The following is a 71,288-nucleotide window of genomic DNA, read 5'->3' on the forward strand; positions in this document are numbered from 1 at the left end:
TTAAAAATGCACACTTTGAGCCTGCTTCATCTCCCAGATTACCTGCAAAGTTGGTGTTACTTCCTGCTGCCTTTGGCCCCAACACAGAGACCAGATGGAGAGCTTTCTGGAAGAAGCAATTTTGTAGCAAAAGGGTTGGCATCAGCCCCATTGCTTGAAGGTGTTTCTCATGCTTCTGAGTCATGTTTATTTTCTTTTAGTGTTGCACATTTACTTATTTTTTAATTCCTTTGCTTCTAAAGATCACTTCAAGGTTACTCCTCTATGGATAAAGCACCTAATGGAAATACATGTAAGCTAGCACAAAAGAAACCCAGATTGTAACTGGCTCATACATGCAAGAGAACATTTGTTCCTATAGAGCAGACCAGCTGTTCAGTAATTCTGCTGGCTTGCCACCTAAAGTACCTCTTACCTCATGTTTTAGGTGAAGGTGCAAGCTGTCTGCCTGAAGTGTGATACAGCTTCCACATAGCAGTTTCTCCCTTTCCCTGCTGTTTGATTTTTATCCTGAAACCAGAAAGTTTGTAACTTTTTTGTCTTCTTAGTAGGAGATGGAATTGGAGAATTGTTTGTCTTCAAATATAACTTGTTTTGAGTCCTGCTGATTTTCAAACAGCATCCTCTAGCAGTGAATTTCAGGGATTAATTATGGATTTCTGTGGTGAAATGAGGTAGGTTTGTGAGAAATATCATGGTTGATGTGACTTTTCTGCTAACATAACTTGATTGGAGCAAGAGTCTTGCTGCTTTTCTTCCCATCTCTATGCAATTTGACTTTGGCAACCTGTGAAGCTATGAGTGTTTAATTCAAGATTTCTTTTCCTTGCCAGATGTGAAATACCTTTCTCCTCTAATCTGTGCTGTCTTCATTGTCATGATCCCTCTCTGGGTTGCTATTGCCAAACAAAGTCCTTCTCTTGCCGAAGTCCTGAAATCTGGATGGCAGCCAGTTATTGTTGCGATGAGCATCAGCAGGTAAACCAAGGAGCAGCTTCCAAGCCCACATGTGTATTCACAGAGAGGCTCTGTGCTCATTTAGAAGGCCATCAAAAATGAAACTGGAAGGGACAGCAGAAGAGTACTTGTCCAGTACTTCTGAGCCACTGATGGCCCTCCAGCAGGCTGTGACACAGCAGATAAGGAGCCTCCAAGTGACTGGAAAAAAGCAAATAATTTTAATCTCACTCTCACATCCAGGCACCACATGGGTGCAAGACATAAAACCGAAAATGGAGATGATGACCATTTCAAATTGTCAGGCTTCAACTTCATTTTTATCCAGCTGTAAAAAGAAAAGACTGGTGAATGTAGAGCCAAGTAGTTCAGCCCTCCTGTGCTACATGTTTCACATCCTGCTGAGATCTAGGAAAGAATTTTAAAAAACTGCTAAGGCCAGTACAGAAGTATAACAATACTTTGGGGGAGGATGATAACATTTCCCTAACTACTACCAGTTTTCCTTAAGAGTGGGCAAGAAGGTCTCCTTGAATACATTATGCCATTAACAAAAACTGTGAGGCTCTCTGTTGTGAAGACTGTGCTGTAAAAGGAGTACCTGGTGAATAGTCCAGCCCTGACAATGGGGAAGATGTAATAACTCATCTCAGTGTGCTATTTTCACAGCGTAGGAATTGATCCACTCTCATTGCCTGTCCTTTTTTAACAGCATCGGTGGGCTCATCCTGGACAAAACTGTAACTGACCCAAACTTTGAAGGCATGGCAGTTTTCACACCTGTGATTAATGGTAGGTTGGGCACGGGGAGTTCTTTACTTTTATTTGTATCTCCCCCTCCTCTCCAAGTGTTATAGTATCCACTGTTACCCCTACACAGAGGTCAGTGTTCAAGTCTTCTCCCATCATGAGTGGAAGTGAAGCTACTAGTCCCTATTACATCCCTGGTTACTTATGTTTTGAAGCATCTCTAGAGCAAAATGACAAGCAGGGCTGAAAAATACTGACAGAGCTGTGGGAAATGTTAACAGCATCTTACAGTTATCTCTGAGAGCTGCATTGACACTTTTCATAACATCAAACCTATTAGGATGTCACAGTAAATCCATTTTCCCTTGTCTCTCTCCCTCCACTTGGTAATGTGAGCTGTGCAATCATCCCCTATACAGACTGTTGATAAAGATTAATATGTTTAGATTATATATGTGTATCTATATATATATATATAAAAGATTATATATATACATTGTATATAGAGGTATTATGTATATATATATATCTCAACACCTTTTGTATGTGTATTTATATTTACTGGAATCCTCAAAGTACTTTTATACACACACATATCAGTACAAATTTCTGGAGATCCTGGTATCACTGAGGATCCACTGGTTCATTTTCCTGCTCATGTAATGTTGTGGGACAGGCCCTTCAACGGAAACCCACGTTCCTAGGGTAGGCTTGGCCTTGTGCCTCCTTCAAAGTACAGTGTCATCTTGCAGTGTCAGAATGTATCACCCAGCTGTCACCTTACTGGATCTGCATAAAGACAACCACCTTGCTGACAAACCCTTCCCAGCCTAGTTAGCCAAAGAATTTGATTGGGAAAGTATGTCACCAGCAATTTAGTTAAACAATGATTAACCCAGACATCACTCTGTGGGGGTGGGTGACCTGTTTGGCAGAGCTGGTGGTAGAGTTGTGCAGTGCTCTCTGACTTTCACAAGTAGCTCTTCATTTGGCACATGCAGGGGAATCCTGCAAAGCATGGCAGTGCATGGTTCAGGAAGTTCCCATCTTGAGCTACAATGACATAGTCTTAGTGTTTCCACTTTGATTCCCCATGTGGAAAATCTCATATTTAATGATGGAGCATTTTCTTCTTCAAGGAAGGGAAAACACGAGAAGCCTGCAGCATTTGGTCACTGTTATCTTTTTTGTGGTGTTTCTACCCTGAAAATACTCAAGGTGGTGGAGGTTTGCTCCATAGATCATTATCCCTCTATATTCTACTGGAAAATTCAGCTACTTTTTCATGTTTAATAGAATTAATCAGTCTGGAAGAAATTAATTTCCTTTTAATTAGCTAGCATATTAGGATTCCAATTTATTCTCCTGATTTCTTCTCATTTAAAAAGTGTGTCGGATACCTTCATACAGACATATAATCACTCTCTGTGGTGTTTGTTGTCTTTTAAACAATAATGGTTCTCTGGTTGAGTAAATCCAAGAAGTGGCTCTGAGCAGCATCTGTTGTTGCCTGCACTGCTTTCTCCAGGTGTTTTTCACAGACTGTGTCAAACCAAGTGCAATTACATAATCTTCAGAGACCACATGGCATTTACATCCAGTGCTGGGGAGCAAGGGAAAAGGTTTCCAATACGGCAGTCAGAAGGAGACGATCACTGAAACTTTCCTGATTAAGAGCTGTTCCTGCAAAGCAAATAGTGCAGCATCGCCTGAACTTGTGGGATCAGTTTTTCTCTTTTTCTCACTGCTGATCTCAGTGAGTTTGTGAGTGAGTGCAGATTGACTCATCTTGGGTTAGCTTTTAGACTGATGTTTCCTGCTGCACTGAAGGTAGTTTACAGGTTTGCTGTGTTTTTTTCCTCATAGGTGTTGGAGGGAACCTGGTTGCCATCCAGGCCAGCCGAATTTCTACATTCCTGCACTTCTGGAGCATGCCTGGAGTTTTGCCATACAAGATGAGGCAGAATTGGCCCAACCCATGCACCACATTCTTCTCATCAGGTAGACCCTGAACCCTAGGTGTTCATATCTCAAGATCTGGATGCAGATAGCTTCTTTACCAAGCCTGGTTGGCAAAGGACTAGGTGGGTTTCACAGGTAGAACTTCCCCTTACAGGGAAGATACTCAGCTCAGAGAAGAAGCATCTTTGCAGTGGGCAGTGTGAAAAAAAGGCTTTTTCACTGCTCACTGCCATGGAAAAGAAGTGGCCTTCAGGGAGCACTAAAGAAAGCAATTGAAAGAGAACCTTAGATTTGATCTAATAGAAAGTCATTTTAACCGTAGCCAGCCTAGAGCCATAACCTGTGGGCAGAGGGGTGAATAGATCATAATCTTAGCAATTTCTCCATCTTCAGCATTAGACATACTTAAGCCTCAGCAAACTCCATCTGGGTCTGTTGTCTTTATATATTGCAGGTTCCTACAAGGTTGGGAGTTAGTGCTAGATCAAACTATAAACTGGGAAAATGTGTTGCAGCAAGGCAGAGCAGAAGTTGTGGGAGGCAGAGAGCAGCTGAGAGGAGTGTCTGCAAGAATTGGAGTGGATCAGCATGGAGCACACAGTTTCAGTGCTAGACAAAGATGCTGGGCTGATCCTGCTGATTCTCCCAATTGCTGTATGATCTAGAAAAGGCATTAGCAATGTGGTTGGTGGGAGGGGACAGCCCCAAGTCTTAGATATGTAGCCCCATGCATTAGATATGTAGCTGTGTCCTGTTCTCCCTCCACCCTCTGCAGCTGCTATGACCCCTGTTTCTGTCTCTGTCCTCTGCAGAGGTGAATTCCAAATCAGCTCGGGTCCTGTTCCTCCTGGTTATCCCAGGTCACCTTGTGTTCCTCTACACCATCCATCTGCTGCAGGGAGGCCACACATCTCTGTCTTTCACCTTTGTGATGTTCTATCTGACTGCTGCTTTGTTGCAGGTAAACCCTAAACTCTCATCCAAAAGAGACTTCTCAGATAACATTCAAAAAAGCGTTCTCCAGGCTAAACAGGAGTCACAGTAAAACAACCAACAGCAGCCACCATTCCCTGTCATGTCAGATGTGCACCTACCAAGCATCATGTACCTTCTGTGGGTCCAGTAATATTTCACCCAAATCGTGAGGGTCTAGTTTCCCATATGAGCATGACTGCACTTGAGTGAGGGATCAGACACGAGATGAAGAACAAGTTCTCATCATCCACTGAGCTGCAGTAAGTGTGCAGAGACACATTTAGCAAGGAAGTTACTTTGTTTCAAAATGCTCATTCCTTGAGCCCCTAAACTCCAAGTATTTCTAGATTGCCACGGGGCAAGTGAGAGGCAGTTAACTCCACCCAGCAGGTTTCCTCACTCATTTTGGAAACCAGTGTCACTATTATGGTGAAGACCCAGGGAATCTGTCTGGGCCGAGCCATGTAGGTCAAAAGTGAAGGCCTGAGTAGTTAATCTTCAAAAGTAAAAATTCTGGGTAAGTAATGGAGAGTTCGTTCAGTTTGTTGTGCCTGCTTTCTTTTGTTGTTTTATTTTCATGCCCTGTAAACTATATCATCTCATCAGAAATGCACGTGGCTGTTGTCTGAACTCACAGAGGCTCTAACTTCACTTGCTCTTTTACATCAGTGATTCATTAATTTGCAGGGTGAGGTGTCTGACTCTCACTCTGCCTTACAAGGAGCCTGGTGTCTTTGGGTGAATTCCTTGTGTGTATAAACAATCAGTTTTTCTTGACCTTTGCACAACCCTAAGCCCAGCAGCACAGCCATAGTTTTAAAGGAAAATACTTACTGTTTTCTTTATGCATTGAGGTAACTCCTCGACCAAAGCCAAGCATGAAAATACACAGAATAAATGACAGCATAAAGAGCAGCATCCCAACAACACCACTGATGCCAAAAGATTCCCATAAAAGCCAGATGTTCTTTTTCCCCCTGTTTTACTTTATAAAGAAAGACAGAAAGAAAGAGGAGGGGGGGAAGTTTGGGTCAGATGAGGGAAGCCCAAAGAGAAAGATCAGACACCTAGAAAACATGACCTCAGAGGAATGTTTGATGGACTGGGGTTAGCTAGTCCAAAGAAGAGAGGCTTATATGGTTAACAGCCTTTAAACTACCAGATTTCTGTAGGGAGAGACAGAATAACATTTACTATGTGGTCAGTAGGGAGGAAATATGAAATCAGGGATTTCAAATGGAAAAAGGCAGATTTATGTTAGACCTTGGGAAAAATGAAAACAGAAAAAAAAGCCATGGGAGTGATTGCTTGGAGTGTGGCATCTCTAAGTGTTGTTTAGCATAGGTTAAACAAATTTTCTGTCAGGAAAAACACGGGCACATTTTATCCTGAATTGAGGTAGAGGAATGATCTATGTAAAACTCTTGAGTTTCCAGCCATCTTTAGTTTCTGTGATTCTGTTATTTAATTTGCTTCCCCCATCTCTCCTTCTCCCTTACGTCCAACCTGGCTTGCAGTTTTCACCTTTAGAAAGGCCACCTTTAGTTTCTGATGTGCTGTGGTCTCCCATGGAGGGACCACAGGTGTAGAGTGCAAACTCTCTCCCTTCTTGATTCAATTAATGAGACAGTCTTTAATCTCTAACTGAAGCATTTTTTTCCTCCGTTTATCAGAATTGGGAATGAAATAGGAATTTTAAAAAAAATCACTACAAAGATTTTTAAACTGTTGAGATGAAAAAAAATTTTTTTTTCTAACATGTCAGTGCTGCTTGGAATAACCTTGATGTAAAAACTGCCTCAAACTCCAGTTGTCCAGTGAGACTTCTGGGAAAAACAAAATAGACGTAATCTGAATTTCTAATGGAAAAAAGAAGGTTGAAGAGAAAAAAACTCTGGCTACAAAGTTATCCTTTGGGGTTGCCTACATATTCACAGCAGCCCTGTATCTGGTGGAGTAAATGGGAATGGTCCCATTCAAGACATGGAAAGTAGGAAATGTACCTTTGGGAGATGGTTTTGGTGTGGCCAGGCTCCTGTTTTGAGCAGGAGATGCTGGTGAGCAGGTCAAGCAGGGTTCTCTACACTTGTGGTTGGCAGCACAGAGCAGTGGCACCATGGGTGGTGCCAGGCAATGCAGTGCCAAAGGGTAGGAACCAGATACACCCGTTTCAGTGCAGTTCCATCCTGCAGAGAAACAGCAGTTCCCTGGGGAAGTGTGAACTCAGTGATCCCTGTTATCTCTCGTACCTTGGCCATGACCACATCACTTCGGCTGTGAGCTGAGGGAGACTGTGTTACCTTCTTGCTGTCTCACAGCAGGGCCTGTCTTGCCTCTTCCCAGGTGGGAATCCTGCTCTACGTGGCTGATCTTATTGTGCGTCTGATGTGGAGGAAGGCTCTGGATCCGGATAACTTCTCCATCCCCTACCTCACTGCCCTGGGGGATCTCCTCGGCACTGGATTCCTGGCTGTTTGTTTCCGCCTGGTTTGGCTTGTCCATGGCACAGACATGAACATGGGGAACTGAGAGACCACACGCTGCTCCTCATCACTCGTGCGATATGGTGCTTTCCTCTGGGACAACAGGGTACTTGGCGATGAGTGCTGGGTCACCTGGCTGCATTGGGCCTCCCCTGCTACCTTGCCACCTCCCCTCCCCATTGTGCCTTACAGCTGGGTTTGCCCACCCCGAGGAGTCAGCACCCACAGACTTGCACTATTGCAAGTGAGCGAGCCAGTTTTAAGCAGTGCCCACTGCTCACACCTGCACCACCAAACAAGGTGTTAAGGAGCATTTGGGCCATTAATAATGAATGAGCATTTTGGTCAGTGGTTTCAGTTGCCAGTACTGACACAGCCCTGAGGCCGCTCCAGAGCCTGCTGAGGTCACTGCACCTGATCCTGCAAGTGGATGTTGCAGCCCCTCCATCAAACCCTGACTTTCCCTCAGGGGAAATTCTTTACTCACCCCTCTTTTCTCCTGATGAATCCCTGGAGGAGGAGAGCAACAAGGTCTTTAAACTTGTCTCCCCTTCATCGCTCAGACGCTCAGGATCTGAGGCAGTGAGCTGCCGGCTCATGCCCAGCAGGAGGTTACCTAGGGATATCACCTACCTACCCTGGCAGAATTGCTGGTGTCTGACTGACAAGCTGGTTTGATTGCATTTTGAGCGTAGGAAGGCTTGTTTTTACGGTTTATGAAATGTCCATTAGTTAAAATGTTTATCGAAACACACACATAAATAAAGTGTGGGGGGGTGAAAGTAATGCTGTGGATTTGGAGATTGTTTTTTCTTGCTATGACTCTGGCTGTTTCTAGTTCTAAATTCTCAGGTAGAACTTCTTGCTTCTTTCTCATCCATTCAGGTTGGACAATGCAATTTTAATAGGGCTTCTGGAAAATCAGTGTTTCCTAACCCAGAGGAGCTATTTGCTGCCCACGTTTCATGTTAGAATTAAAGCCCATTCTCTCTCCCACATTTGCCATTCAGTCATCAACAAATGCTATGGGATGAGTCTTGAATCTGCTTGTGTGTTTAAGACCTGTGTTAGGCTGGGTGACAATTGGGCAGAGGAGGTGGCCAATGACTCTTTAGGTCCTCACTCCAGTGTGGCTCTGGTGCTACCAGGGACACATCAGGGAGGCTTGTGGGGCCAAAAGCAGCCAATTCTCACTGCAATTGAAAAAGCAATAGGGTCCTCCAGATAACAAGATGCTAAAGAGTCAGGAGTCAAGACATGAATCAAACCTTTGAAAAATGTTACTATGCCTCAACTTGAATAATCTGCCTTTTCCTTGTCGGAGAAGGGAAAGAGAGAGGTCAAGTCCCCCAGGTTGCTGAGAGACAGGTGCCTTGTTCAAGGACTGTGAGCTCTAAAACACTGAAATTTGAGCTGTGTTGGGTACCTGCTGGCCTTGAGTGTTTCTTTGGTCCCAGTTCTGCTGTGGTCTCCCAGAGCTGTTGCAAAGTTGAGGTCCCTGCACAGCACCAACATGTGGCTGAAGGTCCCTGACAGCACAAACTGTTCAGCTCAGTGCTACCAGGTGTCGGGAAAAGCACTCCTTGAAAAAGAAAAAGCTGGTGCCTCATCCTTTTCCAAGCTTCCTCTTCCCTTATTTTGTTTTGAAGGATAAATTGCCCCATGCTGGCTGAGCTGGAGAGGCTTCACGGTGGGGAGCTCTCGGCATTTGAGGCACACACTCCCCCAGCTCGGGCCTCACTGCTTTATCTCCCACTGCAGCCTCTGTGCTGTCGGCTCTGCTCGGCTGCACCATCAGCCCCGAGCAGCCACGTGTGATGATTGCAGCAGCAGCTGCTGAGGGGGCTTGCTGGGAAAGCAAAACAATCGTCTGATTGCCAGTCTCAGTTTGGGGGGGGGGGAGGTGCATTAGAGGATGCATACATATATATTTTAATAACTTGAGCTTAGTGTTTTTATTTTGTAAACTTTATTAGCTCAAATCTGGCACTGGTTTGAGCAGTTGTGGGAAATAACTCGTGCTGCCTCAACATCATGTTTCCTTCTCCTCGTTACATGTTCCCACTGTCTTGGAGAAGTCCTCTCCAGAGCTTAGTGCCTTTGCTGCTCCTGTGAATCAGGTAATGCTGGTCCTAAAGCCAAGCTGCTGAGGACACCCCAACCCTCTACAGGAACCTGAACATGTGAAACTGTTTCTGCTCTTCTCTTAATAGCACAGATTTGCCCTTGCTTCCTCCAATCCTGCAAAAGCCCTAGACTGGAGTCTGTGGCTGGGGTAGACTACAAAGGACCCCAGTCACGCTCTGCCAGCATCAATTCCCAGTGCACGACACACAACTTCTTCTCTGCTATGTCCTTACAGCAAAGCCCTGGCACTGGTATGTTCCTTCATCAGGAGAGTTCTGGGCAGAACTCAGCTTAATCTTCTTATCACTGTTGACAGAGGACACGAATGGGAACAAATAATGGATGCCATCCATGTCCTACTTGTGGGACTCAGCTGGGCCAGGGCAACCTATGCTGCACCTTGCCCATGTTGGGTGTGGGAAGCCCTTGCAGGAGGCACTGGGGCTTGGAGCTGATGTGGGGACATTACAGAGGGCACCGCCAGATGTGCTGTTCTCCAGGGTATCCCTTGGTGGGCAGCCAAGCTTCAGCCTCATGCTCGTGCACTTAGTGCAGGGAGCACACTTAAGACTTAAAATTGCTTCCAGCCTCAAGCGAAATGATATAACCAGAGGAAATGGTTTTAATAAAAGGGGATTTTTTTTCCTTTTTTTTTTTTAAGGGCAGCAAGAGGCCCTGTTCAGCCTATTTACTTTTTCCTCCTTTTTCTTCCCTCTGCAAATGAGAAAGCGCCTTTTCTAACAAAGGTTCTATGCAACCCTGGAGCACAGCTTGGATCAGCAATCCTGTAAATCCATCTGAACTTGCTCCTCTAAGAAAGTACCCCCAGCCCTTTCAGTGAGTGGGTAGCACTGCTCCCTGCCCCTGGCACCAGCTGCCCCAGCCATCCCAGGAGGGTTGGAGGCCCCTGAGTTGTCCAGGCATCCTCCTCCTTTTCTTCCCCTTAAAAGCAAAAATTTGATGCTTAAATGCCTGCAGGATCCTCAGCTTTTAAGGGCTTTCAGTACATCACAGCAGGCCCTACCTGGTTTTATGCTCCCAGTGTATCTATTGAGAAGGACATTTGGGGAAGGGGTTGCTTTCCTCCCTCTTCTTCCCCAAAATTCAGTTTCAGAGTAAACCTATGTGGGTAGCTGAGCCCAGACAGGGTGTGGACATTTCATAGCGATTTCTGTGTTTAATCTATCCCAGCAGGGAAGTCATTGCCAGCAGTGGGCCTGGCTTCTCTGCTGCTGTGTCTGTGTGATTACTGTGCCCAGCCTCTCACTAGGCTGGAGCTACCCTGCCAGCATCACCAGCACCTCTGTTTGATTCAACAGTGACTTTTGTTTGTACTTAGTCCTCATAGCTCCCAAACAAACAAAACCCTTAGAAAAGGAGGAGGTGGTAAAAGAGAGCTTTTTTTCTTGGTGCTCTTTAGTCCTTGGCTGCTGACTTGTAATTTGGGCTCAGATCTGGCCCTGGGCTGAGAAACCCACAAAATGCTGTGAGACGCTAGTGGAGGGCTTCCCTTGTAATCTTTAGAGGGAATAAAGGAAAATGTGGACTGTCAGCAGAAGAATGAAATCATCTGGTTTTGATCCCTGCGCAGCCATCAGTCAGCTGATCCAGGCTGTAGGAGGAGGTAGTGAAACAATACAATTTTTTTTAATCTCCCTTGATTTTATTTTCCACTATATTAACTGCAGTTATGCTCACTCCTGACATCAGCCACTAGTTGTCCCCCAATAAACTAAATCTCAGGTTCATGTCAGTGCAGTGGGATGGGGGCTGAAGAAGGGCGCTGGAGTATGGGAGGTGGTGGGTGTCTGCCATGCAACACCTCACTGCCAGTGTGTTGGGGCCTCGGGGAGGTCTCAGCTGAACTGGGGAGGAAGGTCAGTCAGAAGTTCCCCCATTCCTGGGCACAGAGTGGTTTCTCTTTGCAGGCAAAGAAGGGGGTGTCACCATCTGTAGAGACAGATGGGAACAGGGGTTTGTTTTCAGGGGTAGTGAAAGTATTTATTTTTCTCTCCCTGCCAGCTTTCACTCACTGCCTCCATCCTAATACAGTAATTTTCCAGAAACTCTATGTGAGATGCAGCATCCTTACCAGGGACAAGTGAAGTGCCAGCCAGCAAACACAAGCTAGTCTGAAAAGCCTCCTTCAAGCGAGACATCACTTCCAAGGCATACTTGAAAACACATATTTTTTTTCCCCTTCAATGGAAGTCTATTTAATCCTCCAGCTGGTAAACAACCCAATCTGTGGTGCACAGCAAGCTCTGGATTGAAACCTCCTGATCACTGAAGCCCTATTTTGTTCCTCTGGAGGGGGGAAACTCAACAGCTTCACATAGGCCACAAGGGATGGGGCCAGCGGCTCCATAGCATGGAATACCCAGAGCACAGGCAAAGTGCCCACCATGCTCCCCAAAGGTGGGGTCAAGCAGAGCGGACAGTGGCACTCGGAGGAGGGGACCAGCTTGCCATTAACTGCTAAGACATGCTGAACTGTGGCAAAGCTCAACACTGCAGGAAGGGAAGGTATTCTCTCTCTTTTATCCTCGGGGTCATATCATAAATATGATGCTGCAAACATATGTATATGTAGATAAGCCAAATGCCTATTAAGTATTACAATCATAAACAAATATAATCACTTCATATATGTCACTTAAATATAATAATAAATACTCTTTAATTATTCTTGTAATACATACTTTATACACATATTCATATTACATGCAATGCATGTATTATCACCTATAAATATTTCAAGTATTTGCAATAATTCCATTACACATTATAGTATAATCATTATTTACATTATATATTTGTGTGCACATGAACATGCCAAAGTGAGGCTATTCTTGGGGCTTTTTGTATCCCTAGTGCTCTGATAGCTCCCCAGTAGCTCCCAAGACAAATTCCAGGACCAACCTGACTCATTTGGAGTTGCTTGGCCTCAAGTTCTTCAGCATGTCTGAGGCCAGGATGGGAACCCCCATGGTACCTGCTGCCTTTCAGAGGGCTGGGGCACATTAGTACCAGGCTCCTCCCTTCAGCAATGCCAGTACTTGCACTTATCCCAAGCACACTCATGCTGCAGTCACTCCATCTTGGCTCTGTGACACAGGCACTTTGTGACTCACAAGTCTAAATACTACTTCATATGGCAATGGCCATGCTTTGTTGCTTAAATTATTTATTTTAATAGGCACTTGATGAGGGAGGTTAGGAAGGGAGGGCTTAAATAGAGTTTGCAAGGTTATTCCTTCCCTGAGGCTGAGCCATGTGCAGTCATGGTGTTTAACTTGGACTTTTCCATTTATCTTTGGGCTTCCATTGCAAAGCTGGGGTGACCCTGGCAGTGCTGCCATGGCTGCCTTCTCTCTGCCAGGACAGTCCTCCTGTCCCAGCTCATCACTGCCAATGTGAGAACTCCAGCCTGGGCAGAAAACAGCACTGCCCAGTCAGCGTGATGCAGTGTCCGGCTCCACAGCAGGTGAGCTGCTGCATTGTGGGATAGGTGTCTAATGGCAGCCACACCCATTCAGGGGTCCATGCTCCTTTTGCCACGGTCAGTGAACATAACTGTGCTTTGGCAGCCACCAGCATTCTCACATGGCTTTGCTATGGGACTGTCCAGTCCTTGCCCACAGCTCAGCTGCTCCCAGCCAGGCCTCAGGTGTGGGACATCAATGGAGAGTAACCCCTAGGCACCAGCCCCATCAGAAGGTTTATTTCCCTCCAGAAACACCAAGTTGGGCTGGGGATTTTTGACAGTGTAAAGCTTGTATTTAAGGGCACCAAAAGAAGTCCATGTACAGGTAGAAATGCCCCTGCTGCCCTTGGTGTTAACCCTTTGCCCCTTCTCCAGGTGGCAGCAGTTGAGCTCAGTCCTGGTGAGATTGTTGATTCTGTCTTCACCTTGCTGCTCTTGGGGCTGCCTGAGAAGAGTCTTCACCTGCATTCATCATCAAACCCTGGCCTAAGCACAGTACAGAATGTGTAGTCCCACAGGCCCACTGCACCAAAGCCCCGTTGCCACTAAGACAAACACATCCTACAGGGCTGCATGTTGGTCACGTCTGAGATCCCAGAGGTGCATTTATGCCCTTGATCACCAGACCACTGCCTTCCTTCTGGGAACACTCCCCTGCTCCATACTCCTGATGGGCAGACACCAGGCATTCCCTTGTATTTCATGCCCTTTTTGCACATCAGGTGCCCCAATATTTCCACTTCCAAGTAGAGAAGTAAACCAAATCCAATTCCACTTCAGAGCTGGCTTAGGTCTCCTTGCTATTTTCTCCTCTAAAAAGAAATAGGAACACAGTGGAACAGTTGAAAAACCTACAAGCAATCAGGATCCCTTAGAGAAATTGTTCCCAGCACACGTACAGCGAATTACGTCGCCTGTAGTTGGGATCTTCGGTCGCACGAGGTCCTCCGAGCTCCGTCCTGCTCCCGTCCTCCAGCGCTTTCCATGGGACCGGGGAGGGGTCGGGCAGCGCCTGCCGGGAAGGCCGGAGCATCCTGGCCCCGCAGCATCCCCGGCCCCGCAGCATCCCGACCCTGACCCTGCAGCATCCCAACCCCACTCGGAGGGTCCCAGTCCCGGCTGTTCGGCTTTGGCACGGGCAGTGCGTTCCAAGCCCGGAAAACTCCTGCCTGGGGTGAAGGTGTTCACTTCAGAAATACAAAGTGGCCCTTTTCTGTTTGCACGGGCAGGTTTTGCTTTGGAAACTGAGATTTAGGCAGGGAGGAAGCCAAGGGTAGGACCTAAGTGGGTTGGATTGTGGATGCTCGTTGTTGCCCTTCCCTCACTTTCACACCAAAGAGAGCCCAAAGGGGCTTCCTGGACAGCCAGATGTTGCCTAAACAACCAGAAACAGCACAGCAGGGAGTAAGCCCATCTGTGCTTGCCACTCATTGTGCCACCAGCTCTTTACAGATATCTTCCAGGAACCATATTTAGGAAAAAAAAGAAAAAAGAAACCCATTCAAAAATCCATCCCTGTGTGACTCTGTATCTGCCCTCAAACTATGATTCATGACCAAAAGCAAAGAAAAGATCTTGTGGAGACTTGAACAATTACTTTTCCAAGCAGAGGCAGTGCTAAGCAAGGAAAAATGAGATTCCTGAGAAAGCAGGAGGAATGCACTCCAAGCCTGAATGCTGCCGATGAAATTTGTTGCATCATACAATCTGGTTTTGTGCTTTGTGTTTCAACTTGACAGGCAGATACTAAGATAGCACGAGAAAGGCCATTTCTGTGAGATCTCCAGTCCAGATTGGGAGAATCAATCAGACTGCCAGGATCACCAGCAGTCTCATTTACTTTTCTTTTCCATTGCTTTGCTAAACCCAATCTCTAAACAGAGCAAGCAAGGAGGGAGTGTCAGCATGTAAGTGCCAATCAGAGGCAGAGAGGAAAAAGGTTAAGATGTAACAGCTGAAAGTTGTTAGATGGAAACATTGTTTTTGAAAGAGCCTGAAAGCCCTACGGTTTTCTAAAACCTCCCATTGTATTGCACTAATAAGTCAAGTGTTTGCAGTCCAGCTAGCAGAGACACTCTACAGCATCTATTACCAGTGTGTTTATTTACAAAGGCAGCCACTGAGCTAAAGCTGAACAGAAAAGAGGGAAGACTGCAATATGGCTGTAAAGAAATATAGCTCCTTGGACCAGTTTTAATTTAAAATCCCAGGGCTACTTTTGTCATTTTCTTTTGTGTTCCACTTTTTTTCGTCAAGAAATGATTGTCCAAAGGCAGCCAGGCAAAGAGTTGTTTCCCTCTAGGTGTCCCTCTCCCCATTTTTATGCTCAAATTTTTTTCTCATATATGCACACACACACTTCTCTGCCTCCCAGTCCAGCATCACCTTTCCATAACTGTGGTGACTTCCCACATCCCAGCCCGGGATAAATATCTGTATTTATACAATATATATATATATATATATATATATATATATATATATATATATATATAAAACTCAAACCCATCCCAGTAACTCCCTTCTGGGTGCCCCAGTGCAATGGTGTGGGAAGCACCAGCCACACAAAGGAGCGGCACATGGTGGCAGGGGAAGAGAAGCCAGTGGGGTCCTGCCTGACCAGTGGAGCCATGGGCAGGACACCATGGATGATGAGCAGCCACTTGCACCCATGCTGTACACACAGCTTTACAAAACAGTTATCACCTGCTATTTCAAAAAAAACCCAGGAGATGTGGGGCCTGGATTTGACCAGAAATCCAGAGACATGCACAAACACAGAGACACTGAGCACTCTGCTGTTGGAGTCAGGAGAAAAGTACTGTGGATCTGCTGCAAAGCTCTCCTCTCTCTCTTCGGTGTATTTTACATTCAAACTGAGAGCATGTGGAAGGAGAGGAACAAAAACGCCCTCTGGGTATTGCCAGAGAGAAATGTGTGGTCAGAGTAATATACGTCTGCCTTCCTTAGCAGTTGGGGATGTTGGGGGAAGTGGGACAAGGACGGAGGGGAAGAAGGCAAAAAGAAAATCTGGGAGCAATTTTAAACAAAAGGAAAAAATTACATTAAATTATTGCTTTATTTCTGGTTCTATGCAAGTCTCTGACACGCTCCACCCTGACCCCTGAGACACCATGTCTGCCCCTAAACAGCCCAGTAAGAAGGAGAAAGACCTGAAGGGATCCTGCCCAAAAAAGTAGCCTTCCCAAGACTTGGATCTACAGAGGAGTCTCTGAGTTAAAAGAAAGTCCCTAGTCAAGGCAAGCCCTCCTACCCAGCAGTGTGTAGTCCCAACACCATTCCCTGCCGATACTGAAGGGTGGGAGGGAAAGGGAAGGAAAAGATCCAGCCTCAGTGTTTTGAGAGGTGTCCTCCTTCCAGACCACTCAAGAACAAGGTATCAAGATGTGGAGCAGACCCTAACAAGAGGGCACATGGAAGAAGTCAGCCAAGAGATGAGCACAAGGTGGGAGGAGAGGAATTGTGGCAAGATGAGAGTTATCCAGCTCTCCCTCACCTCTCCCCACCAGCCCCTGCCTCATCGGATGCGGAGATATGAGGGGATGGAGTAATTGAAGAGCAAGTAGTCCATTTTGTATAAATTAAAGAGTCTCCTTTGGTAGAAGGGGCTAATGTTCTGGAAGAACCGGGCTGTCATGTCATCTGTTGTCCTGCTGGTCTTGGGTGAAGCTGGGAACTTGATGCTTGTGTCAGCCCCAACCAGCTGGAGGATGTAGTTGGCATCTTCAGCCAAGGTCTCATACTTGCCCACCACATCGTATTGGATGATGCAGGGGTGGCAGAGCGAGTGCACCCGCTCCCAGTGTTCGTTGAAGGGCCCCTCCTGCTGCGTCCGTGGATCCAGCAGGTAGTAGACAAACTCCTCAAAGCGCACGTCATCCCCGCGCTCCAGGGCCTCGTCACTGGGCTCCTGCCGGTGCCGCCGGATGATCTTGGTCCCGTAATGCTTGTGGAAGGCTGTGTTGTAACTGAGGGTGAACTTGTTGCGGTACGCTGAGACCAGGCGCTCAAAGGGTTCCCGCACAAAGATGAACTTGAGGTAGCTGCGCAGACGGTAGTTGATCTCGGGAACGCTGTACTCGGAGAGGGTGCGCAGGTTGGATGGGACATGGGCCTCATTGGCAGGGATTTCCAGTGGGTCCTGGTATTTGCCTTGCCCTGTCAGGACCATCATCACCCGTTTCCAGTTAGTGCAGGCCACTTTGGGCACATAGCAGTAGAGCAGCCCATGCGTGTCATCCACCACCAAATGTCGCAAGTCATCCCGCTGCAGGAGCCGCCGCTTGCGGGTGTAACGGTTGCAGACGTTACTCAATAACTCCCGTCTCTGATGGTGAACCACCTGCAGTGTTGACTGCTCAGACTGGGGAGAAAAAAACCAACAGAGATGGTCACCAGCTTGCCCAAGATAACTGTGGCCTAAACACAACACTTGCCCCACAACTGTCCCCATTTCCTCCACTTTCTTGGGTTTGGCAGTCCCTCATGTAGGATTTTTGGGGACAACATTGACTTTGAACACAACTTGATTTGGTGCATTTAATCCTGGGACAAGCTAGGGGCAAAAGAGAGGACAAAATGTGAAGAAAAGCTGGGTGAAGAGACAAGTCAAAGGGGGTAAGGGAAGAACAGGTGGTGCAGAGAGGGTCAATAATGGGGTATTTTTTAAAAGCACTCCCCCCCCCACTGGGCTAATGTATTCTCCCTTACACGTGTCCAGGGACATGCATGGCCCCGGGGCAGACAGTGCATCCCATTTGCTGGCACAGGACCCTTCCTGCTGCTATGGGGCATTGTACACACGTTCAGCTATACATGATGGAAATGTGGGTGTGCTGCCAAGGGAAGGCAGAGGAAAATGGTCTTTAATACTGACAGTCCAACCCTGGGGAGCAGGCGGGGAGCTGGAGGTGGCAGGGCATGATGGAGAGGAGCAAGGGGCTGCTGTAGGTGGTGGTGGGGCCCCTCCTGAGGGCTTTGGGTTCCTTCTCCTGAGGTACTTTTTACATACAGACCAGTCCAATGCCTCAGCTCTGGTCACAGTTTCCTTTGGCTACAGGGATGAGGAATTGATACGAAGCCATTTATCCCTTTTGACTCTTACATCAAGGCCTGGCAGCTGTTGCGCTGGCTTCCTGGAGCCCAAAGCCCACTAACCCCTGCCCCAGCTGAAACCCCCTTTCAGATTTGGGGATGTGACCTTTCCTGTCATAGTTTTCATCAGAAATCCCAAAATTTCATTCAAACATCTGAAAAAGGAAACAATTTTGAGGAATTCAGAAGGGGAAGGTCCCCTCCTTCTCCTGCCCACTCACTCCCCATTTTGCTCACAAGGGTTGGGAAGTTTCATGTTTATCCTTGCTGGGAACATCTAACAGTCCTGTCTGGGAGAGGACCACTGATGGCACGCCTGCCAGCCTGGGGCAGCTCTAACCCCAAGGGGCTCTTGCTCTTGATGCCATGCAATTCCTGCCATGTCTCAAGACAAAGGTGGGGCCCTCTTTGGGGTTGTGAAGACAGTCCTTCCAATGTCACAAGGTACCACAGCAAATAGCTCTGCCACCCACAGAGACATGGCAACCTCTCTGATGAGGGCAAGGGCAGGCCATGTCCTTGGTCTCTACATCCTTGCTGCTGACAGCTGTCACTGCCTAGCCATTGGGATACTGAGACAAACTGCCCAGCCTATGAATGATCCAGTAGACTTGTCCCCTTCACAGAGGACTAACATCTGGGCAAAAAGCTTCTCCTGAAAGGGATGAACTACACTCAGACCATTTTGGATCTCATTTCCACAAAAGAAATAACCTTGTCTGGGTCACCTTAGTGACCACTTTCTCCAGGAACTCGCATGGGCAGTAATCTGAGACAGAAACAGGACAAGCATCCCATCCCTGCTCCTTCCAATAGGAAGATGACAAGGGAAAATGCTCAGATGGAGGAAATACAGGTGAACAGATGCTAACTGCCACCCAGACATGACGCTGACATTGTTGGTTACTTAGCTGTGAAGAAGACATAGCACCTAGGGAGGTGATAACCACAGCTGAAGAGGCATTCTTATGGTACAACACCTTGTGACACAGCAAAGCTTTTCAATAGAAATTTCTTTTGTTTGGAGCCTCCCTGTCACCTTTAAAAATCGGAAACCCTTTTTGCAAGGGCTTAACAAAAAGAAGCATTTTAATAATGTGATTCTTTTTTAGATGTTTTCTCCTGCACTTGCATAATTCAAAACTATTGGACCAGAGAGACAGACAGACACTGTCTGCAGGCATGGCAACAAATAAAAGTGACTACTTTTCAATAGCCGCCCATTGGAATAAGTGCATGTCTTGCAGTAATTTCAGAGCAAAATTGCTCCCTTCATTTCCTTCTCTTTAAAAGCCAGGAAAATGAAGTATCACTTTTAAGGAAATAACACCATGACATCCCAGCAGCATTAAGGTTTGCCAGCACCGTGGCCAAGGAAGTCTGTATTTGCCATTTTTCAGAGAGTAAATGTACTTTGGCTGCTTATAGGTATAAAAGCATCAACCTCAACAGTAACACAAAGCATCACATGTGGAGAGGAGATCTGGCTGCACTGGGCACTGCTGATGGGCAGTGGGGAGGCAGCAGGGATGGCAGCCCACTGCAAGGACCACAATCTCACCATCCGCTTACCTGGTAATTGTCATACAGGGCCTGGAGCGGGCTGCGACCAGCCTTCCCCTGCCAGGTGGATTTCATGACACCATCTTCTGAGGCTGGAAAAGGAGAGAGAAAAATCTGTGGGCTTGGAAGGGTCTGCTTCCCTCATCTTCTCTGGAGATGCTCAAGTTGGGATAAGGCAACATCCCCTCAAAATAGACAAATCCATCTGGCTCCAGAAGTGATGCTCAAGCAATGCTTGTCCCTCCCTCTCTTACATTTTAACAAAATCTTCAAGTAGGATTCAAAAGATCCAGACCTAATCTTTAACAAATAAAATAACTTAAATAAAGGTAACATCTTATTACATTTTTAAGAGCAACTGGGAACAGTTTGATCCATATACATTTGGGAAATGCCACTGTGTGCAGGCTGCATTGTTGAGGGAATGACCCGGGAGACAGTACTTCAACCAGCATCCCTGTGGCCCTGTGAGGGATGAGATGGCATCTGTGCTTGGCACAGGTAAGGAGGCAGATCCAATATCAACAGCTCTGTGCTGAGCCCCCACAGGCTCAGAGTTTGCACTTTCAGGCTCAGAGACATAGACAGTAAGAGAAAAATTGGTCAAGTGCTTTATCTGACTGGCAAATCAATTTAAGTTCTTAATTGGTTTTTTTCTTTTTCCCTTTAAACCACCACCATCTCCTCCAGTGTTTGAAGCTGAAGACAGACACCTAAGCAATCGTTGCCACTTCCCTGCCCTGTAGATCATCTGTTTTAGTTTCAGAGGTCTGTTTGCAGCAGCACCAAACCCAAGGCTGGATCTGGCCAGTCATGAATGTGGCACTGGATACCCAGTTCATGACAGCTGCTCAAGTTCTCATGCTCATAAATTATACAGGATGCAACCACCTTCCAGGCTACGAAGCATCTGCTTCAGCTGCCATCCCTTGGCCCCAGGGACCTGTTTCCAGCACAGCGTGGGCAGAACCATGTGACTGGATATCCCAAACCTGATGCAGGGAGCCAGCTGTGGCAGAGGCAGAGGTTCTCACTTGCAGTAATACCTGCAAGCAGCTGCCCACCACTCACTCTCTGCTTCTTGTCTCTGACCCTCCCTGTTGGCAGCTTCCATGGAAGAAATTACACCACGGGTTTTAAAACAGAAGATGATGTTATTACTGAAGGGGATGATAGGAACCATTGTTCAGGAGATTGTGGCCTGGGAAGGTCTTCCAGTCCTCCAAGTTCCTAGGAAAAGCATGTGGCACAAGACATTTCTGGCAACATGAATGTTTCTAACAGAAGCTTTTTGCATGACAGTTTGGGGCTCTGGATCTTTTCATTCACTGACCATCACCAAACAAAACCAAATTTGTTACACAAGCCCCAGATGGCATCTGTATAACCAAAATAACCAGAAGGAAAAATCCAGATCCCATCTCAATTTTCATGTGCTTGTATTTTGCTTAAATGAAAACTGCTCCAAAGCACAGTCACCAGGGTCTAAGCTAAACATTATTCATTCCTGGAGCTGTAATTAGGAGGAAGTGACTGCCTGACCTCACAAGATTTCATCAGCAGTGCCTGAACACTTACATGTCCGTGGCAAATGACACTTCCTGCAGCACTGGATTAATCAAGATGTGACTCAATGAGAAGGTACAGTTTCCTTCTCAATCTCCTGTATCAGTTACCCCATAGGAGGGTGAAATGGCATCTATGCTAATAAGAAATAAGCAGTAAATCCAACGTACAGTATTGGGCTGAGATGCTTGTCCCAGAGGGGTCCCATTTCACATTTCCAGGCTCAGCCCTCTGTGAATGACAGGCAATGAAATCAGCCTTGAAAACTCAACTTGCTGCAGCTCAAATCTGCAAGCAGAGACCACTAGTCTTGAGTCTCTTTCCTAGCTGGGGCTGTAAACTTCTGTTCAATGTAGAAGTGTGACTCCACTGTGGGCTGCCTGCAGTGCCCTGCACCGCAGCAGACACTGGTCCTATATTTAGTAAAAACAATGTGGAGGCGTTTGTTTTCGAGATTAACACGTGCATCAGCCAGAACCTTTCTCACCAGGACAGAAACAAACCCCAGATGGTTCAGGCCGACATAAAACTGCTAGAAATGCAAATAGCTTGTGCTGGTGCTGTGCAGGGGGTGTGGAAACTTCCCAGGGAAAGGCTTCAGTGCCTAGTGCAGCGTCAGGTCATGGCCCTGGAGGAGCACTGGCTCGGCAGGAGGCTCTTTGGGCTGAACAAAAGACAAATCTGCAGTAAAGTGGGTAGGGAGCAGAGGTCGGGCAGGTCACATCCATGCTCTGACCTTTCCGTCCTCTTTTTTTCACAGGAACTAGCCCGACCAGCGGCTGCTGCCCTTTGCAGGACTCCTGCCAACAGTCCCAGCAGAAACGCTGCAAAATGGATTTCCTTCAGCCTTTCCCCAGTGCAAGATCTGCCAGAGAACAAGGCATCTTAGTTACTGCAAACCCTCTGGGATCCCCATTATGCTCTTGCTCTCCAGGGTTCCAGAAAAAAAAAAAAAAGAAGAAGAGGAAAAAACCTCAGAAAAATCCCCAGCCACGCTGCTCCCATGCAGCTGGAGGAGGCTGAGAATGCTGAGCTGGCAGGGGCAAGACGCCGGCACTGCACACTCACTGCATCCTGACGGCTTGTGCACACCAAAGCGATGACACCATCCCTACCGGGGCACTGCCAAACCTTTCAGAGCAAGTGTCTGGCCCAGCAGCAGGTTGGGCCACTGCAGGAAGTCTCCCACCACAGAAACTGTCTGCTCGCACTACAGGCAGCGTCCCAAGGAGAAAAGCAAGCAAACGGGATCCTGACTGGGCCAAGACAATGACTTGTGAAGCCAGTGTTAAAGCTCTGTGGCAGAGGGGGAGATGCAGCTGCAGCCCTGCACAGCTCCATGAGGCACCAGTGCATGATGGAGGTGGCAGCTCCTGTGTGTGTCCTGTGGGACCACTGTCCATTTTCAGTGTGTGGGTCCCATGGGACCAGTGTTCATTCTTGGTGTGTGTCCCATGGGACCAGAGTGTCCATTCTCGGTGTATGTGTCCCACAGGACCAGTGTCCATTCTCAGTGTGTGTGTCCCATGGGACCAGAGCGTCTGTTCTCAGTGGGGCTGGGTGAGAGTGGCTGCAGGTATCTGTGGCTGGCAATGTGTGTGTGAACAGAGACAAGCCCTGGCTGTCTGTGTCCAAAGTATTCCTTACCGTCACAGTGGTAAGCAGGCCAGGGCTGCTGCAACCCTCTTGACCCAGCAGCAGGATGTAGATGGTGATTTAACAGAGTTCAGCCCCACTAAGATAGGGCTTTGCCACCTAACACAGCTCTGCCCCATGACCCCAAGCTGTGCCATCCCCTGTTCCCTAACCCTCAGCCCCAGCACCTTGTAGCATGACTGTCCTCTCCCAGTCCTCCCCCATCACCAGACCCCAGGGCCTCACCATGCAGCTCTATGAACACAGCTTGGCCCTAAGATGAACACAAACCCCCACTTCCCGGGCTGTCCCATCCCAACCACCTTATGCAATCTCACAGCTTGTTCCCATCCTGGGGTCTCTCCGCATTTTGGGACTCCAGTTTGGGAAGGCCAAGGAATTCTGAAATAAATGACAGTGTTGAGGAGGGAGTGCCATCTGAGTAAATCAACTGTTTGTACTGCATTTTGGCACCATGGCCCTGAGTACAGCAGGATATTCCATCATGGAGGAGCTGCCAAGATCTTCACCTCCTGGCTTTTCTCCTGACTTTACAGCTTGTTACTGAGGTTCCCAGATTCTACCACATGCAGTGGTAATGCTTGGAAATTTATCATTGCCACAATTGCATCTGAAAGCAGGGATATCACTTAGCCAAGGTGCATTAGCTTTCTAAAGGGGACAAAACATCAACCCTTGGCAGCTGCTGGATCACTATTTGGGTAAGATGTATCAAAATAGTGCATATCCGTGATCCAAATCCAAAATGTTTTTCACAGAGACAAGCAGAAGGAAGGATCACATTTGCCCATTGCACTTTCAACATGTGAGGCAAGGGAATAGAGATGATGCAGAGCAAGAGAACAAAACTCCCATGCTAAGGCAGAGACTCTGACCAGAAATGACTGAATGAGATAAGCCTGAAAGAGAGCTCAGGCACATTCTTGCATCGCCTCTTGGATCTTAAAAAGGCATCACCCTTCTGCCCTTCTTCCTCCCTCCTTTCACTTTGCAGCCCAGATTTTAGTGCCGTCCCATCATGACCAGAGTTATTCCCTTGTAGCATGACATCAACACTGCACCAGGATCTAGGGTTTCAATGACTTACCAGCTCTCCTTGGAAAAGGGAACAGATTTTAAAGCCGTGACTATTTAGGTGTCCTAGCTGATTGCCAAGACAGCCAGACATGTGTGAAGTGAGGAAAAGACTGGATCGTGCCCATTCCAGACTTCTGGAAGCACCAGTGAAAGAATTAGCTGTTTTGGCTGCAGAGATCCTGAAGAAGGGAGGGATGATCTCTGCAATCACAACAGCAAATCCAGGGCCTGAGTTGAAGAGTTTGGCCAAGAGACAGGATTCAGGCAGCGACAAGTCTGCTAGGCTGACATCAGCATTACCCAGGCTTTAGAAAACAGTCTGAAGGAAAGAAAACAATTAAAATATGTGGGTGCAACTGGATAATAAATAACTGGGAACATAAATCAACATGGCATTTACCAAACACAGCTCATACCCAGGCAACCTTGCCTGTGAATAAAATAAACTCTTTCTGTAGATCAAGCCTATATGTCAGATCTTCCTCCAGATACACACAGTGCATGAGATATGACAGTGGAAGATGAAGTTTAAAAGGTGAACTGTAAAGGACATGGGCAACTAGAAAGAAGGTGCCACTTAAATGAGAAATACTGGGCAGAGGGCAGATTTCTAGTAAAGTATCACCCAGACTGGCTTTGAGATTAAACTTCAGAAAGGACTTGACACAAAAATAGAAAGATTCTGATGATTGACAAAGCATTGAGAAAGGCTGCCATGTCAGGGAAAGACTGAAACACCAACAGGGAAACTCAAGTTCATCCTGGACTAGAGGAGTGGAAATTTAATAGGATTTAATTTCACAATGTTGGAATTCAGGCATGTCTGCTACTTTGCTGCTGAAAGTGGCAGGAGGTCCCAGATGCATTAGTTCTGGGCTATCAGCTGCCAGCGTGACAGTTATAAAAAAAGGCAAATGAAGTCCTGAAGTATATGCCGTAGCAGCAAAAAAAGCATGAATACTATTATCCACAGCATTGGTGACCCTCACCTGCAGCACTGTCAGGTCTTCTCTCCTGGGACAAAGGCAGATCCAAAGCTGCTGAGAAGGGCTATCAGGTGACCAGATGATTCCAAGACTTGCTGCCACATGGGAGGCTGCAAGGGTTGGATATGTGTATGAGCTGAGCTGGGATGTGATTATGCTCTGGGAACAGGCCAGCAGAGAATGACGGGAGGTGTTTCACATGCACAACATCTTCATGCCCACTTACTCAGGAGCCAGACAGGAAGAGGTTTGGAAACCCCAGATCAGAGGGAGCCAGTGGCTGAGATGTAACAGAAGGAATCCCAATTCATTCTGGGCTAGAGGATGAAGCTTTCAGGCATTTTCCAGGCTGCACCCCAGGGCCATGAGGAGGAAAAACCCCACTTGTGGGCTCCAATACAAAACAGTGGAGAGGGTTAAAACCTGGAGGAGATTCAATGGTCTCCAGGGAAGGGAAGTGAAGAGACAGCACATGTGCTTGCACATGAGCAGGCACCCCAGAGACCCTGAGGAGCTAATACTGACCCCACCACTGCCTCCCAGTGCTGTCTCACAGCCCCAGCTTTGCTTCCTGTTGTGTCTGTGCAAAACCTAAAAAAAGAGAAAAAATAATCGTGGTGCCTAAAATGATCAGTGTTAATTACAGCCTGCAACTGCCAGTGGGTGAGTGGAATAGGTGGTTTTTGTTCTGTAGGAAGATTCAGTACTCAGAGCAGACCCTCTTGGAAGAGGATGTTCCCTCTCAGACCGAATAAAAGCTCTGAACCTGGAGGAGGTGCTATTTTTGATGGATTCTGACCAAAACATAGGAAAAGGTATTGTTGACAGGAACTGTCTGCCTAGAACACACAGCATATGTGTGTAGTTGAACTGAATTCATAGAAGGAAGAGTTTACAGTGGGAAACAAAGAACTGTCTTAACTCTTTTTATCAGAAGGGGAAACAACACCCAGAGCTCTGACGTAAAGGGATTAACACTTGCTTTAAGTCAGTTACTAGAAGAAACAGAAATTAAGACCTGGATCTCTTTGTGGGCACAGAAATGAGCTTCTCCAAACCTTGCTGACTCCTCTCCAGCACCTGTCACAGATGATGAGTGAGTGCTTCAGCCATAGCAGTGATGGCTCACTCATCCCTGATTGCAGAAACTCAGCCCTGCTTCGTGAAGACAGGCTCCTCACTATTAAAATAATGCACCCAAGAGACACAGAGAAGAATCATGCCATGTAATTTATGAGAGGATATTATGACTGTGTTAGGCAAAGCCAAACCTTAGCTGCAACCACTGACTGTTGAATCTGTCCAATTTTCAATTTTAACATCCAAGTAGGATGAAAAAAAAAAAAAAGAGAGAGAAGGAAAAAGAAAACACAGCTTGGCAGTAGCAGGCAGTTCCTTCAGTCTGAGTTCAGTTTTCCCACCTGGTTTGATAGCAAAGCCTGGGACATGCAGCTGGACACATCAACTGTGTGAGGACAGTCTAGGGCACGGAAGCCAAGAAATCCCATGTGGAAGCAGTAGTCTAACCCCTGGGCAGTGGCCAATGGTCCCTGTGAAAAGCCCTGCTTGGAAGGATCAGAACCATTGGGTCAAACAGTGCTGCTTCAAGAAAGCAGTTTAATTCTAGGAAGGTCAGTTTTCAAGCTTGGTGTCCTAAAGGTGGAGAACAAATTTCCCTAATTTCTACCTAAGCACAAGGGCTGATTGTTGTTTGTTGTTTTGTTTTTTTTTTTAAAGACAAAACAAGGGTGATGTGGGAATCCAAACACTAAAATTCCACAGAGAATTCCAGATCCACTGGCTTAACGTAGTGGAAGCAAGTGACCTCTCTTTGATGGACAAGATGACCGAATAAGTGACCATTTGTTTTCTCACATGCTACACTTGGCTGTGAAGAACTGCAATAATTCTGGCATTCACAGAACCATGGGAGGACCTCTGTGAATTAAAACTAGAGCTCACTCCTATTTTAATTCTTACTTAGAGGTTTAGATTTGGAAATGGAAATTTTTGGCTCCAAAATCAAGTAAAAATTTTGGCTTCAAAGAGGCAATAAAATTTCCTTAGATTCTCATGACAGCTGATCACGGAATGGCAAAAAGTAATGAGCCCTATGGAGAACAATTAGAAGGCATGTTTTCTGGTCTTTTCCCCAGGCTTCTCCTGTGCAAAGCACTGCTCCTCAGGAAGAGGAGAGCTCAGATATCAACCTGTGACAGCCCTCCACCTTGCACAGCTTCCACGTGGCAGTGAACATATCCCTTTGGAGCAAACACTGTGCTTGACCTGTTCTGTTCATCCTGGGACTGTGCCAGTGAGTGGTGAGCAGGAGGAGTGATGGAAGGGAACTGGCATCAACTCACAAACTCTGTAACTCTAGCATTTACAATACAAACGTGCATTTCTTCTTCCAGCCCAACATTCTCTGTAGCTCAGGAAATGCCCCTGTGGCCCTTCCCACCTTTGCTTCTCTTTTATGGTGTTTTTCTCCCCAGTTACGGCTTGTTCAGCCTGTTCTGCCTCATGACAATGTCCTTTTACAGAGGCTCAGCACAGACATAGGATCACCCATTCCCATGAGCAGGTGAGCAGTGGGTGGCTCTCCTGTACAGGAGGTTATGTGGACACAGGTAACAGGTTGCCACCTAACACAGCTCCAGGCAGTGTCATCACAGGCAGACCCACAGCTGGCCACCTCCAATATTTTCCTTTCTGATGAACAAGCCAGCAATACATAACTCAGGCTATTACTGACGGCCCGCCCTCAGCTCTGCAGGCCAAGCCTCAGTGAGGGCTGGCTGCTCTGCATGACTCTCTGCTGAGGTACAGGCGGCACAGAGTCTGTTGGAGATGTCTGCCTCGCCTCTCTTGTTAGGGAAAGGGAATATTCTCCATTCTACATCAGACTTTTCCCTTCCAGTTCTCCTCCTGTTGCTTTACAACCAGCTGACAACCTGGAGCATCCTGGGGAGCAGCAGGACCTTTCCCTTGCTTGCTCCAGAGTGTTTTCAGACATTAGAGCAGAGCAAGGGACAGGACACTGCTGAGCTGACTAGCTGTGGATGGCTGCAAGAACTGCACAAGTGCCCATGTATCTGTACCAGGACCCAATTAATGCCCTGATCCTGTACACCTACCCCTGTAGGGATAGGCAGTGGGAGCATTAGGAACAGGACCTCTAAGGGGAACCCAAGGTCTGTAGCTGGTTATACCTTGGCAAGGGTCCTGGAGCAGGTCCTTCCCACCAAACCCATCCAGGCTAATGCAGCATATCAGAACAGCAGGACTGTTGCCTTTGTGATTCTGCTCCCTTGAGCAGATCAGCATCCATCATATGATTTAGTGGCATTCCTCCATGGCACCAGCTGAGCCGCAGCCCTCAGGAACTGACATGGCACCAGGAAGCTCAACTGTCCCTCTGAAATCACTGGGTAAATGTCTTTCACCAGCACTGTACCCTAACTCTCAGGATCAGAAAATGCTTCAGTTTTGGGTCATACAACTTTATAGTCAAGCATAGCCACGCCCCGGAATTTGTCAGCCCAATTACCCCCCATGGCAAAGCCCCATCTCGAGCCAGATGCCCACCTTTCACAGGAAGAGCCCCCAGAAGCACAGACAACAAAAATATGTCTGTTCCTGCAGGACTAGGGAGTAAAACATACACATAACCCTGAAGTTCATCTGCTTATCCATCAGTGGACTTAACAAAGGGCATTTAATTTCTCTTACCATTACAAGATTGCTGCTCTGAGTTTGTATAAGGCAATTCCCAAACAGCACACACATGACACAGACCTTATCACTTTGGGGCTGATTAACAGATCATTGGATGTTTTGGTTCAGGTGATCTAGCACACTCTTGTTTAAAGGTCCTGCTGAATCAGTCAAGCGCAGGATTGTGCCCAGAGAGATCCTGGTACCAGCAGCCCAGCTTGTGGGGACTGCTCCCTGTGGGAAGGCAGAAGGCTCCCTTTGGCAGTTCATATGGTCCTGACTTAAAGATGTTTCATTCAGAAAAAATTAAACCAATTGAGTGACTGGAACTTGGCAGGATCAGACAGAACTGGAGTCCCAGCAGCATGGGGATGCTTGAAAGCTTAGCTCAGGCTTTTTTCCCAGCACTGCACATTTTAGCCCATCCCTCCCAACACTTGAAACAGCCAAACCAAGTAATTAAACTCCCTCATCTTCCCTCAGCTCCCAGCACTTACAAACTGTGCAGGGCTAAACAGAGATGTGTTGGGAGGAGGTTACCCACAAAGCTAAGGGAAACCCACACAAGGAAAGCAGCTCGGGGCAAACCTGAGCAGGGCGAGACAGGACATGCACATAAGGAGGTTTATACAGCCCATGTACAACATGCACAACAAGTTGCAGCAGGGAAAGATAAATTTTCTCTCCTATCCACTGAACCTGCATATGTTTGCATATGGGAGAAGGTGGTTTTGCACCACAGGCACTGGGGTCACTTAGAAATTATGTTTTAGCAACCATGATAAAGTACCTTTTCAGGGTAAGATGATGGAGACGGGCAGAAGAGGGATAAAGGCTGCAAAATGGTCTTCCACCTTCCTTCTCTCCAGTACCTGGCTAAAACATGTCTGATTCCTGTGGAGCCAATGAAGGGGTCCTACCAGTCTCTATCATGCAGACCTTCCTGCCTTAGAAATCTCTCCCTTTCCCCTAAATGACTCTTCTGTTCTTCTGGGAAGCTACTTCAAGCAGCCACAGATGGCTCCTTAAGGGTGATGGGGCACTCCATTCCCAGCAGTCATTTTCAAGCCACATCTCTGCTGACTAAGTATTCCCAGTACCTCCTTTCCAGCCATGTTCCTCAGAAGAGGCTCCACGGTCAATGAGGTGACACAGCTCACTTCTGAAGAGGTACAGCTGTAAAAACTGCCTAGCCAAGAGGGAAAAGGGGATTTTCCAAACTCTTTCCACCAAATGCATACGCTCCATAGCTACTATCCCCTGGGACAAACTCTCCTGCAACATTTTCTGCCCCAAGCCACACAGTTCCTACACACACACAGATGTGGAGGTATTTGGGATCCCCAGACCTCATCATTATAAGGTGTGCATGGGCAAGATGTCCAGGATTACTTCCTATGGGAAGGAGATGAAAGGAGGTGTCATGCCCATGTTTTCAGCAATCACCCCCTTGCAGTTTCTTCAGAGTCCCAGTGCTGTGTGGCACAACTGGGTGGTAATGGCAGCCAGGCTCTCTGCACTGATGACATTCCTCCTCTAGCCAAGAAACACACTCCAAAAGGGGACAATGAGTCACTGTTTTACATGGGATAACTCGATGGACTGCACTACCTTTAACAGGAAAAGTCATTCACTCCTCCAGGGATGTGCCCTGCTGGCTGGAAGACAGCAGTCCATGGGCAAGAGAGGCCCAAGGGTTGTGTTGCCTCCAGGAAATATTAATGTAGGGTGTGGATGAAGGTCCTAAGCTATTCCCTATGGAAAGTGATGGATTGGAAGAGCCACGCAGAGGGGTGAGTACATCTTGCTCTTGTTCCAGCCAGACAGGGAACAGTCAGGCCTGCCAGAAGCAGGATGGATGTGATGAATGTCTGAGGGTGGAAACACATGGCCTCAGGGAACTGAAGCAGAACCAAAAATCCAAGCACACCTGCCTCCACCTGTGTGTAAGATCCCTGATATCAGTAATCTGTGCCTGTGTCCCTGTACCTGGGGCTCAGGGAATGGGAGTGCCTCTCGCTGCATCAGGGGATGGAGAGGCAGCAGAACTACATCACTGCTCCGTCTGATATTGAGGCACTTATGCCATTCACACAGTGCAAATTACTCACAGCACAGGGCCCTCACACTAGTCTGAGGGCAGGTAGGTGCATGGAGAGTCCAGGAGCCCTGGGCACATTAAATGTACTCACATGGTTTCCAGCTTAAAAAAGGCAGATGGATGTTCCCTGCTTCCTTGATGTGGGGTTACAATGGCCCTCATTCACAACTGTCACCTGTCCATAACCATTTCCATGCTCAGTGGCTCACACCAGATGGAATAAAACCACAGATAGCAGACATGGTGCATTGACCTCCAGCATAAAGCACCACTGGCACCAAGTGCCACCAGACCTCAGGTTTCTCCTTCTGGATCCAGCTCAACACAACCACAATGACTTTCATTGGAAAATGCCTCAACCCAGACTCTCAAGTGCTGTGGCAACCTTTGTAGGGCAGGCAATGCCCGTGTGCTAAGAACAGCAGCAGACGTCTCCTGAATGACTGACAGAACAGGCAGCGGCTTTGCATCTGACCTGAACTTCTTTCCTGTCACAGTCTTCTCATGACTGTCCCCCATCTCACCGACTTTTCAGAATCTTCTCTTCTAGCTTTAACATGTCCTGACCAAGATCCTCACCAAGAATCACACCCGAAGAGGACCTTGTGACAGGTCACACATGGGGCTGGCACTGTCAATACTACAGAAAAATGACAATTAGACCTATTTCACATCAACAATCCCTCCTCCGCTGAAAAGATCCAGAAAACGTTGGTCCATGGGGTAACTTCCCCATTCTCACTCCTCAGAGTCTGCTGTGCCTTTGGCACAGTTCATGGCTGGAAGCAGGACACTGGGCAAGATCAATCACTGCTGCACCACAGCCTGCGTGTCCCATTCAGCACCACATGGGATGTGGGATGTGAGGGAGGCAGTGGTCCAACATTCAGAGCTATCTGGGGCTTTCTCCAAACCACTAAAAAAGAGGGATCTCTACTAGAAGTGTTCCAAAGAAACACAGCAAGCACTGCTGGCAATACAATCTCGACTGTCCATTTCTACTAATGCTCCTACAGTTTAGCAGGAATGGGAAGGCCTGGAGCTGACTTATCACCATCCACGGCGTGCAAGCGCTCCCAAATGAGCAAAGCCAGTGTGACCCTGCATCCTTCACCAGCGCCCTTTGGAGAGGCACTTCCCAGCAGGCTGCTGGATCACTTGCCTAGCAAAAGAAACAATGGATTCATTTGTGAATCCTTTGCTCAACGTGCCTGGCCAACAAACCCATCCCACAGAGCTTCATATTTGCAGTGCACACTCAGCACTCCGCAGTTAACAAGGGCTGAGAGACAATTCAGCGCTGATGGTTTGCAGCCAACTCTGCTTTCATCTGCTGTACACCGCGCACAAATGTGGCTGTGAGGTTTGAGGGGGTGTCGTCAGATGGATGTTTTTTTTAAGCTGCTACAAAAAGAACATTAAACTCTTGACACGATTGGGTCTGAACATCCTAAACTAGTTTCGATTTCTACTGCATGTCACACACACTGGGCAGGAAAATAATTTTCTAACTTTATTTTTTTGCCTTTTTTTTTTTCTCTAACAGGAGGCTGCTAAGCCTTTAAGTGCCTGGAAGAGACTACTGAAACCTGAAATCCGTGACCTGTCCACACTTCAGCCAGATGACTACTGTCTCGGGAGTGCTGGCTGTACCCAAGCGAGAGCAGGGACTGGTAGCCACTGTTCCAGAATTGACTATGATTCAGAGATCTGGCTTCTGGTCATGCTTTAAAACCACTAGAGCATTACTTTTGATGTTCAAGATCTTGAGAGGTTTACTTAGGAAGAAGTTATTGCCATTGCCATTAGGAAGATATTAAAATTACATAAGTAAACTCCTTGTTTTCTCTAAAGTTTCATGAAAGTTCTTTCTTCTCTTGACTCCTGCTTTCTCACACAGTTTACTTTGCTTTATGTGTCCAAAGATAAATTTTCTTCATTTCTCACTAATGACAGTTCTTGGACCATCATAGTGTCACTGGCCATACCCAGGCACAGGGGCTGGCACAGTTGGCCCTTGGCTGTGTGGCTCCCTTCTCCCCAGAGGTGGGAATGGCTCAGGCTCTGTTTTCCAAGGAAGGCCTTCTTATTCCCATGCAGTCACTTTGAGTCAAGGATCAGCCAGGGAAACTCTAATCAAGTGATGGAAAATGGTGACAGTTATTAAATCACAACAAATCATTCAAAAAGGGAATGAAAGAATGCAGCTGCTTCCAGGAAGCTGCCAAATACCCCAGCATCATCTGTGGGGATCATATTAGGAACAGAGCCAACAGCAGCTGGTCTGGACACTCCGTCCCACTCAGTGGTTCTTCCTAAACCCTCATGTCTTAGCAGGAAGCAGCTCTGGTCACCTGATACCAGCCTGAGGCAGATGCCAGGAAGGTTTAATAGAATGATCATATGCCTTTGAGGTGGAGGCTTGTATTTTGCTGGGGCAATGTCCCTAGATGTCTGCTGTCACAAGGACTGCAATTACGATCTTTATAGGAAACAGAAAATAAACAATATCCACCAGGAGTATGGCCTCTGTGAGCAAATAAAAAATCTGTGTATAAGTACTATAAAATCTTCTGTTTCCAAATGGTTAATTCCTCATATAAGCCAAGCTAGAAGCTTTCCAAGAGCAATTTCTCTTCCCCATTATGCCTGTCGCTCTCCTGGCCCCAGTTGGCTGCTTGCATTTACAATGCAAGCCTGAACTGCCAGCATTTCCATTCCTTGTCAATAAACTCCTCCTTTGCAGCCTATTGCCCAAAGGAACTGCAGAAGAAGGGCTTGCACCAGCAATGCCAAGGCAGAGGTTCTTGCTGGGATGTACAGGGGCTGATTTTCCATGGGCAAGGCTGTACCAGAGACCCACCCCTCCCCGCAGACCCACAAAAGGCAGTTGTGTCCATACCCCTGCAGGCTCTCATCACTGGGCAGGCTCAGGCAATCCACAGCTGCTCACACAGCACCATGGATCTACCAAGCCAGGAGACCATCTGCACCAGCCTGCTGCCTTCTGCTTGGCTGCTGAGGCCACAGCAGGCCAGGTACAGGGTACAAGGCTGGACTTGCTCAAAACCTGCCCTCAGTCAGGTCTGGTTTTGGCAGAAGCTGTTTGTGCCCTCTGCACACATATAACAAAGAGAGGTCTTGCTGAATATGTTTCAAGCCATCTTGTCAGTGCCGTGCATCTGGGATTGATGAAAGCCTCAAAAAGTAGACCTTGGAAAAACCCTTCCCAACACAGCACCTTGCACACAGTCACCCCTCCTGGCTTTGCTTCACAGCTCTCACCTCTGTGCTCCCGGCAGAGAGGGTCTGTCTTGCCTTTCTAAATGAGAGCAGGTCATTAACTGGTGAGACTCACTGCCTCAAGATACAGAGCAAGAGGCTTTACAATGCGTTGAAGAGATGCATGCGCTCACAGAAGAGGACAGGAGCTAATTACAGCCCACTGGAGACTGGGGGGAACCACCTCCAGCACATAATGTCCCACCACATAGCCCCTGTGCCTACTTCTGCTGCACTTAGTAGTGGCTATTGCTTGAGGTCACCAAAGAGCCCTGTCCCTCCACCCAGCATGTTCAACAGTGGTCACAACCATCTGCAGTGTCATCACAGCACTGAGATGCAACAAATCCAGCATCACTGGCAGCAGCCTGTCTGAGTGACTGTTGGATTTAACTCCCTGTTGCCAGTCCAGCCCTGAGAGCGGCTGCTAGCAGCAGGTGTTCTGAAGACATATCTACTTTTTACAGGAAAAAAGCAAGCTCTAAAGGAGACCTCAGGAAGAAGGGATCTAGCAGGCTTGCAAATACACCACCCAGCAGCATCGGTGGATGCAAAACTCCACCAGTGTCAAGTCAGCCTTCAGTCTCACAGTGCCTGTGTCTGCTGATCCTATTAAGCTAAAGGGAAATCAATCTTCCTGAAACTGCCGTGAGTAAACTTGGAAAAGACCCAGCTGTGAATATGCTACCCCTGCCAAAAGGAAGGGCCTGGCTCTGTGCAGGACTGAACTTGCTGCCTTCTCCTGCCATGGGGAAATCTGGCTGTGCAGAGACGCTCCCTGTGGCCGGGCAAAGGGGGGCAGAGCCACACTCTTGCAGGGCAACAGTACAAATGGGGACAGGGAACTGCTGTGGAGCTTCTGACCTCCTATCAGTTTGTGCTGATTTCCCAGGTCCCTGCCTTGAAGAAAGCCCTCTGGAACAGGGCAGCTAGCCCTAGGGACACCCATACTCGGTGACTCCAAACAAACATCACCTTTGAACATCACATCAATATTACCCACATTCCTGTGAGGTCAATGAAGCAACATCTGGCCAGAGAGCAGCCTTGGATCAAGTTCCACATCAGCAGTGAGGCTTCAAATTCACAGGGAGAGAGAGCACAGCAAGAGACGCCTCAAACCCACTGCTGCTGCTCCCTCCCTGGAAGTGCTGGGAAAGCAGCCAGGAGATGGAGGACTATAAATCAAGTGGCATTTACGTGGAGAAAGAAAAGCTGTGAGCACTGCCGTGACAGGAGGCCAGTACTCATGGCCTTGGTGACCCTCCATACCACAGGTGACAAACTGATGGGAAGGGACCCATGGGCCAAGACATGCCCTGTGCACTGCCAGGAAAATCCAAAATACTCAACGGCACATCTCCACACACAAGTACCATGGGTAGAGATGCCAGTACCTGCCCATCTGCCATGCCCAGGTTAGAGGCTTGCTGATCTGTCACTTGAGGCACTGCAGAGACAGCAACATCTTCAGAGTCCCTTTTGGGGAGAAAGCAGCTTCAAGTCCCATCGGATAATGATTTGAGGGAGTCTATGAAAATGAAGTCCAATTATTGAAAAAGTTGGGTCTCACCAGAATCAGGTGCTTCTTCAGCATAGCAGGTCTTGGCACCTGTGCTCAACACGGTTTGTGTACACAGCCATGTAACAGACTCATCTGAGCATGACACCAGACACAGGTCTGGGGCAGTGTGGTTTGCAGCATCTCCCAGCTGAGGAAACAGCTGCATAACGTGACACACAATCAGGCAGAGCAGCACTGCTGGGAACACTGAATGTCTTTGTCTTTCAGTGCCCCAATGTATCAGGGATCCTTGATAAGCCTGAGAGAAAGCAGGACATACTAATAGACAGGGAGGCAAACAGGGCTCAAAGAAGCCAGGCTGGGTTGTCTACAGGGCTGGGAATGGCTGATGCTTGGAAGCCCAGCTGCAGGTGAGGAAGCCCTCACCACTGCACAGGGAAGGACCTGAGAAGGAACAGGATAGCATGGATAACTGGGACACTGAACCCTCAAAACCAGGTTCTCAACCATTTTTAATGCTGAATGGTGACTTCTATCTCAGTACAGAGCTGCCAAAGGATGTGGGTTATGTGGCCAGGCCTTCCTGCAATGGTAGACAGTGACAAGACACCTTACCTGCAGATGTAGCTGTTGAACCTGAGAGTGGCTGAGCTGCTGTAGTCCGAATCAGCAAGGAGATTCCCTGCTTTCTTCTCCCAGGAAAGACCAACTCCTGGTTCTTCTCAGCCAAATTCCCATCAGTCTTCCTACCCATAAATTTACAAGCGTTTATCTAATTAAAGATCATCCAGATATTAAGAGCTCAGGGGCACTATGAGGAAAACAGCAGCAGGCAGGGCAGACAGCCTGTTCCTCCAAGAGGCTGCAGGAATTCACCACTGGCTGGTTCAAGGCTGGGCACCTCCATGCCCTAAAGCTAAACACATTCAGTGCCATCCCAGCAAGCTAAAGGGAATGGAATTGTGCAAGGATCTCTGAGGCAAGGATCATCAGATCTAGAAACAAAATTCAGGCAGAACTTTGTCTCTGAGCCTTCCAAAGGTGGGAGATGAAAAGGGTTACAAGGCAACGACCTTCAGAAAGCATACTGATCCCAGCCATCTCAGTAAGGGCTGCTGCAAAGGGTCTGGGAAAAAATGAAACCTGCTCAACAGCATTCAAAATAAATGCTGGTGGAGAGCTCAGCTTCCCTCTCAATTCCCCTCTCCATGTCCACCAGCAGCCAGCATAAAGATGTCCCCACACCCACAGGTCCTGCCAGGCTGGAAGGTCAGCAGGACAGCACCAGGTTCAAAGATGGAGCTCTAATTCCATGGCTGCAGCACAGATCCCATGTGGTGCTCTCACACAGCCCTTCACCAACTCTTCATACTGAAAGTCCATACTTTAGGTAGCTGCCCAGGGTGAGTCACAGCAATGCCTGGGGCTGATGCTGAGACCAATTTTCCAACTGCAGGGGAGTGTGTGTGCACAGGGCATTGTGTGTGCTTGTTTTTTGCAATCGCTGTCCTGTCTGAGTGGCTCAGACTGAAAGCATACTCAGGGCACTACTGTACTTTGACAGATTCAACCCAGCAAGAGAGGAGCAGAGATTTGTAAGCTGTCAAATGGTGTGGCTGAAATTGTGGATGTCAACCACTGCAGGTTCCTCTGGCTAGTGGGTCTCCTTGGCTTGCTCAGCTCCTTGCAGAGGGGAACTGGCACTGCTGGAACCAACTGTGCTGCCTCCTGCAAAGTCTATAAAAGTCCCAGTGCCTGGCTGGTGCTGCTGCAGGCCCCATTTGCTGACCAGCCAGCACACTACGTATCTTGACAGCATGAGCCTGGTAGTGGCATTGTTGGTATAATTTCTCCCCAGGATCCAAGCTGCACAGAGCTATTTCTCATATTGTGTCCTTTGGCTCCCCTTCCCTTCCCTCTTCTCATGCACACTGTATGCTCCCTCAGAGCATCACGTTCTTCTTCCAACACAGTAAATGAAGATTCATCTCTGCTCCCCAGCTCATTAAAACTATAAGAGAAACAAAACCCACACAACCCACGGCTACCTCCTATACTGGGTGACCTCCTGTGAAGGATATGCTGGAAGAGTTTACCTAAGCAGTGGCCACCCAGCTCCTGGGGATACAGAGCAACTCTTTTTTCCCACCTTTGCCCATGTAGGGCTTTGACTGAAATTTTGGCCTCCCAGTGGAAGCCATGGGTGCTTGGGAAATGGAGAACAAAGCAAATCTAGACTGCAGAAGAGACATTTGGGGTTGAACCCTATTTATCAAAGTTCTACAAGTGACTTCAACAGGTAATTTACCGGAATAACATGGGGTTCAAAACTGCAACAAAGACAAAACTGGAGTAGCCAGAATAAATCACAACAGCCAGCCATAAAGCAAAGTTCCCAACACCTGGAGATGAGCATAAGGGAAGGGAGACAACCTCACAGAGCAGCAGCATGTATAGGGTGCATTTAGCAATACCTCCCACTATCCACCCCTGCTGGAAGGATTTTACTTCCAATGGGGTAGTTGTATTTTAAGAAGTGAAAAATTAAAAGATCCATGTGAATCAGTGGGAAAATTGCAGAGGGCTTGCGGTTGAATACAGGACTATCCCATAGCTGCAGATCCAGACAGGAGACAGAGACACGGTGCCCCAGTTCACAGTGCTGCAAATTCTGCAGGTACAGGTAAATGTATGAGAGAGAGTGAACTGGCCTGATATGGACAGCAGAAGGCTGCAGCTATGGGGTTTAACTCTCCACTGACCCCAGTCACTCCCCTCCATCAAGAATAACTATACTGAGGGGAAAAAGTACCCCCAGCTCTTAGGGTAACTCCATTTGTTCCTATTTTCAACATCAGTGCAAGATGTGCCACTCAGGCAAGACCAAGGCATGGCAATGTCAAATCCAGGCCTTTCAGGCTACTGGAGCTACCCGGTGAGATGTTTCCCTCTTCTCAGACTGCTAATAGTCCTTTAACTGCCTTTTAACAAGCAAAGTTTTAGGCTTTTGCCCAGCTGCACCTCAAAGCCTCAATGTGAAACATCCCCCCTTGGCCCCACAAAGGTATTTGGGGAATTAAGTTCTTCTTTGGGTACTCAGCTTCAAGGGGGAGTATGGGAGTTAAGTACCTAATGCCTTTGTAGTTTCTTGGCTTTTGATACGGAGTCCTGGGAAAAACAGTTGTGTTTGCATTGGAATTAAGATGGAGGGTTTGTCATACTCTCCATTAAGATGCCTGTGGGAAGGAAGGACTAAAACAGAAAACCCAGCACATAACAAATCTCAGGAGTGCTCTGGCCATTGAGCACTCCCAGCCTCAGGCCTGACTGACTATCCCCTGTACGAACACAGGCAAAGTTCTTACTGCAAGGTAAATAATAGCATTGGAGTTTTGTGAGTGAGGACAAACACAGGTGCTGCCAGAGAAGAACAGCCAGGCTGGGATGCCAGAGGGCCGTGGGACCAGCAGAGGCTGGATCCAACCAGCAGAGCCACTGAGACATGAATCTCTCCTGCAGGGACAGAGTTAATTCCAGGCGTGCTAAGCCCACTCCTTCCCCCTCCAAAACGTCTCTCACATATCAGAGATTCTCAGGAAACTGTAGAAAGCCAAGAAGGACTAGAGAAAGCATTCCTCATGAAAAGCCTGGCCCTCGGGAGCAGATGGGCTTCATTACTGCCCTGTTCTCAGCATCACCAGGCAGATTTTTCTACCACGATGGGTCACAGCTACAGCATTTCACATCTTTTTCAAACATGGTACATTTGAGGGCTTCTAGTCTATGGTGCCTGACATCTTTGATGACCAATGTTGCTGTACTTTGAGCATTGGCTCCTCAAAGGGCTGCAGCTGCATCCTGGGCATCACAGCACTGTGACTGAGGATCTGATCTGGGCAAAACTGCCCCACAACAAAACCAAATAAAATAAAAGAAAAATCCACGCCATCTGAGGCTGTCTTAGATTTATCATCCCTGCCTGTACTTGCAGCCTTAGCCAGGGCAAAGACAGAGTAGGCCTCCTTATCTGGAAGGCTGAGGACATGTGTCAGCCAGCTGGAAACATGACCCAGTCTCAGAGAGTTTTTGCTGGCCCAACCACGCTCACGTCCCAAGGCAGCGTCTGAATTTCAGCCTGAAAATACCTTTAAACAATGGGGAGGAACTGAGGTCTAAAATAGGCTCTTTCCTGTTCTGAAAGAAAAAAAAAACAACATAACCCTGTTTTGCAAGGGTCTGCTAATATTTAAGTGTGTATTTTTCTCCATTCAGGCCAGGTCTAAGTGCACTTGTAGGTTCAGGGACTAAGCCTCTGCAGGACCTCAGTTAATCACTTATCAACTCTATAATATCTATCAGTCTATAATCTCTACAATAATTTGTATCTCCCTGAAGGGACAAATCTTTAGGCACAAGGATGGATATGACTCAGATTTCACAAGCGCAACCAGATTTGGATGCATAGTTTAAAAAACTTGAAAGACAAGATTTGGAACAATGAGAAGTGAGAGTTTCTCCAGGACCTGCTGGTGCTCAGAGATGTGCTGGGCAACTGATATTACCTGAAAATTGGCAGAGCGGTGACAGTGGATGTCTTCCATATCTATCTTGGCATATCAGAGGGCTAAGAACAACACAAAAATGATGAGACAGTTTCCTGAGGCCTGTGATACCTGATTCATGTGTTTGTGTGGCTTCTGGCATTGCTGCTCATCCTCCTGTAACACCTCAGTCCTTCTCTCTCAGAAGTGGTACCTCTACTCCAGGAGTGGCTGGAGAAGGCTTTGCAGTATCAGTGCCCAGAGGAGGTCAACTGTTTGATGCAGAAGCAGATAAGGACAGAAGAAGGAATCTTTCTGTTTTCTCACTCTGAAACCTTTTTGAAGCAGCATCACAGCCTTGGTGCTACTACAGTCCTGGTTCTGGTATCTCTCGTTGTGAGAGAGTCAGACCAAAGTCTGAGCATGTCTCACCCAGAAAACCCCACAAAGTTCAATAGCTCATGCAGACAGCAGGTCATGAAACAATGAGGACTGCAGAAGCCAGCTTTAAACAAGGGCTGCTAAAAAAACCTAAGAAGCAACAGCTAGATGCTGCAGACAGGCAGAACCAGAGCAGAAATGAGAGTGCACTTTGAGACTGAGGGCTTTTCCTTCTTTCTTATTGGAAAAAACTGCCAGCTCTCTGGATGTCAGTACAATTTCCCTACATACAGTTTCCCCAAAGACCTACCGTTAGGGAGGTCCCACAGCACTGGTCTGCAGAAACTCAGATGCAGATGAATGCAGGGCCTTAGCACCTGCCACCCACCTCCCTTTATCTCCTTCAGCTGTTCTTCCTTCCCTTTACCCCACATCTGTACTAGCAGAGTCATCCCAGCTCCCCTACTGTTGCTAAAATTTGTATGTTGCCCCTGAAAACAGCAGTGATCAAAACTCTGACATAGACAAGGACTGGCAGTCTCCATTATATCCTGCTGTGCCAGCCTAGATGTGCTGCCTCCACAGTGAGATGAAACAGCGGTCTAGGAGCTCCACTGCTTATTCTCACCCCTATGCAGAAAATATACAGTGTGCAGAAGTCAGAACAGCTGATGGTACACTATTCCCAGAGGAAAGAGAAGAGAAAGATCAATCATGCCAATGCCAGGCAGGATCTCCTAGATTGTTGTGGGGTGACACCAATACAGCCAAGGCCTTCTGATGGCCCTGATCATTCCCTGAACCAAGCTGAGATGCCATGGGGTTTGCCACCAGTCCAGATGCAAGAGGACTGGAGATGCTAAAAGGTGATGCTCCAGCCAATTCCTGGAACCACCCACTGTGGTAGTGTTTGGAAACTTCAGCAGCCAGTGTGCTCAGCAACACTTCAGCACCTTCCTGCAATGCAGACATCCTGCCCTTGGCCGTTTGTCTGTGAGCCTGGAGTGAGACAGCCAAAGGTCAACAGGACATACAGGTCATCACTGACTTGAACCAAGGAGAGGGCAGTCCACAGATGCAGCTGCACTCTGGGTTCAGGGGAGGGCAGGGACTACAGCTGGGACTACAGCCCCCGTGTCTGCTCACTGGCACAGCCAATGGCAATAAAAAGCAACAAAAACCAACCAGGGCCACAAAGGGAGGGCACACTCAAGCACACAAGCCCACACATGGTTGCCCTCCCTATGGAGCACTGAGACTTGTCCCACCTCTCCTGAACGCTAGCCAGGCTGGCAAACACACCGAGCCCACTTCTGCCGCCAGGAGGTAGGACAGGGAATTCTGCCACTGACTTCAGTTTAAACAAATACAGCTCAGCACCAAAATAACAGTGGCATTTAGGAGCAAAGTTATTTCAGCACAGGCCTGCTGCGTGGGTGTTCCTGAGGAAGAACAAGAAAGCCTTATTTCAGCACAGCCATGGAGCTCAGTGCAAACCACTTTGGCCCTCAACTGCCCAGACGGAGTTACAAGTGGGCAATGCAAACGGAGGAGTTAATTCCTGTTCCCCATGCTGAGTGAGCCATTAACACTCGCAAACTTAAGGATTTCTGGTTACATTATTTTTCTTCCCATGTTGTATTCCTTGTCCTGGTCACAGGATGGTTCCGTCTCTATGTGCTGCTAGCAAGGATTAATTCAGCATGTTACATGTAATGGACTGTGGGTGGCCCAGGAAAGGCAACCTGCTCAGTCCTGCTAAGGATGGGGAGAGAATCCGACTGCTTCTGGGGGAAACTCATGGTATTGCTGCTTTTTTCTAGCATATTTCTTCACTATTACATAGAAATCAAATGACATCAGACAATTAGAACTCCAAATAACCCCAAGGCAACCATCACTTTAAAGATGACATTTTTGTTTGCAAATTGTTTACCTTTTCTTTTAACTTGTAGCTTCTAAAATTCAAGTAATTGGCCTCAGTTTGCTTTCCTTTGGGATAAAAAATGAAGCAATCTTTAGCTTGCTTCTTTTCTGTATATGGTAATGACACTGCTAGTGTGAGTTTTTCACTGAACTGAAGAGGAAAAGAAAAACTGTAAACTGAGAAATAATAAGGGAAAGAAATGGCACAAAAAAAGAAAGCTGGACCCAGGGAGAAAACTATGTGGCTAGAAAATAAGCGTATTTTAGAGAATATGAATATCACTTTAACTCACCTCTTTTGTGAAGCTTAAGGGGCAAATCTGCAGATGGTGTTCACCACCCTCACAAATGAACTCCCATGGAGTTCCAGTAGCTGGAGATGTCTACCCCAGACATATCACCATCTACAGGAATTTTCAAAAATCACACTTGCCCCATATGAAGGAACAGATTTACAGGATGCTGCAGTTCCCAAAACCTCCGCTGTCTGGCACTTCTCATGGGAGCTTTCCAAACCCAAAACCCCTCAAAACCCTTGTGAGATGCCATCACCGTTACTGTCACCTGGTTTTCTCTGACGTTTCACAGACTTTCCTTTCATGAAATATGCTGAGTTGGAAGGGACCTACAAGGATCATCAAACCCAACCCTTAGTCCTGCACAGGACCATCTCCAAGTCACACCATGTGCCTGAGGGTATCATCCAAACACTTCTTGAACTCTGTCAGGTTTGGTGCTGTGATCATTTCCCTGGGGAGCCTGTTCAGTGCCCAGCCACCTTCTGAGTGAAGAACTTTTTTCTAATATTCAACCTAAACCCTCCCTAAGACAACCCCAGGCCGTTCCTAGATTCTGTCACTGGTCACCACAGAGAAGAGATCAGAGCCTGCCCCTCTTCTCCTCAGGAGGAAGTTGTAGACTATTATGAGGTCTCCCCTCAGTCTCCTCTTCTCCAGGTTGAACACACCAAGTGAATTCAGCCGCTCCTCATACAGCTTCCCCTTAAGGCCCTTCATCATCCTTGTTGCCTTCCTTTGGACACTCTCTAATAGCTCAAAATCTTTCTTTCATTTCCAAAACTGCACACAATATTCCAGGTGAGGCTGCCCAGTGAAGAGCAGAGCAGAGCAGGACAATCCCCTCCCTTGCCCAGCTGGCGATGCTGTGCCTGATGCCCCCCAGGACACAGTTGGCCCTTGTGACTGTCGGGCACTACTGACTCATATTCAGCTTGCCTCACAGGAACGCTGTGAAACAGTGTTGAGATGAGGCAAGGGATTAAAAGCACAGAAAGTTCTGCTGATTTAGACTTGCAGAAGTCTTCTTTTGAAAACCAGAGTCCTGAAAAGAGCCACATTTTCCAGTCAGATGCTAGAAAGCGTATCCAGTGTAAAATACAATAATCTCTCCATTAGGAGCCCTGAAGATTAAAGCTGATTCAGTGCTGCACTTTTTACTGAGTAGTCCCAATACTAAAATAAGATGCATAAATTACTTCTTTTTTAAAAAGTTAGTAAAGAATACAATACTGACTGTAGTCTTCTGGGATTTCTGAATTCATTTGACAAATTTCACATGCTCATCTAGAAATAACAAATGCTTGCTAAAACCCAACTCCTTTTTAATCTCACTCAGCCAACAAGTTAGGCCCTTTTTTATTTTTAGGAAAAAAACCCCATTAAAGTGATGGAGCAGGCCCTATAAAGGAAAATCGCATTTCATTTAGTCCACACTGATAAAATTCCATTAACGTTTCAGTCAAATCAGTCTTCTGAATTTTAAGATGTAACTTTAAAGGCCCCATTGATGGATTGCTGTTGTAATCAGAAAACATTAGTACATTGTTAAAACGGCAGGAATTACCCAATAACGTCTCTTAGGAAAGCGGAGCTAATTTCCCCAAAAGAGCAGAAAGCAGGCAGGGAAATAAATTACCCCTTCAGTACAAAACTGTTTATATTTTAGTTCTGAATTGTTTCCCAGTGGGTAAGAAATTTTTCAGGGCAGACGCTAGAGAATTCCCTTGAATTATTGAAACCGATTGCCCAGGAATTTTAGTGACCGCGGGTGTGTAAGTGGGCACTTGCGGGACGGAGCAGGTCCCCTCTCCGGTCCCAACCCCGGGACAGCCTCGGGAATGCTGAACGACGCTGAGCAATTCCATGCTCCGCAGGGACAGCGAACGGCACAATCACCCGAAAGAAGGCGGCTTTACAAACTGACACGAGTTTTCACTGCGGAACAGCATCGCCGGGCCGGTACCGCCGGTCACACAGCGCAGCCGAGCGCAGCGGCGAAGTTCAGTGGTCTCAGCCGAGGGATGTGCAAATCCCGGCGAGTTCATCCGAACTTTAACTCGTCGGCGCACCGGCCGGCTCTCGCCGACACCCGAGGGCTTTCAGCAGTCCTATACAGGGTTTTCAGCGCTCCGCCAGCCCGCAGCCTCCCCTGCCCCGCCACCGCTGCCGCCGGGGGTCCCGCCGAGAGCGCGGCGCCCGCAGACCCACCTGGGCTGAAGCTGCTCTGGAAGTAGAAGAGGACGAGCAGGAGCGAGCCGAGGCCGGCGGCCAGCGCCAGCCGCGCCGCCCGGCGCAACCGCATCCTCGGCCGCGGCTGGGCGGCGCAGCGCAGCGCCCGCGGCCACGGCCCGCCGAGCCCCGCCGAGCCCCGCGGCCCCGGGCGCCGCTCCCGCCCCGCCCCGCTCCGCTCCCGGGGCCCCGCTCCGCTCACGCCGCCGGCAGGAAGTGACACGGGGCGGCTCAGCCGCGGGAAGGGGAACTTCGCCCCCCGAGTGTCCCGCTCGGCGCGCCCCGTCCAGCCCCGCCACGGGGGCGGGGGCGGCGGGCCGGGGACGCGGGGCTAGGCAGGGGTTCCTCGCCCGGTGCCGTGTCCGCTCCCTGCCAGTGCTCAGGAGTGCGCACTTCCCCGCCGAGCTCCCGTCACGGCTTTAAAACTCCCCGAGGGGAAGGGAAGAGTCGCTGATGTGCTGGCAGGCTCGGGAGTTTCCTGATGACTTTTCTCAGCACGGTCAGTGCTTCGTAAGCATCACAAAGTTTCATGGCCTTAAAATACACCTCTTTTTCATTTTTAATCTTTTTTTTTGCTACCCCCGGCCCTACAGACTTTTACTGAAAGCAATAATGGTTCTGACTAATTCTACCTCACGCAATAAATTTCTGTAGAAGGAGGACATAATTTTCTACTACTCTCGGCATGATTTTGGAAAGCAGGAGCGCAAAGTCCGCTTACCGCATCCGCTATCCCCCAGGCTCCGTAACACAGGCAGAACCAGCCCCGAGCTTATGCTGCCCCAGTTTTGAAATAGCAGCAATGCTCTTCACCCAGCTCTGTAAAACTCAAGAACTACTCAAAGGCCACCTGCCAAATTAGAGCCAGGCTGAGAGCTGGATTCCCAGTGACAACACTCATCCACTGCTTCTCTTCAGCCCCCAAATACTTAACTTTGAAAAATAGAGGACAGCTCAAGGAGGAGCCCCTGGGAATAACAAAGAAATCTTGGGGGTGTGCACATGCTGGACTTCATTCTGCCTTCATTTAGCGCAGAGTAAACCAGGAGGACAAATTCACTGTAGTGAAGGAAGCTGGAATGAAGTAAGAACACATGCAATTTCTTGCAGGCCAAATTGAGCTATGACCATGGAATTACACAGCTCCTTACAGTCCCTGTTGGATGGCCTAGAGAGGAGCAATATAAATGAGAGCACAACTAAGACCATAATACAGTTTCTTGCAAGGGCACACCAGTGTGTGCAGTAACCAGCTGTAAAGATAACATCAGAGCCCTGTGCCTGTTTGATATGTATAGGGAGGGACCGTGACCCCTGACACTGGCAAGTGAGACAGCTAGTGCTGGGAGAGCTGCTGGCTGGGAATGGCTCTGCAGATGCAGCTTGCTCTCTGTTGCAAGACGTACAGTAATTTTGGCCTCTTGGTGAGTGTGCAAAGATTTGGGCTCTGCCTCACATACAAATGATGGGCTGAGAGACCCCATGGACAAATGGACTGGCAAAGTCCAGGCGGGGAGGAGAGACTGGTGAGTGTGAACAAATTTGGGTAACTGCTTACACGCATTACCCTCCTAATGGCACTACAAAATGAAACCTCCTTTTGTTTTTTTTTTTCTGAAGAAGCTTCCAGCAACCTCAGAAGGGAATTAAGACTTACAGGTTTTGTCAGCATTAGAAGAGACCAGAGAGGGTGTCCTCAAAAGGGATGTCTGGTGCTGCTGTCTTTGAGGACAGAGTGAAGTTCAGAGACTGAAGGCATATCCAGCCTGTGCAGTGGAAATTCCCTTCCAGTATTTTTTCAGGAGCTGGATGGTGTATTGCAAGACAGTTGGTGAATTTTTCATTATCTGCATCTCCCAGTACTGAGAAACTAGGAAATCTAGCCCTAAGGCTCTTAAAGGAGTTAATGAAAATAATCATCCCTTTAGCCCAGCCTCCCTGGGTTCAGCAGGGGAAATAAAAACAGTAGGATTGACCAAACTTCACCTATAGTTGGGAATTTCCTTAAAAGAAAATACAGTAAAACCTCCTAGTTGAAGCTCAGACACTGACCTGTTAAGTCCTGCTGCCTGCTGTCTGTATTTCATACCCGGAGGCAGAGTTAGGGCTATCTGTGGTCACTTCAGATGTGTGAGGCTGGTCCTCCAGCAGTCCGAGGTGGATGTGCTGTTCAGATCTGTGGGGTTAGAAGGGGAAGCATATCATGAGAATTTCATAGGATTTCTATGTGGACTCAGCTGCAAATGCACCCTTTTTAAAAGGACGAACACGTTTTCCAACAAACCCCTTTTAGAAGGACAAACACATTTGCAAGGGGGAAGAGGTGCATTACGGTGGGGACTGACTGGTGGCAATGGCACCAGCTGCTGGGAGGTTAGGCCATTTTTGTTGCCTATTTCTGTATGTCTGATAAACCTCCCTGGTCACACATGCTGCTGTTTCATACCATCCCCTTTCCCCTGCAGCCCCCCCATACAGAAAAGAAAGAGCAACCCCAGCCCATTAAGACAGACAACAGTGGCTGGTCTTACCTGAAAAGAAAAATTACCTCAGATGTGTAGAAGGGTAGAAGATTAAGCTGTCAGAGTATAAAATGGTTATCCCTAGCCTATTTATAAGGAAATGATCAGATTCAGTCTACAATGAAGAAACTCCCTCTCTCCCTCCCCTGGCACCACTGGTGGCTGGAGAACAACAGATACACAAATCATACATGAAAATACAACTGCTCAGCAGCACATGTGAAATGAGCGTGGCAAGCCCTGATCCTGGCTCTCTTCATCTGCCACTTTGCCAGGTTAATTGGAAGAACTGAGAAATGAGTATTTGCTACAGAATGGCAATGACTCCTTCCCTGACAGGCTGTGAACTTCCCATGGAAGGGCCACCCTGCTCCCAGTGTGCAGTGCCTTGCACCATGAAGTTGAGACCATGGCTGGAGCTACTTATGACAGTAAAGTCAATACTGATAACAAAAAATAATGATCAAAAGGTACTAGTAACATGATGTGGAGGAAAATTACTTGTTACTGCTGAGGCCTGAACTGCAGCTGACTTGTAGGTGAAGAGGGAGTGCTGTTTGCCTGCAGAAAGATGCTGTGCCTTTGATGCAGTGCATGCTTGATTCTCTCCCTGCTCATTAGTAGTGCTCGTTACTGTCTTCTCAGCAGGTTTCTCGCACATGCCTTGCTTTTTCCCAGGACCTTGGTGCCATGGAGTGAGATTAATCCCAAGCTTTGGTCTGCTGACCATGTTGAATAGATATTAAAAGGCGTCCAGTTTCAGCTGAAAACTGAGGAATCTGTTGAACTTCTCCCCAAGTCCTGGTTGTTCAGCCACTGTGAAAAAAAGCTTTTCTGTGTGATATTTTGATTTTGCACCCAGTTAATTCTGGAGCCTGGATGCCACAGAACCACTTTACCCTGGCCTCACGCCGGCGAGACTTCCACCTGCTGGTGGCCCAGCACCGGTGCGCTGACTGTACTGTCACAGCCCTGGGTTTCACCAAGGGAGTAAAGGCTTGGGCAGAGATGAAGGGAATGACACTGATACAGTACAGGCTTCCCTCAGAGACCAGGGAGCTGCTCCCAGAGATAATTATGGGTAATCTCCTCTCTGTTTTCTAAGAACTGTGATCATCCTACTCTGGGATTTCCATGGACCCCAGTGTATCTTAATACTCAATGCTCTGTTTTAAATTTTATGGCATCACTATAACTCACTGGCTGAGAGGGACCTTGCAAAGCCCCAGCCCATCCCCTGCTTCAGTAGATGTGTGTGCAACTGGTTCTGGAAGTTTTCCGGAGATGGACACCTAAGATCTTGTCAAGCAATCCCTTCCAGCTCTACAAACCCTCAATAAAAATATTCCTACCATCTTATCTGGACCATCCTTGTCAAAACTGTGACTCATGACATTTTGCTCTGAAAGACAACCAGGGTGCCAAGTTCTGTGACATTTTCACATTAACCAGGAAAGGCCACTGCTGCTGATAGAACTGAGCTGGAATACTTGCTTTCTGAAGCAGTGCATTGATTTTACATCATCTCCTGTAGTCCTTTTTACCTGCAGAATGCAACTTTTCAAGTATTATTTCATAAAAACACTGATGGTTTTGCCCTTTTTATACTGATATGTAACAACGATAATTAACAGAAACAGAGAATTTGCTGGGGTGGACTTTTCACCATTAAGTGCTGGAGTAAACATTTCCAAGATCAGTATATAAAAGAAACAGGTTGGATAAAAGGTAGAAATTATGTTAAATACTTAATAATTACATATAATAAAATGCTTGATAGACCTTTTAAAATTTATGTCTAGATTTTTGACATTTGTTCATACAAAGTAGCACTGTTGCCCTGAGAAATCTTGCGTTTGGGAGGGGGGGGTGTATGGGAAAAGCAGCCAAAGGCGTTTCTCACCCTGGGGATTCCCACTGACAGTGTACATTGCCTAAAGTTAAGCAGGTTCACATGCCTTGTCAGAAAAAAAAAAAAAAAAGACTAAGGGTTAGAATAATGCAAATAGCATCTGGTCCAGAGTCATCAATATTGTAACCTGGCTAATTCCACAACTTGCCAGCCTTGCTGTTCCCACCTCCCACTCCCCTCCTCTCTAAAAAATAATCTAATTCTTTCCCAGGAATTATTTTGCTATTATCTCCTGATCTCCTTGAAAATTTTCCTTGAGACCAAGAAACTAAAAACTGGGCTGTCTTGTCTCATTTTGAAATGCTGGCCTTTGTCAAAATAGATTTCAAGGGATCATTCCTTTAACTTTCTTGCTGCCACAATTTAAAAATAAAATGAAAAATAAAGCAGCAGCTGTTTTCTTTTAAAAGCACCAGTGGTGATGGAAGCAAACCAAATTACAGGCTCTGAGAACTACTCCCTGCCTGCATCTACTGGAAATTCCTTTGGTAGGATAGAAACTCCCATCAACCTTTTTATTCAGTGGTGGCAACTAGGGAATGTGTTGCCTTTTGCACCAGGCATTTATATTTCATTGGTTTATATACTGTTCCCAGCTGGGAGCTCGTTTTCTGCTGATGTCTGATTTAGATGCTCGCACGAGGAAGGGATGTGATTTACAGATCACACTGGAAAACAAATTGACCTTGATCTTAGTACAGCGTTGGGAGCTGCAGTTACTTTGACAGCAAGAGCAGCAAACCTGCCAAGCCTCCCACTAGGAGCATGGTCAGTGTTTGCTTCCCTCTCTGCTGTTTCTTGCACGGTCACAGCAGAAAGCCACAGCCTTTCTCCCTGCTGCCCAGAGAAACTGGTCAGCTCTGTCTGCCACCCCTGCAAGAGCTGTGGCCAGAGTTACACGAAGAGAACAGGATGCTGTCACATCGCTGCACAGCTGAGGTGGGAGCCAGCCGAGGATCTTGCAGCTCCAGGGAGGACTGTAAAGCCCAGTCCTGCCCATTGTGTGGCCATGCACAGCAGATGGTTCAATACACAGCAGCTCCAGTTGTGCAAGAGAGCACAACTCTGAGGAGGGGGAGGGAAATAATTTTCCTGCTGTGTTCCATGGATCTCCTGCGAGGAGGGCTTTGCACAGAGCAGGGTCTTGTATGCTCAGTGCTCATTTTTACAGTCTGATTATGGTGGCTGAGAAAGAAGAGTTAGAGCATTTCAAGCACAAATAGGTCTTGTAAGGAAAACATGCATTTCAAGTTTCCTCAGGAAGCAGGAATTTTTCACTTTTCATTCCTTAAGCTGTTGCCTCTTCCAAGGGTATCTGCGATGTCATGAGGGTTCTGAAGGGAAAGCTAAAAATGGTCGAAACAGGAGCCATAGGATTTTACCTGGCCCACAAACACCTAACTCAGAGCAGATACATTACCTGACTTTTCACAGGACATAAATTACCGTCTCTTGCAGATTTCTCAGTGTTAGTGGCCACTGGATATTCAATATTTATTAAAAGTATTTTCTGTCTTATTCTTATCTTGTGATGCAAATCCCAACATATAACACCAAATCTTGATGTGGGGAAAAAATTACAAATACTTTTATAGTTATATACCCAAATCCCTCAGGATGGACCTTCAAAGGCCCAAGGCTGTAATTTTTGATCCAATGGAAAAGACTGATTGCATCCTATGTCTTCCTGCATCACCTTACAGTGCAACACATCAGTATTAAATTGCCTGGAGGACTACGAGAGCTGCCCTACTGCCCGAGTTTGGGATTAAAAACAAGCACAACTAGATTTCCCCAAAGAATAGGAGCCCTTCTCATGATGGTCAGGCTCACACCAGGATTGAACATCCTTTTCTGGGGATGTGATGCTTCCTCTGGTAGGAATAACTGGGTTCAGACTGGTGAATAGAGATTCTACATGTGTGACAGCATATTTTGACTGGTCAGTCTGGTGACACTACCAGTGGAGAGCATCCACGTAGACAACAGCCAGGCAGCCTTTCTCTGGGAGCTGCTGTTAGCTTATGGGAAAGCAGAACATGCACATCAATCTAATGGTCCTGAGTATTACAGTATCACAAGCAAGATACTGATGATACTGAAGCCAAGTAACATGCAGGAGAGGGGCTGCAAGCTTTTATTACACAGACATACACCTTCTAAACCCAGTAGGAGCCACATGAGCACCTCCCTGAGCTTGCACTATGCCACCAGGCTAAAATCACAGTGCTTCCAACTTTGCACCAGAAGTGACTAACAACTGTCCAAAAGTTTGAAATTCTTTCATAAACTGAAATTCTTCCAGAACAGGAGAAACTCGCCTTCACTTTGGTTTCCTACCATCTACATCTGGTGGGAACACAATTGGGAATCTACATTACTGGGTAGCCCTGAACCTCACAGTAATTCATCATGACTTTGTCAGAGTATTTGGAAGTTCAGTGCTTGCAGCCCTGTTAAATCCAGTCTGCATTCTGATCCTATTGGACCTCCCCAGCAGTGGAAGGTGAGATGGGCACAACACCTGCACCATGTGTTGATTTTGCTATGGCAGTTCCAGCACGTCAGAGCAAGAAACTCTCTCCTTGGAGCCCAGGCATAGTTTGCAGGCAAAAGATTCCCATGGTGGGGAAACAGGGGCAGCACTGTGCTCTTTAAACTATTTGGCTGAAGCTGGTGATAAGGAAGCAGAAGACAGTGCTTGCCCATGCAGGCATGGTGCCTTTGCTGATGGATTTGCCAGCCCAGGATTCTTAGTTTGAAGCTTGTCATGAAAAGGCCAGGTCTTTGGCTGCTGTAAGCATTTGCTCAGAGATTGTATTCATTTTTATTCCAGCCAAGGAACCATGTCCAGGAAGTTTAATACATACATTTGATAGAAAGAAATTTGTTAACAACGTGCTTTTATAGCTTCACAAAAGGTATAAACCAGATTATTCTAAGATTAGGTTTTTTTGCTTGAAAGGGTGTCACTCAATAGCACAGACAAGCCTGGTATTTTAGGAGCAGAGCAGGTAGCAAAGAGTGCTCAGAAATCTCTCTGAAAAGTCCTGTTTCCTGCACCTCAATCTATTTACATTAACTTGTTGATGACCAGAATCCCAGGACCAAATAATCTGATCTTGTGATCTTCTATAACCAACCAGCCAGAAGCCAAGATGTAGCACGAGAGAGACCCTAGTTTTAGTACCTCATCTGGAAAGTCCCCTTTCTTAGCATAGCAGCATCAAGCACAAGATTCTGAACTGGGTCATTCTCCAACTCTCCAGGTCTGAGCAAAGGCAAATTTGTTCCTGAGAGTGGAGTGAGGGGGCGTAGTGTAGGGATGAGTGTTTGTGGCCAAGCAAAACATCTCAGCCCTGCAGGGTATTGCATGCTGGAGAGAGTTCCCTTCCCTGTAGCTTTCACGATGCTGCTGTGGTGCAAACAGCCATCTGAAGTGGCTCTAAATGCAAAAGGAAGGGGAAAAAACCCACCCTGTAAATAACAACATAAATTGCCATCAGTTGTCAGAGCAGTACTATAAAAATCTCTTAAACCAGAGAATGAACATGCTAAGAAACTTCTCTTTCTCCTTAAAATGTGTTGTAGGCAGGGGCAGAAGTCCCATTTGTTCCTGTCCCTCTTCCATCAGAGAAGATTGGGAAGGTCTGTCCCTTCCCTCAGAACCCCATGTCCTGACAGCATAACCAGACCATCCAGAAGTACTGACATCACTGAATCTTTCTACATTGAAGCAGCCTGGCTGTGGGGAAAGAGAAAAATGAAAAAAGAAAACAATATGAAATGACATTTTCAGAGAAACCTGTGTGACTTAGGTGCTGCCCTCACTGACCATGTCTAAATGAGGTTTTGGGTTCCTAAATCTCTTTAGTACTGCTGAAACATTCCCTCGTGACTAAAACCAGAGTTTGTTGTTTACTGAAGGAGGTGCAATTAACATAATCATCACCATCTAAATACCATTTGTGAGGCTGTACCCTCCACATGCTGCCACAAAGTCAAACCCAGATTTGTTACTGCAATCTTAAGCATAAAGAAGTAATTGCATATGCCTGGACATGACAGGACTGGTCAAATCCAATTCAAAGAGCTTCTATTTCATGGAAACCCTGGCTGAAAAGACACATAAATATTCTTAGTCCAGTTCATGACACTCTGTGTTTTCACTATTCCAGGAAGCCTGAGATACTATTTTCATTTAGACTAAAAATAATAAAGGCTGGGTGTCCTAATTTAATTATATCTGCATTAGGAAACTCCAGCACTGTTAAATCAGACAGCCACTGTCCCATAATGTCTCAGAGGAGTATCAAGGAGGCATAGTGTCTGTCTCCACCAGAAACTCTATCCAGAGATGTCTTTTGCAAAAAGTTTGGTCCTGGAAAGGTACCAAAAGCAGCTGAGTATGGAATGGAGAAAGTTCATTCCAAGTCTCTGAGCCACTGTAGAGAAAGTCAAACCAGCTGGCGTCTCTCTTTCATAAAGAAATCTTTCAAACAAGGACTTAGCTCCAGTGTCCTTGATAGACAGAAGGGAGCAGGGCATTGGATTTGCAGCTGGAGTTCCTATTACTACCACAATTAGTTCAGAAGAAACAAACCAAGTAGTCCCGCAGACTGCAGCCCAAACCGCTTAGATCAAAGGTTTGCAGGTAATGCCTTAGTCTCTTCTTGCAGGTGTTGGCCATGGAGTGATGATTCATGAGCTTCTGCATCATGTGCTCTCAGGAACTTAAGCCTGTGAGTCCAAGTCTTAGCTCCCAAATGCTCTCAGTTGCAGCCCCGTGAGCATATGCGTGTCCCCTACTATGGGTGACCCTGGAGGAGGTACCAGCATGACATACAAGGTGACCTTCCTTTTAGGCACAGATAGTGTGGCAGGCTGAGTTACTGGTGCTCTGCATTGCTCGGGACATGGCCAGACTTCCTCTCAGAGCACTTGGCTTGTAGTGTTAGTACTGCTGAAAATGTTCAAGAACAGCCTGACTACTACCAAATCTATATATTGACAGCAGCTAACCCATGTACTTTTTAAGAAGTTGTATTTTCAACTGGTTGCAAGGAGACAGGCTCTGCCATTTTTGGTGTCACTAAAATAATCCACAGAAACTCCAATGAGCCTGACCTTCTCTGAAGTTTACTATCCACGAGGAGGGAGAGTAAAAGCTAATTCCTTTCTACAGATGTTCTCACCAACAGTGTGATTTCAGTAAAGCCAGAGAGAATTCCAATGCCTCTCATTTGAGGAAGAAAGGAGTCATATGCCTTGCACAAACCCTCTTTCCAATGAACAGTGCAGCTAGTGTCATTGGAAAAAAAATTAAAAATGAAGCTAGTAAGGTGTTTGGTTTGTTTTTTTTTTTTTTGTGATTTTTTCTGCGGTTACAGCTACAGCTAAAAACAGCAGTAGCTGGTTACATCAGAAACTGAATATGCTACTGTTCAGAGGTTCAATTCAGTGAACTGGGCAGACTTAAATTGCTTTTTGAACTTCATAAATGAAACAAAACACGATTATCTCTTTCAGTGGGGGTATGTTCAGAAAACACCAGCTGGACACAGTGCAAGATAACTCAGGCGTATGTTGCAATGTTTAAAACCTGAAGCAATTAGAACTGCACTGAAGCTTACTCTGTTTTACTTCCATTTGGCATCCTGGAGCTAATGGAGTGGAGGAACTTGAACAAAGTGCTACAGTCAGCCTCTCTGTGGCTTATGCCCTGAAATGCCCCTGGCTAACAATTCTATACTGCAATTCTCCAGTCCTTCAGAGGGTTCTCCCAGACGTGGGATGGGGGACTAAAGTCATCCCCAGGCTCCGAGTTTTAACAGGGCAAGACTAGGAATACCTAATAATTAGTGAGGAAATAAAAAACTGCTGCTCAAATTGCAGGGGTGACAGAGAAGGACATGCTTTGAATGAAATATAAGTCCGTACTGTACTGCAACATGGCTCTCATCCAAACTTGCATGGAGTGTGCAGGCTGAGGCTCCCTGTTCAGAGCTCCCCTTTGCACCACAAAGCTGGTGAGAGCCGGGGTCTGTTACTGTGCCTCAGCCCTCTCCCAAAGGAGGGTCAAATCCCTCTGGGCTAAAAGCACTGAGTTCATGTCACTTTTTAATGATGTCCACAGACCACGTGGAAAAACTTCGTGCTGCCCAGCAAAGCAGCTGAAACTGAGCTGTAAGATAATCAGTGAGAGGGAATCATGGTTATACATTATCTAGAAATATAGCTGGCCCAGAATATAAACTCTGGCTCCCTGCAAGGAAGACATTAGGAACTGGAAGAAAATGTAATAAAGGTCTGTTATTCTGACAGTTAATTCTCGTGCACACTGCAGTGCAGAATATATGGCTTTACTGTTGTCCTGTACTTTTTATTCCCAATTCTATTCCCAGCCCTGAGTGTCTGTGTGTGTGTGTCCAAGCAGCTGTGTGGTGTTTAACTGCCTGCCAGGTTAAACCATGGCTACTGTCCTTTCCTATTCTGCTCTCTTAGCTGTATTTTCTCTGCTAGTTGATTTGTAGCCAGCCAAACTATTCCTGCAGAACCCAGCAGAGATTCATGGTGCTAAACCAGCCAAGCATGCAGTCAAGACGAATGCTGGCTTTCCAAACCCTCCTCTCAAGATGTCCAAAGCTTGAAAAAGTGGGCATGACTCCGTGCATCTCGTGAGCTCCTGCCTGACTACACAGGAATTTATAGTTATGTGGTTGCTACAACTTTAGCTGCGGAAGAGATATACTTAACCAGTTTTCCAATGAAATCTTAATTGGACTATGCAGAAGCCAAGAAAAAAAAACATTTTCAGCTGAAGTCTCTGAAATGCATTCTGCAATCCATGAGGACAGTAGAGAGAAACCTAATCTTGAGTCCCAGTCTTTGTGACCAAAGTTAGGAATGGAAGTGAATGACACCAAGCAAAATCTCCTCATCTTGAATGCAGTGTCTCTAACACCTATGCTGCATTCAAACAAGTCTCATCTGTGACTGCATGTTGATGTTTGTGAGTGTGACAATGAAACTTAAAAAATTGCTACAAGAAAACTGTAAAGGAAAAGGTATTGATCAACAGTGATATGAAACCATTTCATATTTTTACTTAATGTGTTAAATAATGTCTGAATAAAGTAAAAATATGTAACAGCTGAGTGAAATATTAGACTCTACAAAAACACATGGCACTGCTAAAAGTATCAGCTTTTCCTGCATGGAGAAGTAGTGTTATTTCTGTGTGGACTTAGCCATCACAACTTTCCATCCACTCCAGCTTTTGAAACAATTAATTTCATGGAAGCCAGAGCAGGAAATCCTGCTGAGGAACCAAATGTTTTAAAAACAGTACTTTGGTGAAAGATCCAAGAGCAGTGAAAGCACATGCACCTGACTTTCTGGGCTGCACTCAGAAAAAGTCCCCATTATTTGCAGTGACAGATGTATGTCTACTCTCCTGTGCCATCTTTCTTGCCAACTTTAAGTCATATTAAGTGATATTAAGTAAATACCATAATAACTAAGTAGGGAGGAAAAAATCTTTCCTTGACTAGCTGCAGATATTTGGTTTTCTCCCTGTCCAAAAAAGCCCTTCCATTCACCTACTCTCATGAATATTGGCTGTAAAATCAATCATCAATCTGAAGAAATCTGAACAAACTCACATAGCACAAGATTTTCCCAGGAGATTGAAGTTTATACTCTTTCTAGATACAGAAGGTGCTATTTCTGACTAAACCCTGTTGCCAGGACCCCAACAGACATCTGGGCAGAGGCAGGTGCCTGAACAATCCTCTGAGACAAGAGTGAACTTGGCCAGGGAAGATACTGAGAAAGCAGGAAAGGTAGTGTCATCTCCCAGTTGTGGAGGATGGTTCCAGAAGGGGTGTAGTAGCTGGGAAATGTTCAGAATGTTCACACTCATACAATCAATTAAAATCAGCCCTTTTGCTGACTTCACAGAGGGCAAAAAGGTACATCCTGGGACAGATATTCAAGGATAAGCTCTGCCACACAGAGGAGAAGCGGACGTGAAACTCCAAGTGTATTTGACTAAGAGAAGGAGAAAGGGGACAGCAGCAAGCCACTCAGCCTGGATTGTGGGACTGAGGAGAGGAGTAGGGAAAGCAAGTTATCCAGGAGATAGACTGTAATAGAAGGTAAAGAAATGGACTGTGATTTTACCATTTGTTTTGTGGAGGATCTCAGGGCCGCTCTGCCTGATACCAGAAAGCACATCCAAGATGTGACAAGCTTTGAGTTCAACACATGTGGGTGGTAGAATTTCTTTTACAAAAGGGATAAAACTCTCCACCATAACCCAGTAAGTAGTCAGAACAACATTCAACAATACATCTCTCTAATCATAAGATGAAACTTTTTTGCGGAAATCTAAAGCAAATTAAACAGCATGAAGCAGACCCTCCCTGTTGAGGAAGTTTCAACATAAATAGTTGCACTTTGGCAGAACTATAAGTAGCTGAAATGAATTATTGGTTATGGAATTGCTGGTCCATTTTAGCAATAGGTGGTGCATCTGCATCACTTGCCATATGCACAAAAAACCCCAGTATTGTGATGACAAAGACAAAAATTAAGGCTGATACTGTTAATCACTAAACTTAAAGCATTGTGAGAAGATCAGGGAAAGCAGCTTTTTCCTTGGAGTTAAGAGATGGTAATTTCACCCTCTCTTGCAGAGGAAACACTGGTTGCTGAATTTAAATATTCACAGATCAAAAAAAAAGCCCTCCAGGTGGTTTCTAATCCATGCAGTTAACCAAGCCTGTGAATTTTGAGACCCTTTCAGACAGACAGCATCATATTTTCTGAGCCTTTTTGAAAAGCCTAATAAAGATGAAAAGAACAGTATTTTTAATATCCATTCCAACAGAGAGGCCAGGAGTGGAGACAACAGGGTCAGTAAACAGGCCATGACTTCTCTATATTAGAAGCTCAAGGATGAAAGTTTGGGTATAATTTGTATATAATGTATACAGAGCTGTGTAGGGGACTGAGGTTGGAGAAGGAGATTGTGGTGAGCAGTGATGGACAGAAGGAACACACAGGAAATGCACCAGACTACATGTTGGATTGACAGTTGCATAAAAAAGAGATTAGTATGATGACAGCATCCTGGCTTTGGAATTTAAATTCTTCAACCAGATTCTAAGAGAGTATTACAGTTATTACCTAAGCAAGAAAGGTGAATTGTCAAAGTAACTTCAAACACAAAGGGCCCCAAAGACTTACTGGGATAGATGTTTGCTGGGTGACACCCTTTGGTATCAGACTTTATTAAAGCACATCAAAAAGATGTGCAAAAGAGAGTCCTCGCAACTATCTTGTCAAGCAGTCCCCAAAGCCACACCCAGTGGCAACCTCTGTTCCCAGTTTACCATAGTGCTTGAGTCCTGCATAGAATCAATGGGAGGCAGCAGAGAATGCAGAGCTCGGCTCACGCACTCTGCAGACCTTGCCGAAGCTGATACAGGCAGGAGGAAAGCCCACTGGCCCAGGAGTGTCAGCAGTTTCCCCCCAGATTCCTGCTTCAGAAAGGGGATGCTCAATTCTTCATGGCAAACTGCAACATGGTTTTAGTCATGCCAGTACACACATACTTGATTCTGGAGAGACTATATTGCTAGACAGGTTCATGCCATGGGGAACCTGACACATTTATAACTCTTTATGGCAAAAAGCATGCAGCCAAGTGTACAATGAATCTTGAAAGCTTTGTAGGAACCCCATAAAAATTTCTGTGTGCTAATGAGGTGAGAACTGTGCCCTACCAGTAGCCAATTTCCTTTCCATTTCACTCTTTATTAACTTACACCTTTTTACCACTTTAAGCCATCTTTTGCACGTTTAATTCTCTTAACAAGGACTTCTAATTCACACTACCACCTTCCAAAGATCAAGGGCATATCTCCAGATCAACCAACATGGACAAAGTAGAAAGTAAACAGAGCCATTACCAGAAAGGAATGAGACAGACTTCTCCTGGAGGCATGTTCTTACAATCCTAACATCAATATGAAGTGACTTGCCTGTGATAGAAGAATAAAAACTGGACCGAAGTGACTAGATTCCTAGTAGTTTACTCTAAGAACTTAATCCTTCCTGATGTCCATCTAGAGAAGTTTCTCTGATGGACATCCAGGTTTATTACCACACTGGTATTCGTCTTCCACCCTTGGGAACATTGGTGATGCAGCAAACCATGGCCTCAGTGCTGAAGGTCAGTCTCTGAGAAAGAGCAGGTATTTCTTTTTGAGGGTGTTAAGTGGTGTCAGGTGATCCCTGACTGTCCTGCACCCTGTTAGGGCACCAGCAGCCACATGCTGCTAAAAGACAAATGGTTTCAAACACATGCTACAGAAAGAACCCCCATGTTGTGATGGAGGATCTCTCCAAAATTATATGGACAGGGAAACCCCCATGCCACAAGCTGGAACAATGCCATCAAGAGCAGCTGGCTCTTGGCTTGAAAACCCACCCCATGTGACTATAAAGGACCTGGAGGGTTTTTCTGGCTGTTTTGCTGACCTTTAACTATTAATCTAATGGGTTTTTTGTTCCTCTCAAGTATTTTACTTACGCATTCAGAGTGTAAGTTCATTTACAGTTCACTTCCAGAATAAAAGGGAAAACATGTCACTTTGCTCCAACATGCCCCAGGAAAAGTTATATTATCAGTGTAGCCAAACAAGAGCATGGGAGCATAGCCTGGGTTTTTATCATTTCAGCCTGTTCTCCATTGTGCATACAGACAATCCAATCCAAACAAGCTCTCACTGTGGTTTAGTTCTCCGTTGCAGCACACAGGTCAATCTTCTTGGATAGGGTTTGGACATCCAGAATGAAATGCGGCTGAGAAACCAGCTCAATTTCAGCAAATGAGGCATTTCTCCCTGGGGAGCTCACCTTCACCAAGAGAGATGGAGCACTTTGTAGAGGTGCATGAGCTTTCTCCTCTCCCTGGGAACACTAACACCAAATGCTTCACTTTCCCAAGAATGCCCACTGCAGCAGGGGCCAAGCCCAGTGCAGACCAAGCCCAGACTATTCATTCAGCATGTTTCTATCCAAACCTGCTCAGGATGCTGCTAGGGACAGGTGGAATAATGCCATTTACAGTCCAAAGGCAACCCTCAGAGAGGTTCTGCTGCTCTTTCAAGAGCAGCCAAAAGCAGAGAGTGGTCTGCAATGCCCTGTCCACCCACGAGCAGCAGAAGCTTCTCACCCCAGACTGCCTCCAGAGGGGCCGAGCACCCAGCAGCTGTGCGGATGCCCACTGAGCTGCCAAGTCTGCTCAGATCCACAAAGGCACCACGTGCTCCCTAAAAGGTCCTCCTGCACGTGCCTGTAATTTTGTCTAAATTCACCCTTGAACGTTGTGGACATTGCAGCCTCCCCCTGTCAGCCCTTCTCACTGCAGTGCAACAAACCCCTTTTCATTGCATTGGAGAGAAAGAATATTTATACAAAAGCTCTAATACAGAGGAGCACACTTCCCTTGCTGTGCAGGGAGAGCATCAACTGGAAAGAAACCAAGTGACTACTGAGCCCTGGAAGAACAAAACAGCAACTGGTTTTCCTAAAGAAATACAAATCGAGGCTGAAAGAGGTTTGAATCAAATGCAAATCAAAAGAGGAGCAACACAGCTACTGAAAGCACCCAGCCCTTGGGAGGAGGAGTGTTTGTGTCCAGCAGTGCTGCTCTGCCAGGAGCCTCTCCAGCTGGTTCCTCGTCAGTGCCATGGTGATAACAAATTCCCATAAATATCCTTTGTGACTTGTGCTGGCCCATCAACCACAGCCAGCTCAGAGGAACGCCATCTGAGGATGCAGGGCTGAAATCAGTCATCTGTAAATCATCCATGGGGGAACGTTGCTCTGGAGGTCATTGCTCTGTGGGCTACAGGGCCTGTGAGTGCCAGACACATTGGGTGGACTGGCCTGGCTCTTATGGAGCACTTTCTTTTTGCTTTCGACCTGACTGTGCATTTATAGAACTTTAATACTTCTAGTATTTTTTTTTCCCAATGCCCTCTTGGATGTTTGGAAGTGTGCACTGTTCTTGTTTCCTTGCTGTTGCCACTGCAGAGGAACTGTTGGCTCCTTGGCAGAAACCAACATGGTAACCAGGTCCTCCAATCCAGCTTCAGCAATTCTTGTGGGCAGCCCACACTTTCCGAAGTGTATCCGTTACTCAACTGATCTTACATTTTCTGCAAACATTTTGCTTTTTGGCTGTTTCCCTCCTCTCTGTACTTGTTACAAGCTGTCACTGACAGAGCAGGCTATTGCACAGCCTTTGGGCTGTGATCCCCAGTGTAAGACTGCAAGACCTTTCTGTTCTAACTCATGTAAGTGGGGGAATGGAATGGTTTTGAAGTAAAAACTGTTGTTCTTGTTTTCTTTTTGAGAACATCAAATCTTCTCAATCAGACAGGCCTTGCTCAGGGCACTGTTCCTAGAAAAAAAATTGGTTTAGCTTTAACCTCAAACTGCACCCTGAGCAGTAACAGGCCATGGGTACAGATGGATATAAATTCCTCTGGCTAAGTTTTGAGCTGGCCAGATGCAGGCGGGCTCCAGGCCAGGATCTGTTGTGCTGTGCGAGTGCAGCGCTGAGCCCGGCATGGCGGGTCAGAGCCCTCTGTGCTCAAACACAGGGGTGGGAGTTGACTTCCCCCTCTCCATTCGAGATTCTTGGTGTGGAAGGGTGTCAACATCTGGATTGGGTGTGTCTGCTTTGTACAGCCTGTATCTGACATGGGCAAGGGTGTCATGCCTGCCTGTGGACTCAGCATTATGCATTTTAATTTTTTTTAAATAAGAATCTCTTGCAGAATTACTCACAAACACTAGGATACCAAGTGAATTGTGATTAACAACGAATTACTTGCAACACCATCCATTCAGGGGAAAAGCCCCCCCAAACAAATCAGCAAAATTTGCAGGGTCGCTTGCAGCATGTGCCACATGACTCCAGCTGTGGAGGAGGCGGCTCACTCTTTTGTCACCGTGCCTGGGTGGCAGACATGAAAAAGGCAGTTGAGAAACTCCAAAGGCTATGTGAAGCAGGGTTTCATTAAAATAAAATACACCGAGCACACTGCATGTATTGATTGGTAATTCTCACCAGTGGTTGCTTTCATAAAGTAATTGCAGATGCTCATTCTTGTCGCTTGCAAAGAGAACAGTCAAAATCTTTGTCTTGCCTAACAGCCTCTGCATCAAAGACCTCATGAGAGGCTTGGACACTTTAAAAGGATCAGCAATTATCTGTGGTGCTGGCTTTGCATTTACTTTTCTTGCATATTCATGCCAGTGATATTTTAGCATGCACATAACAGGAGGAAGCAAAGACTGACAGTGGGGGATCCAGCTGAAGTGAAGCAGATGTGTTTTAAATTCAGAGCACATACAGCACGGTAACACTGAGTGATCGAACACAAACTAGAGGTGAAATCAGAAAAAACAGATTTTAGACATAGAACTGAGCACTGCAGAAAGAACAAAGAGTCAGAGTGGTGCAAAACAAACTTATATTAAAAAATTCTTCAGTCTGAGAACACTGCTGCATTGCCAAGGACAGGTAAGGAATTTCAATAAACTTAGTTTAATGTTGACTGTGTCCCTTTAATTATTACTTTTTGGCACAGCACATAGGACACCTCCAGGCCAAAACACAAATGATGTTGAAAGTACAACTGTTCCTTCCCTTTGGGAATGAAAGTTTTCTGATTGTTATATAAACATATTTGGTTCTATTTTTCAGAGATTCCTCTCATTAGCAATTATATTATTAGCAGTGAGTCAGAGAACATTTTGCTGATGTTTTAAAATACTTAACTTAAGGTCAGAACCTACTAAACTTCACCAAGCAAGCAGACCTGGTGTGAAACAGCCTTATTCTCTCTGGTGGGATTGCACTAATGAGCAAGGGTTGGCAGCATGTGATCTTAGATTGTGAACTATACAGAGCCACTTCCTTTTAATTACAAGGCACTGGTCACATCCAGGCAAGAGCAAAACATAAGGATAAAAGAGTAAGTCTAGAGAAACAGGAGATAATTATAAAATGAAAAAGAACCAAGGGTGGAGGGTTTCTCTTTTTCCTGGTTAATCTGGGAAACTTATTCAACTGAGGCAACAACCAGTGGTCATTAGAGGAGGGCTGTGACACACAGGCAGTAAAAAAAGCTCATATCCAGACTTTTACAATAATCACAGACCTGAAGACAGACATTCTGTTTCTCTCAGAACAGTCTTCTTCTAACAGCAGGCCTTAAATGTAACCCACATGCCTGAGGCTATCTTTGGTGGAGAAACCCTTCTGGATAAACCAATGTGATGAGTTCCTTGGCAGTGCAGCAGAGTTTCTTACAGCTTTGATTTGGCTTTGCACAGCACAGATGAGGCCATGGGGAGAGGCCAGCAGGCTGGGCAGGCTCAGCTGCTCTGTTTTGCTGTTACTCACTTAAGATTTTATGAAATTTTGATCCATACAGATTAGGCAACTGCCTCCTATCTCACACTTTAATTTCACTTGGGTTCCAGAGACAGCTGAAAAAATGGGAATTAAGCTCAGTTTAAAACACAGCTTCTGTTTTGGGTATGTGCCCGTTGGCTTAAATCACACAAAAGGGTCGGCTTCCCCCAGCTTGGAGATCATTTCAAAATACAGCTCACACTTTTCTCAAAAACCTTGCAATTTCCCAAGCCACTTGCATGGCCATGGGCTGGTTTCTGGCTGTGAGGAAGAACCACACGGGGTTTACACAGTTTTGCTTTTTGCCTGGGTATGTTTCTATTAAAGCTTTTTCCCTGCAAAACCACAAAGGATGAGGCAAAGAGGAAAAATCTCCAAGGCTGTCAGTGAATAAGGTGACATAAGCCTTGCATACAGAAGATTAAGCTTAATCTCTGAAAAGGGACAGCAGAAAGGCTGGTAGACTTCAAAATGAGCTACAACAGCTGTGTTTTGGTTGGCCAACAACTGCTCCCGCATTGGCTGCGGCTGGCTCAGCTCATGTGAACAAGTTAGATTATTAAAATACAGCTTTCAGCAATCCCATCCTTGGAGCACTTGACAGTGCTGCCTTCTCCTTTGTATGTCACTGCTTTGACTGAATGTGGTAACAAAGTGAAGCAGAGTGATAATGCGATGTGCCGGTGACAACAGTCAGTGATAATCGTATGGTGCTGTTGCCAGTTCAAAGCAAAAGATACCATTTACTGGCTTAAAACATGTCTTTTTGTTTCAAAAGTACCTTTTCGGTAGGGAAATGCATGCCCTTCTCTTTGTCTGGTTTAACTGCTGGGCTTAATTGGCCTTATTTTAGAGCATAATAGATAAATCAGCAAGACATGGCAGAATTCAGAATAGATCAAACTAAAAAGCTTTTCATATCTTACTAGTCACCACAGAAGGAGAGAAACTGACCATTTTTCCATAGTAATAAGCTATGCTACCAACCTGAAGAGTAGTTTAAAATAATTAACAATACCAAAAAAGAAAGGGTGTGTATATGAGTGTTTGTGCAGAGCCACTCCACCCAGTATAACGGGAAAAAATTAACTGGGTGGACCTGCATTCCCGTGGCAGCTTTGTCTTTCTGTGCCTGGAGATACACATTTCTTGCACATGATCACAAGTGCTGAGGCAAAATAAGATCTTGAAAAGCAAAGCAAGACAAAACAACACACTGAAGAAAAAAAATGGAAATAATTTGTACAGCAAGATAGAGAGACACCCACCGTGTTTTCAGGAGTGCTGATTTGCTTCTTTGCAGTAATTATATAATTTATTAGGCTATGCTTCCTGTATGATATTTAGAGTTATTGTGGGACAATGTCATAACATTCAGGTTTATTAGATAACTTTGGGGACCTTGCTGTGGGAGGCTATAAGAGAAAAGAATGAAAGAGATAAATTGTATAGGAAAAATCAAGTGCTCTCTTTGAATGCAAAAGGCACCACACACTTAATGGAGATGGGAAATAACTGTGCAGTGCCCTTTTTCCTGCAGATGTAGGATGTCTGGTATTCAGCTTTAACCTGGTATCTAGGACATCTCTCATACTGACAATAATCAGCAAAAAAAAGGATGCAAACCCCGCGGTTCCTGCTGGGAATGGGGAAGATCAAAGGAGAAATCCAAGTGCAGAAAGGCTGGGAGAACTGGAACAGAAGAAGAAATGAACTCTCAGGTGACAAGAAACCTTGTGCTATATACAAAAAAAAAAAAGCCCACAGGTAAGCTGGTTTTCTTACAGAAGAATTGCTCAAAAGGGGTTTCCTTACCATTGAAAGTTTTCTGTATGACTCTACAGTGATTCCTGGACATCTGAGGTTGATCAACACCCCTGCTGTTGACCTGCGGACCACAGAGCTCTGTGCCACCACTTTGGTACAGGGGCTTGAGGCTAAGGTCACTCAAAAAAGTTGGCTGGGCTCTGCCATAGGTTCAGACAATAAGTTGTACCTTATTAGAGCTGTGTTAGTGCAGGTTTGGTCACCATTATCTCTTTGTTGATAAGTTGGTTTCCTCAGGAAAGTCCAAGAATGAAAGTCAGCACCATTCACTTCACCTTCAGGATGAAAATATTGAATTAATACTTATTTGAAAAAAGAAAAGGCAGTTGAAGTATAGTTATTGTTTGAAAAAATAAAAAGCATTTTATCAGTTGTACAGAAAGAAATATTCAAAGTATCCAATTTTTTTTTCTGGAGTCAAATCAACTTGATTTCCTGTCCCTCAATAGGATGTCCCTTTGGTATTTGACATATTTTCTGGTTTTTTGAAATGCCAGTTTTGTTGTTATTGTTAGTGAAAAAGATGTCAAGAATCCTTCCAAAGTGGACTCATGAATGAATGTTGAACTCATTCATTTCCTAAAACCCATCATTTTGGCTGTGTAATGTTACCTGAGGCAACACTACTGCAAGGTTATGTGGGGCTCGCTCCAGGTCTCCTCTCAAACAGCACCTCTGTGTAGAGCTGAAGGCATCACTGCTGTCAGTTTGCCAACAGGTGTCAAACCTCAGCATCACTGACCACTTGGCAGAAGCAGAATCTCCTTGGCAAACCTCAAAGAGAAGGAGGAGAAGGGGGAATTAGTCTAAGTGCCCAACAGTGCATAAGGAATGGAGGTATCAGTCTCATCTGATCCCAAGAGCTTGCCATTTTCAATGCCCCCGATTAACACTTTCTGCTGCAGTAATGCCATCTGTCTTATTGCTGTGTTGTCTCCAACATCTGAGCTGTAGAGCAAAGGTGGAACCCCAGTAGTGCAGTCGTATAATCACAAACCCTTTCATTGTGGTGTGGAATAGTGGCTCTCTGAAACTGCAAATATAATTTGATCAAAGATATTTTGATTTTCAGATGTGGATCTGAAGCCTTTCGGAACAACACTTCTATAGTAAAAATGACACTGATGGTGACAGTTTTCATTATGGTAAGGTAGATGAGTACTTATAACTTCTTTAGTCAAAATTAAACCCTTCTGCTTGGCCCCCAAGACATAATTTCTCTGATTGAAATGTAGATCCTATATTTCATGATTCAGTTCAGTATCTCTGCCTTCTTTGGGAGACGGCAGTTGTTACTCCATTTCCTAATGTGGCACTCTGAGAGAGGGAGGGACTTGTTAGCTGCTCTTTTCCCTAAGGCTGGATCTAGGATCTGCAAAAATTAATCTATAAGTGAGGCTTATGGTGCAGTTGCCTTGTATTTGCTGTGCCATATCCCCTGTAAATACAATTTTTTCATTAAAACAAGCCTATTAATGTCCACCAGTTCAGTCACTTCCATGACCTTGGTAGGTCAGTGTCCTCCTTGATAACAACTTTGCTGTTTGTTTTAAGCTGGTTTCTCACATGATCCTATAAGTGACCCCAAACAGCAGAACATGGGAACACATATGTGCTCATCACTCAAAAAAGCATACAAAGTTTCATTTTAGGTCATTCAGCCTCAACAGCTTCCTTTGAAGAGACTTGACTTTTGTGGATGGGTAGAATGCACTGAACTCTGACCAGAAGTGTCTTTCTGGTTCACTTCCTTCACTACCCTCTCCAGGGCACATTTCTATAGGGTGATTTCCCACAATCAGGAGCTGATTCTATCTGTAGCAGCCTACATAGCACCGTCTAACCTAACCATACACAATATTTAAGCAGTGTTGAGCAACAGACTGTGTCAGGGATGCCAAAGCTTGAAGCAGTGCAGAGTTACAGGGGAGACATCTCAAACTGGAGGTACTGGGATTAGTTACAAAATCAAGATGGAAAAGATTTGGAAATTTTACCCCTTTCCATAAGTACTGATTCAGTGGAGCACTTTTTCTGCACTGCAGTTGTAGCCAGCAGGATATACAGTATAAGGATTGAAATATTTTGAAGTACTGTCACAGTGTGAATGATTTTCTTTAGAGCATAAAATCAGACTGCAAAGTTATTTTCTGTCTGCAGCGACACAAGAAGAATATAAATGTCATCATCTTTGGCCCTGAGCATACAGGAGAGCAGAACTGGCCTTAACCAGATTATTTTTTTCATTCAGTCCTTCTAAGAAATATAAAATCCAAAAGAACCTCTGAATCTGGCTAGATGTCTCACAAGAGGAACAGGATTTCTGCATAGATGAAACAGCATGACTTTGATTATTTGAAAATGCATGATTTAATCATTTCATTATGCATACCTTTCCTCAGCAGGCGCCACAGCCTAAAACAGACAGAGAGAAGCATTAGATAAAACAACATGCTATCTAGCTGAAGAGATTGGAATCAAAGAGCCTAATCTTGCAAGATGCTGGTATCCTCAGTGCCTTTAGATTTGGCTGCAAAGAGCGGGTGTGTCATGCACAGCTGAATTGAGCCTTAGCAGAGTCCTTCACTCAGAAGAAACATCCTGCAGGATGACTTTGATGTCTCCCTTCCTTAGTGCACATCAGCCTGTGTCCCACTTTTCTCCCCTTTATCTGCACTTTATCCCATGTATGTGCACTTGACTGCCCCCACCTCCCTGCCACGCATCTATCCAACATCTGTCCAGGCTGCGAAATCATCATGGAAGAGACGTGGATCTTGGATCTGCCTCCCTGAGTATCAACAGGAAAAGAGATTGATTGCACTAAACAAAGTTTCTGTACAAAACCAGGTTTTAGCTCTTTACAGCATCCCCTGTCCCAGACAAAGAGCCACTACCCTCAGCACAGCCAAGGACAGGTCCCTGACATCCCCCAAAGGACATGGAATGGACTAGGCAAACCTGCCTGAAATCTCTGCAGGGGACACCCAGGGTATCCCCAACTAACAGTTCGTGCTAATCTGCTTCAAACCCTGTGGCTGAAACCCCCATGGGAAAGAGCAGGGACTGCAAACTCAGCATCTGCACCACGACTCAGCAGGTAAGAGAACTAGAGCACGCAGCCCACTCTCCACTAGAAAGAAGGCTGAGAACACCGACCAGTTTCCTGCAGACCTAAACTGGATTCATCCAGTGACCCAAGGAGGCAAAGCTCAGTCCCAGGTCCTAAAATGTGGTCTCATGGCCAATTAAATGCTGTTCAAAGGGCAGTAGAGCATCAGAGAGTGCTTTGATCTCAGAGATGCCAGCCAGATGTGTAATATCTACTCAGGTGTTTGCCAGGGATCAGTTTATGGTCCATGCACATCAGACAGACAGGTTTCTTCCTTGGTTTGCTAACAGAAGCAGCAGTTCTCACAAATCACAGGGAACAGAAATAATCCCTACCTTTTTAAACATCAAAAACTGTAAAGCTTCACAGCTGCACAGTTCTGAAATTGAATTGAATGACTTGACTTGCCAAAACCAGAGATCAGAGTTCTAGGTCTTTCATGCCCCAGCTGAAAACATCAATAGCACTCAAAGAAGAGCACAGAGGTGCCTTTCAAATATCACTCATGACTTTAGAAGCATTGTTTGGTCTTACCCTTCAAACACAGTAACCTCAATTCAAAATGGATCTGGAGTAAAGAAAATTGACTTTCAACATGAGTGTTTTATTATTTAAAGGACTACTTTTCTTTTTTTCTGAAGCTACATTTAAAACTAGACAAGGAATCTGAATTTAGTTTAGGTTTTGAATTTAAAATAAAAAGCATTTGAGTTCCTCTTTAAGTAGAAGGGCAGAAGTATGAATGTTTTCTTTGCAAGCAATGCAACAATTCATAAACAAAACTTGTGCAAGCACAGATTTGATCACAGAGGGATCCAGGGAAAAAGGCTTTTGGGATGAAGCACTGAATTCCCAGAAATTACTTTTCCCCCTGATCCGTAAGAATCCCAAGTCTGTTGACTTCTCCTCATGCTGTAAGACCTCATTGCACAAGTAGAGTATCTTCCTGCTTAGCTACAAATCCCTTGTCTTCATGTATTGTCCCAGTTCCCGAAATACCTGAACAGCTCAAGGTAAACCATGTATTTATCCTCCTAATGTCCCTTAGAGTTCTGGAACTGTTACTACCCACCTTTTACAGCAGGGAGAACCAAGGTAGAGGGAATCTAAATAACTGGTCAACGGCAGCTTTTTTTACTCATTGGTCAGTGCATTATTCACCCAGGTTATTGTAGAGAAACAAAATGTTATTAACATCTGAATAACTGATTCCAGCATTAAAATCAGGACTATTCTTCTTGAAACCACACAGAAGGGGATCAGTCATCATTTTACTGACCACAATATCTCCTTTGACAGGATAAGTTGGAGAGCTCAGCAACTCCCTGGAAGGCAAGCCCAGTCTCTCACCATCTGGGGAAAACACCTGTGGGGACTCTGACAGCAGACTAGATTTATACAAATATATACATGTACATATATATATAAACCATACCTTAATTTTAATGCGTTTATATATATAAATTCTCTATACATATATAAACTTGTTTTTAGGTATGTATGCAAAATGTAAGAATGTGAAATCAATAACTATCTTCAAAGCATAGCATCCTGAAACCCCTGGGAACCTATTGTCTCTGACAAATACTTTCTCTTTTTCCCCTTTTTATCACATGCTTCAGTTGCAAAATTCAGAGCCACTTTGTATCATGGCAGAGAAAAGAAGTGGTAAAAACCAAAGCCAAGACAATTAAAAGTTTTAAACCTCTCTCTGCTAATGTTGCCAGCATTTTCTCAGTGAACGCTGGTGACTGGTGTGTGTATTGCATCTAATGCTCTCCTACAAAACAATGCTGATTATACAAAAAGTGGGGAGTCTGCAGAAGGGCATGAGCTGGTTATGCTGACACTGAACCAGAAACATCCCTAACCCCTGAGATGTGAGCTTCTTGAACCACATCTTTGTATCAGTTTTGCTGATGCCTGATCCTTGTGCTTGTAATGTCCCAGGTAAGAAGTTACATCCAAGCTTCGCTGCACCTTTGCAGATTTTGAAAAGCACAATCCAAGTTTTGCATTTTGAGACCACATAGACAGTGAATGATTTAAAAATAAACATTCTCAAGTTTCTTTGAATTGGTATAAATGCTAGGAACCAGCCAGACTACAGATGCATCAGGAACACACATTAAAATGAAGAAAGAGATGAAGATCAGGGGTTCTGATGCCCTTTAGGAACTACTGCTGGAAGTTTACCTCTAGGTGATAAAGGGGGAGGTGGTTAATCCAGGGCAGAGAGAGGAAGATAACATTTCTATACTTGTACAATTCCGTACAACATTAGTTCAGACAGGAGTCTATTAACAGTGTCTGATGGAAGCAATTGTATTATTTATTAAACTGACAAGATCAATTGGCTGCTTTGTACCCATATAAAGAGAACTATTGTACTTTCATGTCCTTTTAAACACAGAGAATAAAGCACTCCCCAGGGTGCTTTCATGGGCTGCCTTCGATTAAGAGTTCTGAGAACATCTGATATTGTCAGAGATGGCTCGCCAGATCCCCAACTGGATTCACAGTCCTCACAAAGAAGGAAGATGGTAGCAATTATAATCATCAGTGCTCTGAGAAGGAAGGACCTTACCTGACTTAGAGGAGTGCTTTTACTCAGTCTTCCCAAAGATTTGGCTCTCAAACCTGAGGGAGACTGACCCGCTTTGATAGCACCAGCAGCAATGTTAGGACTAGTATCATGGAACTAATA

The 71,288-nt window shown here is 46.0% G+C and overlaps 2 protein-coding genes across 7 annotated transcripts in view; one reads left to right on the plus strand and one right to left on the minus strand.

Moving 5' to 3' along the window:
- SLC41A3 (solute carrier family 41 member 3) overlaps nucleotides 1-7,913 on the plus strand; it is a 25,498-nt gene extending 17,585 nt beyond the window's left edge. For both annotated transcript variants that reach the window (XM_071550468.1, XM_071550470.1), the window contains 5 exons: nucleotides 834-978; nucleotides 1,670-1,749; nucleotides 3,574-3,708; nucleotides 4,482-4,630; nucleotides 6,988-7,913. In XM_071550468.1, coding sequence (XP_071406569.1) covers nucleotides 834-978; nucleotides 1,670-1,749; nucleotides 3,574-3,708; nucleotides 4,482-4,630; nucleotides 6,988-7,173 — 695 coding nt within the window. In that variant the 3' untranslated portion in view covers nucleotides 7,174-7,913. The remainder of the gene's footprint in view (nucleotides 1-833; nucleotides 979-1,669; nucleotides 1,750-3,573; nucleotides 3,709-4,481; nucleotides 4,631-6,987) is intronic.
- Nucleotides 7,914-15,251: 7,338 nt separating this feature from the next.
- CHST13 (carbohydrate sulfotransferase 13) lies at nucleotides 15,252-46,867 on the minus strand. Of its 5 annotated transcripts, none has more exons than XM_071549706.1 (3): nucleotides 46,758-46,867; nucleotides 19,429-19,511; nucleotides 15,252-17,125 (listed from the first exon to the last, which is right to left on the minus strand). In XM_071549706.1, exons 2-3 carry the CDS (start codon nucleotides 19,492-19,494, stop codon nucleotides 16,280-16,282), a joined length of 912 nt encoding a protein of 303 aa, XP_071405807.1. In that variant the 5' UTR covers nucleotides 19,495-19,511; nucleotides 46,758-46,867; the 3' UTR covers nucleotides 15,252-16,279. The 5 variants fall into 5 exon arrangements, with proteins under 5 accessions (XP_071405807.1, XP_071405804.1, XP_071405805.1 ...); XM_071549703.1 differs by lacking the exon at nucleotides 46,758-46,867 and adding an exon at nucleotides 44,685-45,110; XM_071549704.1 differs by lacking the exon at nucleotides 46,758-46,867 and adding an exon at nucleotides 35,202-35,230.
- Between the last annotated feature and the right edge of the window lie 24,421 nt (nucleotides 46,868-71,288).

The sequence above is a fragment of the Pithys albifrons genome, chromosome 3 (genome assembly GCF_047495875.1).
Source record: "Pithys albifrons albifrons isolate INPA30051 chromosome 3, PitAlb_v1, whole genome shotgun sequence".
Taxonomy (NCBI): Eukaryota; Metazoa; Chordata; class Aves; order Passeriformes; family Thamnophilidae; genus Pithys; species Pithys albifrons.

What these genes read in the sequence shown, in the direction of transcription:
- CHST13 (XM_071549703.1), bottom strand. Translation starts at nt 44,778, where the DNA reads ATGCGGTTGCGCCGGGCGGCGCGGCTGGCGCTGGCCGCCGGCCTCGGC. An exon ending in CCAGAGCAGCTTCAGCCCAG is followed by an intron (nt 19,512 to 44,684) that starts GTGGGTCTGCGG and finishes CTCCTTTTCCAG; the next exon opens with CCTCAGAAGATGGTGTCATG. An exon ending in CCCTGTATGACAATTACCAG is followed by an intron (nt 17,126 to 19,428) that starts GTAAGCGGATGG and finishes TTTTCTCCCCAG; the next exon opens with TCTGAGCAGTCAACACTGCA.